The 60,948-nt window shown below is 40.3% G+C and overlaps 1 long non-coding RNA gene across 1 annotated transcript; it reads left to right on the top strand.

Moving 5' to 3' along the window:
* The first annotated feature begins 674 nt into the window (after positions 1 to 674).
* Positions 675 to 30,992, top strand: LOC140699156 (uncharacterized). Its single transcript, XR_012077158.1, has 3 exons — positions 675 to 878; positions 1,235 to 1,369; positions 30,811 to 30,992. It is a non-coding gene; the product is annotated as an uncharacterized lncRNA (long non-coding RNA).
* Positions 30,993 to 60,948: the final 29,956 nt, after the last annotated feature.

Raw genomic sequence — 60,948 nt, 5'->3', positions numbered from 1 at the left:
TTTGGCATCGGGCTCAGCCCTTTTCCCCATGGAATGGTCCATGCCCAGGGCTCTGACTATGGAGCTGGTCTCACAGCAGCCCTGTGAGTGCTGGTCCAGCCTCCGGGGTTCCTGCGTGAAGTTTTCCAGGATTCCAGGCTATTCTCGGAGCTGAGTCCCCCCTAGGCTAAGCCCACGGAACTCATCTCAGCTCCAGACTGAGCCGGAAGCCTCAGAGAGAACTCAGAGCTGAGGAAATCCACAGGTTTTACCCAGCACTGCCAAGTCATCAGTGAGCCAGTTGAGGGAAGGTTCAGCAACAGCAAGACACACCTGAGCCGCCGTCTCATTGTTCCGCCTCATCCCTAAACTCTCTGTGTCTGCCTGTCTGTGTCGGTCTCCCTTTTAGGATCAGCCTGGCACCACTTAATGCCCTGCCTCCTTTCTTCTAATCTTGCCTCCCTGGCCTGTTCCATCTACTCCAGGTTAACTGAGAAGAGGTTTTAAAACCTAGGAACAACAGACGTGCTAGATACAAAGAATACAGGGCAGTGCCTTCCTCAGTCACATCCCTCCTGCCCTCTCCCATTCCCACAATGAGTTTTATAAATATTTTGTCAGACAGACATTGCACTCCCAGTTGTTATCATTATCAGCCATTTCCTTATTATCTGTGGTTTACGATGTATTTGCTCCAGGGACATTCCCGAGATAAGGCAGGAGCAGATGACTGAGCCACTTGTTGATGTCCACTTGTGTCAAGCCTGTTAAGAATGATTTTTGGGGGGATTTGTTGAATGTGCCAGACTGTCCAGTGAGTGGTGATGATCCCCTGCATCTGCTCTGGAGTCAGCCTCGTCCTCTCCTTTGCTCTGTTCTCATTTATCTCTCTTCAGCAGGTGAACCAGTGATCTGTACTTCTATGATACATAAAACACTTCTTAGTTCACGGTAGAATTTGGGGGCTGCTATGAAAACGCATATGTTTTAAGAGTGAATTGAGTCGGAGGATTAAACTTAAAGCCCCCTTGATTTAGAATCAGAAATTAATATGATGGAGGGAGGGTATAGCTCAGTGGTAGAGTGCATGTCTAGCATGCATGAAGTCCTGGGTTCAATCCCCAATGCCTCCATTTAAAAACAAATAAATAAACCTAGTTATGCCCCCCAAAAAAGAAAAAAATAAATTAACATGAGGATGAAGCTACAGAGTGATTATTTGCGTCTTCTGAAACTTCCTTCTGTCTTTCTGCAGGAAATTCTAAGGAGAGAAGTTCAGAATCTACTTTGCTTGGCTGGGCTATTACACTCAGATGCTCCTCCTGGCAGCAGTCGTGGGGGTGACTTGCTTTCTGTGTGGATATTTTAATCAAAATAACTGTACCTGTGGGTAATTGTCTTTATTCCTTGTTACCGTTCTTACTTAACTTAGAATGACATTCTCCAGGAGCATCCATGTTGCTGCAAATGGCCCTAAATTGTCAGTTTTTATGGCCGAGTAGTATTCCATTGTATAAATATACCACTTCTTTAGCCAGTCATCTGCTGATGGACATTTAGGCTGTATCCATGTCTTGGCTACTGTAAATAGTGCTGCTATGAACATTGGGATGCAGGTGTCATCCTGAAGTAGGGTTCCTTCAGGATACATGCCCAGGAGCAGGATTCCTGGGTCATATGGCAAGTCTATTCCTAGACATTTGAGGGAACTCAATACTGTTTTCCACAGTGGCTGCACCACACTGCATTCCCACCAGAAGTGTAGGAGGTTCCCCTTTCTCCACAGCCTCTCTAGCATTTGTCATTTGTGGATTTTTGAATGATGGCCATTATGACTGGTTTGAGGTGATACCTCATTGTAGTTTTGATTTGCATTTCTCTGATAATTAGTGACATTGAGCATTTTTTCATTTGCCCATTGATCATTTGTATGTCTTCCTTGGAGAATTGCTTGTTTAGGTCTTCTGCCCATTTTTGGTTTAGGTTATTTGGTTGTCTCTTATTAAGTCATTTGAGCTGCTTATATATTCTGGAGATCAAGCCTTTGTCAGTTTCATTTGCAAAAATATTCTCCCATTCTGTAGGTTGTCTTTTTTTTTTACATATGGTGTCCTTTGCTGTGCAGAATCTTGTAAGTTTCTTTAGGTCCCATTTGTTTATTCTTGCTTTTATTTCTATTGCTTGGGTAGACTGCCCTAAGGGAACATTTCTGAGATGTATGTCAGATATTTTGCCTGTATTTTCTTCTAGGAGGTTTATTGTATCTTGTCTTATGTTTATCTTGCTGAAGAGACTGTCTTTATTCCATTGTATATTCTTGCCTCCTTTGTCGAAGATTAGTTGACCAAAAGTTTCTGGGTTCATTTCTGGGCTCTCTATTCTGTTCCATTGGTCTATATGTATGTTTTTGTACCAATACCATGCTGTCTTGATGACTGTAACTCTATAGTATTGTCTGAAGTCTGGGAGAGTCATTCCTCCAGGCTCTTTCTTTTTTTTCTTCAGTAATACCCTGGAATTTCTATGTCTTTGATGGTTCCATATAAATTTTATTGTGATTTGTTCTAGTTCTATGAAATATGTCTTGGGTAATTTTACAGGGATTGCATTAAATCTGTATATTGCCCTGGGCAGTGTGACCATTTTAACAATATTGATTCTTGCAATCCAAGAGCTTGGGATACCTTTCCATTTTTTAAAGTCTTCTTCAATTACCTTCGCCAATGGTTTATAGTTTTCTGTGTAAAATTCTCTCACCTCTGTGGTTAGATTTATTCCTAGAAATTTTATTACTTTGGGTGCTATTTTAAAGTGTTTTATTTCTTTACTTCCTTTTTCTGTTGATTCATCATTAGTGTAAAGAAATGCAACTGATTTTTGAACATTAATCTTGTAGCCTGCTAACTTGCTAAATTCTTCGATCAGCTCTAGTAGTTTTGGTGTGGACCTTTTAGGGTTTTCTATATATAGTGTCATGTTATCTGCATGTAGTGACACTTTTACCTCTTCTTTTCCAATTTAGACCCCTTTTACTTCTCTTACTTGCCTGATTGCTATGGTCAGGACTTCCAAGTCTATGTTGAATAAGAGTGGTGATAGTGGCATCCTTGTCTTGTCCCAGAATTTAGTGAGAAGCTTTTGAGGTTTTCACCGTTCAGTGCTATGCTGGCTGTAGGTTTGTCATATATAGCTTTCATGATGTTGAGTTATGTTCCCTCAATACCCACTTTGGTGAGAATTTTTATCATAAATGGGTGTTGAATTTTATCAAAAGCTTTTATGCATCTATTGAGATGATCATGTGGTTTTAGTCCTTTCTCTTGTTGATGTGAAGTATTACATTGATTGATTTGCATATGTTGAACCACCCTTGTGTCCCTGAGATGAACCCCAATTGAGCATGTTGTATAATCTTTTTTATGTGCTGTAGAATTCTATTTGCTAGTATTTTGGTAAGGACTTTTTTTGCATCTGTGTTCATCAGTGATATTGTTCTGTAATTCTCTTTTTTGGTGGTGTCTTTGCCTGGTTTTGGTATCAGGGTGATTGTGGCTTCATAGAATGAGTTTGGGAATATTCCTTCTTTTCAAACTTCTGGAAGAGTTTGAGAAGGCCTGGTATGAGTACTTCTTTGTATGTGTGGTAGAATTCTCTGGTGAAGCTGTCCAGTTCTGGATTTTATTTGTAGGGATTTTTTTTATTGTTAATTCGATTTCATTCCTAGTGATCATTTTGTTCAAGTGGTCAGTTTCTTCTTGATTCAGTTTTAGTGGACTGTATGTTTCCAGAAACGTGTCCATCTCCTCTAGGTTATCCCTTTTTTTTATGTAGTTTTTCATGATATTCTCATATGATAGTCTATATTTCTATGTTATTTGTTGTAATTTCTCCATTTTCCTTTCTTATTTTGCAAATTTGTGCTCTCTCTTTTTTCTTCTTTGTGAGTTTGGCCAGAGGTTCTCGATTTTATTTACTCTTTCAAAAAATTGCTTTTGGTTTGATTGATTATTTTCTCTATTTCTTTAATCTCTATTTTATTTATTTCCTCCCAGATCTTAATTATTTCCTTCCTTCTGCTGACTTTTTGGGTGTTTTTACTCTTCAGTATCTAGTTCTTTTAACTGGTGGGTTAGATTGTTTTTTTGAAATTGTTCTTCATTTTTGAGGAAGGCCTGTATCGCCCTAAACTTTCCTCTTAGCACTGCTTTTGCTTTGTCCCATAAGTTTTTTGTGGTTGTTTTCATTTTCATTTGTCTCAATGTATTCCTTAATTTCAACTTTGATTTCATCATTGACCCATTTTTTTTAATAGCATGTTGTTTAATCTCTATGCTTTCCTTTTTTTTATGCTTTGTTTCTCTGAAGAGATTTCTAGTTTCAATGGCATTGTGGTCAGTAAGGATACTTGAGATAATTTCTATCTTCTTAAAATTTTTGAGGCTTCTTTTGTGACCAAGTACATGATGAATCCTAGAAAATGTTCCACGCACACTTGAAAAGAATGTATATCCTATTTTGGGGGGTTGTAATGCTCTGAAAATATCCACTAAATCTAATTTTTCTATTGTATCATTTAATTTCTCTGTTGCCTTATTTATTTTTTGTGTGGAAGATCTGTCTAGTGATGTTAATGTGGTGTTAAAACTTCTGACAATGATTGTATTCCCATCAATTTCCCCGTTTATCTCTGTTAGTAGTTGTTTTATGTACTTAGGTGCTCATGTTGGATGCATATATATTAATGATTGTAATATCCTCATCTTGTATTGCTCCTTTAATCATTATAAAATGCCTTTATTTATCTTTCTTTATGGCCCTTGTTCTAAAGTCTATTTTGTCTGAAATCAGAACTGCTATACCTGCTTTTTTGGAGTTTCCATTTGCATGGAATATCCTTTTCCGTCCATTCACTCTCAATCTATATGTGTCCTTCTCCCTAAAATGTGTCTCTTGTATGCAGTTTATTGAAGTTTTTTGCTTTATTATCCAGTCTGCCACTCTGTCTTTTGACTGGAGCATTTAGTCCATTATCATTTAGAGTAATTAATGATAAATGAGTGTTTATTGCTATTTGAACTTTTATTTGCAGTTGATTTCATATTTCTTCTTTGTTCCTTTCTTCTTCCTTTTGTGGTATGGTAATTTTCCTTTCTGTTATCTTGGATTGTATTTAGTTTTTGTTACTCACTTGTAAGTTTTTGGCTTGTGGTTACACTTTTTTGTAAGTCTGTTAAGCAATTACTGTAACTGTGTGTACTAAACAGATAGTAATGCAATCTCTAACCCATCCTACCTAGAACGAAAAATTTAAGAAAAAAGAAGAAAGAAAAAATACTCTATATTTTCTTGCTTCCCTCTCCCACTCAATGATTTAGATGTCTTCTTTTACAATTTCATGTTCATTCTATTTGTAATTCATGGTAGTTATCACCTTTCCAGTTATGAGCTCTCATTTCTGTATCATCCTGCTTCTTTTTTATTTAGAGTGTACCTTACAATATTTCTTTTAGCATGGGTTTAGTGTTGCTAAAGTCTTTTAGTTTTTCTTCTCTGTGAAATTCATTACCTCTCCCTCTGTTCTAAAGGATAGCCTTGCTGCAGAAAGTATCCTAGGCTGCATCTGTTTTTTCATTCAGGACTTTGTATATATCTTTCCACTCCCTTCTGGCCTACAGTGTTTCTGTAGAGAAATCAGCTGAGAGCCATCTCTTGTAACTCACTCTTTGTTTTTCTCTTGCTGCCTTTAGGATCATTTCTTTATCCTTCAGTCTGGCCATCTTGATTTTGTTATGTCTTGGTGTGTGTCTCTTTAGGCTTTTCCTGTTTGGGAACCTCTGAGCCTCCTGTACTTGGGTGTCTGATTCTTTCTTTATGTTTGGGAATTTTTCAGTTATGATTTCTTTAAATACCTTCTCCATCCCCTTTGTTCTTTCTTCCCCTTCTGGAACTCTTATGATGCATAGATTGGCATGCTTTATATTATCCCATAGGTTCCATATATTGTTTTCATTGTTTTTTATTTTTTTCTCTCAACTGTTCTGATTGTGTGCTTTCTGTTGTCCTGTCTTCTAGGTCACTTATTCGTTCCTTTGCATTATCTAGCCTGAGTTGTACTGCCTTTAGGTCAGATCTCATTTCAGCCAATGAATTTACCAATTCTACTTGGCTCTTCTTTATAGCTACTATTTTGTTTTTGACATATTTTATGTCTCTAAATACTATCTCTTTTAGTTCCTTCAGTAATTCGATCACTTCTTTTTAGAAATCTTGATCTAATAGGCCATTAATATCTATTTCATTGATCATTCTTTCAGGGGATTTCTCTTTCTCTTTTAATTGGGAATACTTTCTCTGCTTCTTCAACTGCTCATATCTCTCTGGCACTGTGGCTTAAGGAGTATCAGTTATCTATTGTGGCCCTTAAAGGGGTTTATTTCTTTATCTATCTAAGGCCTATGCTGGAATAAAACTTAAAAATGAGAGAGAGAAATAGAATTTTAAAAGAATGGGGGAAAAGAAGGTTTGAAAACAGTGTATAATCAATAATAGAAGAGCAAGTTGAAGAAGAATAGGAATCGAGTTGAGATGTCTTTTTAAAACCTTAATGCAAAGAAGAAAAAACTCAAAACACAATATTTAAAACCTGTGAATAATCAATAACAGATCAAATCCAAGAGAATTAAAAATGAAATGAGAATTGTAAACATATAGAACTGTTTAAAAAGTAAAGATTAAAAAGCTAATAGAAAATAAAACAGGTATAAAAAGATTTTAAAAACAAAGATGTGTTCTCCTAGAGACTGAACGCTCTTAATGGTTTTATTGAGAGGTCTTTGTGTCTTCTCCCTGTTTCATGAACTCAGCTTGCTCTGTTGGCCCCCTCATCTGTGCTGCTCACAGTGTCCATTGGCAAGAAGACTGCACCCCTCCAACACTGGGTCAGGTGCTGCTCTCCTTCGCGGTGGGCGGGTGGGTCACTCCCCGTTTGGATGCCACAGTCAGTGCTGTGTCAGTTGCTCCATAGGTGGGCTCAGCTTCAAGAATAACAGGTTTATGGAGATATAATTCACATACCGTAAAATGCAGCCTTTGAAAGTGTGCATTAGGGTTTTATGTACATTTCAGGGTTGTGTAGCAATCACCCCCAAAAGGAACCAGTACCCTTTAGTAAGTCAGTCCCTAACCTTCCTTTCCCTTAGCCCTCAACAGCCACCACTCTACTTTCTGCCTCTACAGGTTTGCCTGTTCTAGGCATTTCATATAAGTAGAACCATACAGTATGCTGCCTTTTTTGATTATCGTCTTTCATTTAGTGTGACGTTGTCAAGGCTCATCCATAGTGTAGCATATATCAATACCCAAATTCCTTTTTGTATTCAAATAATATGCCGTAGTTATAAATACACCACATTGCTTATCCATCCATCAGTTGATGATGAATAATTCTGCTGTAAATGCTCATGGACAAGTTTTTGTGTGAACACATATTTTCACTTCTCTTCAGGATATATCAAAAAATGGAATTGCTGGGATGTATTCTGCTTTTAACATTTTGAGGAATTGCTAATATAGCTTTTAAAGTGACTGAAGCATTGTATATGTCCAGAAGTAATGTATGAGGAGTCCAGTTTCTCCAAATCCTCATCTACACTTTTTATTACTGGGTTTATAGATTCATATTTATATATCATATATCATATATATTTGTCATCCTAGTTGGTATGAAGTGGTATGTCATTGTGATTTTGATTTCTGTTTCCCTAATGCCTACTGATGTTGAACATCTTTTTATGTGCTTAGTTCCCATTTGTATGTCTTCTTTGGAGAAACATATATTCAAATTCTTTGCCCATTTTAATTACATTTGTCTTTGTATTGTCATGTTTTAAGTCTTCTTTGTCTATTCTGGATAAAAGTCCCTTATCAGGGAAAATTTTGGAAATATTTTCATCCATCCTGTGGATTGTCTTCTTACTTTCTTGATGAAGTCCTTTGAAGCACAGAAGTTTTTAATTTCACTGAAGTCCAGTTTACTTGATTTTTTTCTTTTGTTGTTTGTGCTTTTGGTGTCATATATAACAAGTATTTGTAATCCAAAGTCCTGAAGATTTCCTCATTGTTCATTTTCTAAATGTTTTATAGTTTCAGGTCTGTGATTTATTTTGAGTTAATTTCCATAAATGGTGTTAAGATAAAAGTTCAGTTTTCTTTCTTTCCAGGTGTATGTACAGGTGTCCCAGCATCATTTTTGTAAAGATTATTTTTCCCCATTGGATTGTCATGGCACCTTTGTCAAAAATTAAATGGCTGCATGTAAGACTTTGTTTATGGTCTCTTAGTTCTTTTCTCTCAATCTATTTTTCTGTCCTTTCTGCAAGTACCACACTGTATGGATCACAGTTTTGTTAGTGAGTTTTGAATTTGGAAACTTCAAAACTTTGTTATTTTTCAAGATTGTTTTGACTGTTTTGGGTATCTTGCATTTACATATTAGTTTTAGGAACAGCTTGTTCATTTCTGCCAAAAAGCCAGAGCTGCATTGAATGTATAGGTCATTTTGAGGACAATGGCCATCCTAACAATAATAAGGCTTCTGATCCATGAACACAGAAGAGCTTTCCATTTATTTTAGGTCATTTTTAACTTCTATCAGTAGTATTTTAGTTTTCAATATACAAGTTTCAGATATTTTTCTCAGTATTCCACATATTTTTTCTTAATATTACTAATTATTTTATTCTTTTTGATGCTATTGTAAATGAAAAGGTTTCCTTCATTTTATTTTTAGATTATTCACTGCTGTTGAATAGAAATGTAATTACTTTTCATATATTCATCTGTGTCTTACAATTTTGGTCGGACTGGGTTATTAATTCTAAGAGGATTTTTCTTTTCTTTTCTATTTTTCCTTTGTGGATTCCTTGTGATTTCAATATATAATATCATGTCATCTGGAATCAAAACAGTTTTATTTCTTTCTTTCTAATCTAGAGGCTTTATTTTCTTTGTCTGATTGATTTGACTAGAACCTCTAGTACAATGTTGATTTTGGGAGGGAATAATTCAGTGCTTCTGCATTATGTATGATCTTTGCTTCAGGTTTTTCATAGATGTTCTCTGTCAAGTTGAGGAAGTTCTATTCCTAGTTTTTATCCATTATTCTATTAATATGGTGTATTACATGAATTGACTTTTGTATGTTGTACTGCCTTTGCATACCTGGATACATCCCACTTAATGGTGGTCTATTTTATATGTTACTGTTTTGGATTTGCTTGTATTCTGTTGAGGATTTTTTGCATTTATATTCATAAGAGATAGTCTTTAGTTTTCTTGTGATCCCTTTGTCTGGTTTTCGTATCAGTGTGATACTAGTCTCATTGAATGAATTGGGAAGTGTGCCCACCTTTTTATTTTCAGACGAATTTGTGAAGCATTTTTTGTTTGTTTTTGTTTTTGTTTTTTCTTTAAGTAGTTGATGGAATTCACCAACAAAGCCATACGGGCCTAGCATTTCTTTGTGTGAAAGTTTTGGATTGCTATTTCAGTTACTACTTACTGTAGGATTATTTGAGTTTTCTATTTCTCCTTGAATTAGCTTCAGTCATTTATGTCCTTCTAGGAATTTATCCATTTCATCTACATTATCTCATGTATTGGCTATATAATTATCCATGGTATTCCCTTACATTCCTTGTTATTTTTGTAAGGGCAGTAGTGACATCCTTCCTTTCATTTCTCATTTTAGTAATTTGAATCTTCTCTCTTTTTTTTTTTTTTCAGTACTAGATAAAATTTGTCAATTTTATTGATCTTTTCAAAGAACCAACTATTCCTTTTGTTGATTATTCTCTATTGTTCATCTATTGTCTATTCCATTTATTTCTGCCTTTAGTATTTTGATTAGAATGTTTAATTCATTTACATTAATGTAATTTCTTATCAGATTGAAGTTACAACTGCTGTCTCCTTTCTATATGTCTTTTTTTCCCATTCCTCTATTACTACACATTTTTGTACAAAGTAAGCATTTTCAAGTGTGTCATTTTAATTTGTTTATTTTATCTTTTTCTTCTCCTCCTCCTCTTCCTCCTCCTCCTTCTCTTCCATTGCCCTGGAGATTATAATTTACATCTTGTTTTAAAGCAATCTAGTTGACATGAATACCAACTTAATTTCAACAGTACACAAAAACTTTGCTTTGGTATCAGTCTTTTCCCTCCCCCTCCTCATGCTGTCACTGTCATACAAATTGCACCTTTATGCATTTATAAGCTCATCTACACAGTTTCATAAGTATTGTTTTATGCAGTTGTCCTTTACATCAAATAGAACAAAACATTTACATGTAATACTCGATTTATACTGTTTTATTTTTTTACTCATGTAGTAGTGCTCTTTATTTTTCAGGCAAGTGTCCTTTCATTTACACCTGCTGGACTATCCTTAGTATTTCTTGTAGGGCAGGCCTGCTAGCAATGAATTCTTTCAGATTTTGTTTTTGTAGGAGTGTCTTAATTTCTCCTTTAATTTTGTTTAAAGAATCATTTTGCTGGCTATAAAATACTTGGTGACAGTCTTTTCCTTTTATCTCTTTGACGATACCATCCACTGCCTTCTGGTCTCCATGGTTTTTGATGAGAAATCAACTGTCTTACTGAGGAGCCTTTCTATATGTTGAACCACTTTTCTCTTTCAGCTGTCAAGATACTTTATTCTTGTCTTTTGACACACTGAGTCTGATGTGCCTATTTTAGATGTCTCTACGTTTATAGCACTTGGAGTTTGTTGAACTGCTGGGATGTACAAATTAATGCTGTCATCAAATTTGGGAAGTTTTCAGCCATTATTTCTTTATATATTCTTTCTGCCCCTTTTTTTCTCTCCCTCCTTCTGGCGCTCCCATTATGTGTGTATTGATATTGTTGATGGTGTCCCACCTATCTCTGACACAGTGTTCTATTTTTTTTTTATTCCTTTTTCTTTCTGTTCCACAGACTGGATAATTTCAGTAGTTTTAATTTAACTGACTTTTTCTCCAACAAGTTCATATCTACAGAGAAACCTCTTATTGAAGTTTTTATTTTAGTCATATTTGTATCTCTAGAATTTCTAGTTGGTTTTTATTATAAATTTTATTTATTGATATTCTCTGTACAATGAGATGTGCACATAATTTAATCCTTTAGGCATGGTTTCTGTTAGTATTTTGAACATGTGTGTAATTGCTTATTTATATCTTTGTCTAGTAAGTCCAGTGTCTGGGCTACCTCAGGGAGTTTCTATTGACTACTTTTTCCCCATCTGTTATGACCAAACATTTCTGTTTCTTTGTACATCTTCTAATTTTCTGTTGAAAACTGGACATTTAAAATATTACAATGTGGCAGATCTGAAAGCCAGATTTTCCTCATCTCAAGGGTTTATTGTTGCTTCCATTGTCATTGCTGCTGCAGCTATTTATTTAGTTACTTTCCTGAACAAATTCTTTAAAGTCTGTTTTCTTTATCATGCATGACCATGAGATCAGTGTGTGTGAAGAAAGCCTAGTTGTCATCACTGTAGTAATAATTGGACAGTGATTTCTTTCAATGCCTGGAGCCAATCGTTTGAGCTGTTGCCAGGTGGCTGTGTGTCCGCATGCTGAGGGATGCCCTCAGCACCAGCATGCAGTCAGCAGCTCTTCCGTAGCCTTTAGTTCTTGCTTATGCAGAACCTCAAGTTCAGCCAGTGTTGAAGGCTTAGGATTTTCTCAGATCTTTCCTTGCCATGTGCCACACATGTATATTGCCTTCTACAATTCTCAGAATTTTTTGGAGCTTTTTAACCCTACCTTCACCCCCAGAATTTCTCATTACTCAATTTTGCCTTCTAAGTTTCCTAGTCAGCACCTAGTTAGCCTCTACTGGTCCCACTGCCTCAGGCAGTTGTAATGTTAGATACTCACTGCTGATTTTTTCCCACACACACTCTGGGGACAGGCTGTTTGCACAGCATGAGTTTGTGACAGGTCACATAGTGACAGCTCTCTGGGGGCGGATTTTTTGGGTAACTTTAAATCACTTCTGCCCCTACCTTGATTGTGAGACTATTGCTTATAAAGGCCACCATTTAGGTGAGGATACAGGGATGGGGTAGATCAAGTTACAATGCCTCAAAACTCACTATCTTTATGGAGATTTAGCTGTTTTTCTTTCTCAAATAAAGACTCCCCGGATTGCTGGAAGTCTTGGTTTAATTTCCAGAGTTCTACAGAGGTTAATTTTGACAAATTTTGCCATTGTCATTGCTTCATAGAGGAGTAAGTTTTCCAAGATATTTCCTCAGATATTCTAGAAGTGTATCCCATTTGCATTTGTGTTTAACTGAGTTACTTGCAAGACTAACTAATTCTACAGCTCCAGCCCCATTCACATAAGAGTCCATCTGCATGGATTCTCCTACAGCAGTGTACAACCTGTTGTCAGATTGTTGTTTTTCTTATTAAAGTGTAGGGGTTTTTAAAAATATGCTCATGAATAGCCTTTTGTCATTTTTACACGTTATAAAACTTCCACTAGTCTGTAGCTATTTTTTCCCCTCACTTATCGTTGCTTTAATGAAGTTCTCACTTTTAAGGATTTTCAGTAAAGCAGTTTGTGGATGCTGATCACACGGGTGAGGCATTTAACTACTGTCTAAACCTCAGTCTTTGCTCTGATTCACTGTCTGGAATATCTGAACACATCTACTGAACCCCGTATACCAATGGATGCTGACAGACCTAATTAAAAAAATGCTTTTTAAGTAAAGCAAAAAATATTAACTTTGACACTGGAAACGACAAATCTCAAATTCCCTAGCTGATCTTGCTTTCTGTGATCATGAGCTACATCATGTTTTTAGAGCCGACAGGCATATTGAACTACTGATTTTATTTCATCGGATTTTAGAATGCAGAACACATTTCAGGCCCACTTATAGCACCATATGTGTATCTTAAAGGATATGTACATATGATGATGTCTTTAATATAAGTACCTTATTTTATTTTAAGTACCTACTGCTGTGCACCTCATTAAGGAAAGCTTGAAATTGCAGTACTGAAATTTTTCATACCACCATCATCCCATAGCATCTCTTTTGCACTTAGATGTTGTGTGGCAGAGTATTATTCTGCTCCCTAGAAATGATCAATGTTGAAGGGGAAAAAAAAAAAACCCTCCTCAAATAAATATACTCCAAATCACACTTATCTGAACAATGGCCACCATTTTAGTCCATAGTCCACACAAATCCATCTACTCATACTGACTCAGAGTCCTCAACATAGACAATCCACCCCTGAATTCAGGGTCCTCAACACACATTCTATCCCCTCCCCATTCCTTGTTGATTCTGACCTACTTATGTCCAACGCGTCCTGCCAGTCTCTTTGCTACCTGACTGCAGTTTTTAATTTTTACCTTTGAGTTCCAGACTGCGCCTAGTGATTTCCAGAGAAACGCCAGACACTTGGCTCATCAGGAGGGGCAGTGAGGATTTCAGAAAGCTGTTAACCTAACTCACTTTCAGATCAGTGAGTGGCTGTTGTGAGCATTCCTTCTAGATCTCTGCCATGCAGGCTGCATTCACCCCAGCAAAATAACGTAGCTCATCCAACCACCTCAGCGTCCATTCATCTGGGTTTCTTCTTTCAGTGACACTCAGATGCTGCTGATGGGCATTATATATATATATATTTTTTTTTAATTGAAGTATAGTCAGTTACAATGTGTCAAATTCTGATGTACAGCACAATGTTCCAGTCTTTCATATTCACATATATATGTATGAATTCCTTTTCATATTTTTTTACTAAAGTTTATTATAAGATATTAAATATTGTTCCCTGTGCTATACAGAAGAAATTTAGTTTTTTTAGCTATTTTTATATATAGTAGTTAATATTTGCAAATCTCAGTCTCTGATGGGAATTTTTAAAGCCACATCTGGAATCCTTGTTGCGGAAGAGTCTGAGAAATATATTTTCGACCTCATAGCCTTTTGGTTAGGAAGTTGGAATAAAGGCTGACCTGGCTCACCTAACTTGTCTGCCTTTGTGAGTAAAGAGGTCTGGAGTTTCAAGTCCCAATGAAATGTCCCAGCCCTTCAGTAGCAAACTCTTAAAGCAACCAAAATGCTCCCATCTACCAGAGCATGACTTGTCCTTAGACACTGCTGGACATAACCACCGACGCTGTCTAAGGCATCGTCTTCATCTGGTGCACACTTTCTTTAGATGTGTAATATCCTGATTAACAGGACAAGCTAGTTTGGATTCCCAAGGCCACAGGCAGCCTTCTGCCTGACTTTGGTGTATATATGTTCATTGACGTGTCCTCTCTCAGATCAGCTAGAGCTGCCTGGTGTGTGGTTTCCCAGAGAATGTGGGTGCAGTGCTCCCCACCAGAGTCCTACCAGTTGTTTTATTGCAGGAAGAGAGAGAGCAAAAGAGACAGAACAGGAAGTTCTTGTCCAGCCTCAAACACAGTCACCCCCGCTGAGGGCTCTTGCTCTGGGACACACAGCAGTGCAGGTCAGCAGCAATGTGGCCCCGGTGTACTCCAAAACATGGTGTGGTTTTACTGGGTTATCTGTGTCTTTCATGGGCCCTGCAAAGTTCTCGGCTTTGTGAAATGGGGAACTAAGGAACTCCCACCCATGGCTGTAACTCCCAGGGTTTGCACCCTTACGGGTTTTGAGGATTTGCTGGCAACACATTCTTTTTCACTGGGTCATTTCTCGGTTACACCTGCAGTCCTGTGACTTCCTTATCAGAACTGCTCCTTACGTTAGGGATTTAGTGAAAGATGCCATTTTAGCCTGTAAGTTCATGTTCAGGGAGGAGGAGGAAGAAGCACAGATCAGAAATGCTGTATTGCTTTTTTTATTATTGTTTTCATAAGCCGTCTCCTGTTGTCGAATGGACACTGAGCAAATGAATGACTGTTACACTCCCATTTGAAGGATGAGAAAAACGACACTCAGGGAGAGGAGGCAAACTTCCTGAGGTTCCAAAGACCAAAAGGGATGAGCACAGAATAAGATCCCCGCAAATTTCTTGGCTGTCATTCGCCTTTAGGTCAATGACAGAGTGCCGTGTGTAGTAGTAAAGTTGTAGCATGCTTTTAAAAGGGTGCAGATGTTCTTGTTTTGTTTATAAAATCACAGTGTTTTGTCTGAGACTCTGAAAAAGAGAAATGGGTTAGAAAATGTTGGTTTCTCATCCTTGGTCCTTCCTCCCCTTCACAGATATGGACCCTTCCATCTGTAGCAGGAATAAGACAGCCCCAGCCTTCCCATCTCATGAGATCAGTACTCATTCATTTCATTCCTGCCCACCAGTAGGTGATAAAGCACAGCGAGATTTTCATGTCCTGCTTCACTGATTCTTGTGAAATTAGGTGTTTGAAGATAGAAACTCATGAAAGGAAGCTGCCTTTTTTATATAAAGTGCAGTAATTTTCCTAGCAGAGAAGGAAATTGAGGATTTTCTTCATTGAAAATCAATAGAGATTTCAAGAGCATCTGTATTTCTGATGCATAGATTAAAATGACAAAATCTAGAGGGATTACCGAAACACAAGGAAGATACCAAAAGTGTCTTTAAAGAGCTTTTCTAAGACTGGGCTTGTAAAGAGACTGTTAGTTGACAGAGACCCTCTTCTCACCCATAGTCCCTCTCCTTAGGTTGGAAAGGGCCTGCGCTTCCCATGTGTGCATTCCTGGTGCTTCAAGTGAGTTGTAGGTTAGGGCGGTGCACATGGTGCTCCCTTCAGTTTGTCCATCCTAAATAACCCCTGGCAGTCAGAGGGCGAGTGTGTTGCAACGACGTGAACCATTCACCATGCTCTCCGTGGTGTGTGCTCATCTCAGCTCATCCAGGCTCAGGTGATGGCAGAGCAGAGAGTGGTGGCAAGAGGTCAGCCATGAGTAGGAGGGAGCAACTGGAGTGAGCTGGGGCCCAAGTGGCTAGGAGTTCCAGGTTGAATTCCCAGGACTTCCCACAGCTCATTCATTCAGCTAATACTTCTTCTGCACCTGTCATGTGCTGGTGCTTCCATTGTGAACAGAACCAAATCCCTGTCCTCATGAAGATGACGTTCTAGTGGACATAAGAAATGATAAACGCAGAAGCAGATCCACGTCAGGACACATGAGTGCCGTCTACTTTGGAGTGCACAAGGTGAGATCCTTTGGGAAGGAATATATGATACAGGAAAATGTGGGGGAGAGGATGGCCGTATCCCAGGTCTTATTTGGGTCCCTGAGATGCACCTCGTGATGTGTGGGTCCTTGGTTTGCACAGGAACGAATCCAAGAGAGAGCCACAATTCAGTAAATGTAGATTTATTCAGAGAGATATATACTCCACAGACAGAGTGGGCTGTTTCAGAAGGCAACAGAAAGGCCATGAGGCGTGAGGGTTGGGTGCTCCAGTTTAAAGGAAAAGTAGATACACACTCCACAGACAGAGTGTGGGCTGTCTCCCTCAGCAGAGAGAGCAGCCACGAGGTGTGGTTGTTAGTTTTTATGCCCTCAGTATCTTCATATGCTAATAAGTGGGAGGAATATTCCAACCACTTTGGGGAAGGTGTTGCGATTACCAGAAATTGGGCCACCACTCACCCTTTGACCTTTCATGGTCAGCCTTGAACCTGTCCTGGCACCTGTGGGAGTGCCATATAGCATCCTGCTGTATTTCAGTGAGTGTGTATTGAAGCTCAAGATCTACTGGGAGTTGACTTTTCCACCATCTCGGTGCTAATGGCTGTGCCATTCTTTTAATGGCAGTGCCCTTCCCCCTTCCCTCCTGTCTCATGAAGGAGCTCTGGACTGATTGCACAATTGCAGAGCAGGGGATAGAGTGGAAAGAACTTCATAAGTGGAAGGTGGAAGGCAGTGTTGGTAGTAGAATTCTCAAGTCAATTATAAAGTAAGGGTCTTCTGTTTGCTGGGATTACCTGGTGTCACATTAGGGAGCTGTGAGCCTTGGGGACTTCAGTGAGTGGGTGGCTCACTGTATATACTGTGTTGCTTCTTAGGCGGCTCAAGAACAGTTGGCTTATAGGTGACCCATTCACTCAAGCAGGGGTCTTTTTGGGGATTTTCTGCACTTGAGGATAACATGGGTCACATGGGGGGGCAGGACCAGCCAGTCACAGCTTGGTCCACAGTCACCTAGTGCCCTCGTGGCTTTCATCCCATGGATGCGTCACCTCCCCCTCGATGGGGACAAGGTCACAAGTGGTGGGGCAGCTTCTCAGTGGCGAAGGCATTGCTCTCCAGACCCAACACTCAACAGCATGGACCCCTGGTGTTGGCCACAGTCTTGGCTAGATGAGGCTGTTGAGTAGCTGAGCTCATGAGACGTGGGTGCCATGCTTCCACTCTCACCAAGAGCTCTACTTTTGAAGGTTCTGGTCAGACAGCCATAAATACTCCCTAGCCCATAAACAAAGAACAGTCCCTTTCACTCGGGGAAGGGCACACAGAAGGAGAACGGATCATCCCGAGAGCAGGAGAGGCCAAATCAGTCCTGCCATCAGGGGTCTGACAGACGAGCCAGCTCAGTTCCTCTTACTAGTTGTTTACTTGGAGGATCTGGGGTATTTTGGTGACCTGCAAGTGTCAGGAAATAGTACACGAGGGTTTGTAGATTTTCTGGTCCGGTGTTAACTCACCCCATTGTAGCTGTTGTGCAAGGAAACAAAACTTGGTGGACAACAGGCCATGGCCTCTGCTCCCTGGTGGAGCCTGGAGATTACAATGTTAAGAACGACTGCGGGGGCATCATTTCTATGTTGAGAGGCCAGATGGCCTTACATATCTCTCATGCTGGATGTCTAAGTTGCAAAGGAAAACTGGATTTCATCCAGCTCTCCAGCCAAGGAGGAGACCACAAGTGGCCTCCCCCACCAACTGTGAGCTCTTTGCCTCCACTGACAGCAGCATGTATAGCAAAAAGCTGGGCTGTAAACATCCGAGTAGCCACAGCAATGGCCTCATGAGCGATGGTGTGCCCAAGGAAGCGCTGTGTGGGACAGAGGGAGGAGTGCTGGGGTCAGACACCGGGAGGGCAGGCAGGCAGTGAGGACATCTGTGCAGTGCAGGTGCCATGGAACTGAGCCAAAGGGAGGCTGGTTTTGAAGCAGGGAGCCTGGGCAGTGCCGTGTTGTTCGTAAGAAGATCCTGGGCTCTGGATCCAAGAAGTCATTGGCTTGATTCCTGACCTCAGCCCTCATCTTGGGCAAATGTTTGAAGCTTTCTGTGCCTCTGTTTCTTGGTGTCCCAAATGGGGACAATAGTAGCAATTACCTCTGAGAGTCAGGAGCGCCTTTATAGATGTCATTTCATTACGCTCACAGCAGCCCACGAGCACTGTGCTAGGTCCCCTGTTTTACACGTGGCAGACGAGTAATTTTTAATCAGTAATCATGCAACTAAGAATGGTCATAATCAGCATTTGAATTTGATCCCTGTGTCCAGATAATTTCTATTCTCACTCAGTATTACTGGAATACTAGTAAAGTCAGAACAAACACTGCTGGGAAGTGGGTGCTTGAAACATGTTTGACGTCTTTGCCATTGGGGAGTGTTGAGTTCACATTCCTCATAGCCCTTCCTAGGCTCCCTGCGTCTCCGGCTGCCCCTGGTGGGGTCTACAGGGCTCTGGGCAGCTTCTCCTTGTTCTCTAACCCCAAGGCTCTCTGCTCTCTGCAGGTTGATTCTCAACCCTGACTGCTGGGTAGAGCTAACGTCTAAAAACTAAAAAAATGTGGGGAGGGTATGGCTTAGTGGTAGAGCACGTGCTTAGCATGCAAGAGGTCCTGGGTTCAATTCCCAGTACCTCCATTAAAATAAATAAAGCTCAATACTCCCCACAAAAATAAAAGAAGTATTTAAAAAGTAATAAACAGTACAAAGGCCCCACTCCAGGCTGTGGTGCACTATTTTTTAAAGGCTCCCAAATGCATCCCATATGCAGGAGGGTGAGAGCTATCCCTATACACCTCTTGTGAGCTTGTCCACTCACACCAATTAGCCTCTTGAAACAGGAAAACTACTTGGCTCAGCCTAGAACTTTCTCCCGATTTCTAGACTTTTATTTGCCTACTGCACATCTCTCCTGGGGCCCACAGGCACCCAGCCAGAACTGAATCAGTTGTCTCCTCTCATGACTTGCCCCTCTTCCTGCCCTTCTTTTTTTTTTAATATTTTTTATTCATTTATAATCATTTTACAAGGTTGTGTCAAATTCCAGTGCTCAGCACAATTTTTTAGTCATTCATGGACATATACACACTCATTGTCACATTTATTTCTCTGTGATTTATCATAACATTTTGTGTATATTTCCCTGTGCTATACAGTGTAATCTTGTTTATCTATTCTACAATTTTGAAATCCCAGTCTATCCCTTCCCACCCTCTACCCCCCTGGTAACCACAAGTTTGTATTCTCTGTCCATGAGTCTATTTCTGTCCTGTATTTATGCTTTGTTTTTGTTTGTTTTTGTTTTTTAGATTCCACATATGAGTGATCTCGTATGGTATTTTTCTTTCTCTTTCTGGCTTACTTCACTTAGAATGACATTCTCCAGGAGCATCCATGTTGCTGCAAATGGCATTATGTTGTTAGTTTTTATGGCTGAGCAGTATTCCATTGTATAAATATACCACGTCTTCTTTATCCAGTCACCTGTTGATGGACATTTAGGCTGTTTCCATGTTTTGGCTATTGTAAACAGTGCTGCTATGAACATTGGGGTGCAGGTGTCATCCTGAAGTAGATTTCCTTCTGGGTACAAGCCCAGGAGTGGGATTCCTGGGTCATATGTTAAGTCTATTCCTAGTCTTTTGAGGAATCTCCACACTGTTTTCCATAGTGGCTGCACCAAACTGCATTCCCACCAGCAGTGTAGGAGGGTTCCCCTTTCTCCACAGTCTCTCCAGCATTTGTCATTTTTGGATTTTTGAATGACGGCCATTCTGACTGGTGTGAGGTGATACCTCATTGTAGTTTTGATTTGCATTTCTCTGATAATTAGTGATATTGAGCATTTTTTCATGTGCTTTTTGATCATTTGTATGTCTTCCTTGGAGAGTTGCTTGTTTAGGTCTTCTGCTCATTTTTGGATTGGGTTGTTTATTTTTTTCTTATTGAGTCGTATGAGCTGCTTATATATTTTGGAGATCAAGCCTTTGTCTGTTTCACTTGCAAACATTTTCTCCCATTCCGTAGGTTTTCTTCTTGTTTTATTTCTGGTTTCCTTTGCTCTGCAGAAGCTTGTAAGTTTCATTAGGTTCCATTTGTTTTTTCTTGCTTTTATTTCTTCTAGGAGAAAATTTTTGATATGTATGTCAGATAATGTTTTGCCTATGTTTTCCTCTAGGAGGTTCCTGCCTTTCTTATTTCAGGGAATGGCATTATAAATTAGACACTGCCAAAGCCAGAAAGCTGGTCGGCATCTTTGTCCCCTTCCTGCCCTTCCATCACACCTGTGGCCAATCCATCCACCTGCTGAAATGTTTTCTTCTCTCTCCTCCTGGCAGGGCCTCAGCAGGCCTTCACATGAACCTGCCAATAGTCCTCCCTGCCTCTATCTTGTCTCTTTCTAGATCACTTTGCATGTCTCCTCTACCTTGGAGGCACACAGAGCCCTTTGTGATGTGCCCCTGTGATCTCTCCACCTGGTTGCCTCACCTGCCTCCCACACCCTGTGCTCGCTTCTAGACTATTTGCAGTTCCTGGAAGGGACCTGGCTCTCTTTGGCCTCCCTCCTTTGCATGTGCAGCTCCCCAGGGAGAAATGGCCTTAACATTATAAGTTCACCTGATCAATTCTAGGGCATCTCAGAGCTCACCACAGTGGTTCTCTCCTCTGGGAGAGCCTTGGCTACAGTTCCGGCTCCCTGCCCCGAGCACCCTCTGCTGACTGTTATCCAAGCCCTCTTAACACGCCTCCTCAGCCATCATTTCACAATGAGTCCTGTGCACCTAGGAGCTCCCAGAAGCAGGGACTGTGTCTTTTTCCTCTTTATTCTCAGAGCATTGTAGAGACTCAGGTACAATGGTGGAGGACACAGTGGTTATTCTGCAATTTCTCTAGAGTTGGGGCCTAGGGGTAACAGTCTGGTGGGAAGAAGGGCTTAGGTGATTCACCCTGAAGCCACATTTTCAATTAACATTTCATGTTGTTTTTGTCTACTATTTAAAATTACGAGTCTTAAAACAGAATGATGATTTCTAAAAATTACCGATGATTGAGGAAAATGGCAGTTTTCCATATTTAAGAATATTATTTTAAGTTTGTGTGACTGGGGTGGTGGAAAATAGAAATGCAGGGGCTACTAAAGTATTCTCATCCCCTTCCCCACCCTCAGATCCTTTGGACAGAAGAGACAGAGTGATGTGAGGAGAAGGCTTGGAGGGTGCACCGTGCATTGCTTTTAAATTGTGACAGTTACTTGTGCTTTTTTTAAATTTTTTTAATGGAGGTAATGGGACTTGAACCCAGGACCTTGTGCATGCTTAGCACGTGCTTTACCACTGAGATATACCCACCCTTCCCCCCGATATTTGTGTTTTTAGTGGGCATAATATGCTGGAAGCAGGTACTTTAGCATCAGACAGTCACCTGCCTCTGACCATCACGTTAATACCTTTCCCTTGAGCTAGAGAGCTTGTCTGTTTCCAAAAGTTCAATAAATTATCTTCATTTTCTTTTTTCTTAAAAAAAAGGTATTAACTCATTTTTCTCTTTAGTATCGCCTATAAATAAAATGTGATTTTATTAACCATTTACCAAAGTGTTAAGTGTAATAAATATTAAGTACAGATTTCTGAAGCATCAGTCATCACTGAAGATCCACATTCTGCTGTTCTCTCTCTCTGTTAGTCACCTTACTTCTGGAGTTCTGGAATCGGCGCCAGGCAGTGCTTGAGTACAAATGGGACACGGTTGAGCAGGAAGAACAAGTCTGGCCAGAATAGGAGGCACGTTGTCCCCACGTGGAGATAGATGAGATTACCCAGGAAAAGCGGGTGCTGTTTAGATGCACTTTAGTGTGTTTACTTCTGGACTTGTCAGCCTTGGCTGCATGTTGGAATCACCAGGGGACCTTAAAAAATGTTGGTGCCTGGATTCCATCACTGCAAACTCTGATGGTACTCAGTGGCCTGGGGTGCATTCTGGCATAGGGAAGTTTTTAAAGCTCCTCTGGTTATTCTAATGTGCAGCCAAGTTGAAGGAGCACTGCCTGGAATGGTGGACACAGAAGAGAAGTGAGGTCCTTCCTTCATAATAACAGAAAAAAGGGGAAAAGAAAAAGACTGGTATAAGTGTATATGAAAAGAGGCATTGATCTGTATCCTTTCATAACACCAATAAAAAAATGCAAAATATAAATTAGCTGCAATGACACAGATGTAGAAGGAAAGACAAATTGGTTTTTATAGTTGACTCCCATTTTTTCACATGCACCTTCATTATTGCGGCCTCCTTTTCATCGTAGACTAGGTGCCCCTTTGTCTTGAACTAAGTCCCGGTCACTGCTCCCCCTTCCTATTGGGATGTGCACAAAGAAGCATGACTCTCATCCTAAAGTCAGAGAAAGGGTAGAAGAAGCAGGGAAACATTTGTTGAGGTGCCATCAGTATTTGAGCAGTGTTTGAGCTAGGCATTTTACATAATTGGAAATGTAAATTTATTGCTGCCACTCCTGCTGCAAAATTAAAAAAAATAAAACTATATATCTTTGTATCAACATTCCAGAGCTATGAAAAGATGATTTTTGAGTCATCTGTATTATTGCTTCTTTCCATCAGCTGAGATAATTTAGAGCTGATGGTGCTTGCGGTCAGCAGCAACAGGACAGTAGGTTGTGAGCATGAATAACTCTTGGGAAAAAAATGCTTTTACTAGGATCATCTGAAAATGTCTCCAAATATTGATTTAATAAATTGAATCACAGATCTACAGAATGTTGGCACTGAAAAGATATGGAGGGAGTAGGTCAAACTCCTCCTTTTATAAATGAAAAAAAATGAGGTTCAGCTACCAATAGAAAGTGACATTGGTCTTTTACAATGTAATAAGCTTCTAATAATCCCCATTATGAATAGTTCCCATTGTTTACAACTGAAGATGTGGGTAAAAGCGTATGTTGGTGAAAGACTGTACATTCAGAGATGAAAGCTGAAACTAAGACAAAATTAGATGTTCATAATGCTTTTGAGTCCTGAAAAACAAAAACTTATCATATTGGCAGCATACAAAAAATACTGAAGAAAAGTTTTTTGGTCATTTAAACTGCCAAGTTTAAATTTAAAATTGCCAACTAATAAGTTTAAATTTTCATTGAAACATGCTTGTTGAAAAATTGAAGATGAAGACTCATTTAACTTTATCATTCTTCCTTATTTAAAAAATTGCCTTATTTTTTTTTAGTTTTTTATTTGAAGTATTTTACTTTACTTGCGAAAGCATGCTCCATTGTTTAGAGAGGCCAGCGTCGTGGTAGTGAGATCTTGCGAATGAAGTTGCCTAAATTCATATTTGAACACAGCAGCTTACTTCCTGAGTGATCTTGGACAACTTAACTTCTCTGTGCCATTGTTTCCTATAAAATAAGAATAAGAGAGTTGCTTCTTCATGACAGTGGTAAAGACGGGTCGAAGTAATGTACAGAATCTACTTGGAAGGCCTCCTGGCAGAGAGGAAGGGCCATGTACTTAGTTACAGCTATTATTATACTATATCTGGTTTTATAATCCAGGTAAATCTTGAGTCTTACTGATTTCATCTCTTAAAAAATTCTAAATATAAACTCTAAAATGGAAATTCTTAAACTTCATAGTTGTAGCTAATTAACACATAAAGTTCAACCAAGAAACACACAGTAGAGACCAGTTAGCTGCAGACAGCTGTGATATTTTCTGTCCTGCACAGACTCTAAGCTGTAACTACCGTCACTTCTGAAATCAAAGGCAAGCTAAGGAATAGAGCTTTAAATCTTGGCCTGGTCAGGTGTTCAGACCATGGCAGGGAAACAGTTTACCGTTCACATGTGAATTTTCAAAAAATAGTATTAAAACAAACACTGTACATATTTTGTTGTGCGTTTGACATCGTTAACAGAAAAGAAAAAGAAAAAAAAAACAGAAAAAAACCCATGCATTTACAAACAATGAGGCTATGTCTGAAAATTATTATTTTTTTATATTATGTTTAGGATTTAGTGACCAGTTAGGAAAAATATCATTTCATTGGTGTAATCCCTTGATTGACTAAACTTGTTTTTTTAATTAGGAAGAAGAGCGTGTTCCCTTTACCACCTGGGGAAAGTGTATACATATAACCCTTTGTGCAAGTGCTCTATTTCTGGGTAAGAACCTGCCACAGACTTTTAAAATCTAATGTGAAATGCTGAGAAAACTGAAAGTCAAGCTGGGAACTATGTAGTCTCATAGAGAAAACTTTTTCCAGAGAACATCTGAGCCAATGCAGGGTGCCACTCTGGAGGTTCCACAGTCTCTTCTGCTCACAGTGCTTCACCCAATTCTTTTCACCTCATTTGTTCAAATCAGATCAGTGGTTTAGGATTCTCCAGGGTCTGATTAAGAGACCAGTTGGAGGCATTAAGATTTCTAAAATTTTCCAAGTGTAACAGCCAAGGTAAAATATCCAAAAATAGCCTAACAAAAGAATAGTAGGAACTATCAAAAAATAAAAGTAAAAACTACTGAAAGGTATAAAAGGTGCTTTAATCACATGATTCTAGATTAAAAGATCATATCTCCAAAGTATCAGAAATTATAAAATTCTTTTGGGTTTATTGTGAATAAAATAATATTAGTAATATAATAATTAATAAGATAATGAGAGTTTTACTTGTTCAAGAATAGCCAGATTAGAAAATAGAGCAGGAAGTCCAGATATGGGCTCTGATATCAATAATAATTTAATATAAGAGATGGAAGGCATTACAAATCAGGGAGATAAATAAAGGTTATTCAGTGAATAGAACACTTGTTAGCTACTTGGGGGGAAAAGAAAAGATTGAAATCATACAGTGAACCATATATTGTGATAAATTCCAGAAACACTTAAAAAGGAACACAATTAGAAAAAAAAAACTAGAAATAAATATGGATGAGTATACAGCCTCTAGATGAACAGTAAGTTTCAGAGGAAAGTATACAAAGATTTCCATGCATCAGAAGCATCCTAATTTTAAACAAAACACCAGAGGATGTTATTTGTTTACAAATCCGACCAGGGGCTAATTCCTTCAATACATAGAGAGTTCAGATCACTTCAAAGGTAACATCAAAAAATCTCAGGAGCGCAGAAGGCCGAAAAGATGAACACACATTCACAAAGGAAAAAATAGATGTCACACTTCAATGGTAATTCACTCAGTGCACATCAAAATGAAATAGTTTTCCACCTCTCAAGTGACACAGCTCTGTTTATGAGGATGAAATGCCAGTGATCACCAATACCATGCCTAGTTACTGGATAATTTTTGTGAAGTATGGTTGATTTACAATGCTGTGTTAAATTCTGGTGTACTCCTCAAGCCTTCTTAGAAAGCAGTCTAGCAGTTGATATCAAGAGTCAAAAATACTCATATGTTTTAATCCACTAATTCAGCTTTGAAAAACTTTTAATCAGGAATTATTTCAAAATGACAGGGAAAAGTCAGTATGGATGCAAGTCACAGACATACTTTTATATGTATGTGTATAAATATATATGTAAAATCTCAGCCAAAATATTCTTCCAACCCTTCCCAAAGTAGAATAGTATGCAGTCATGAAAAAGTGTGTCCATGAAAATATTTTATGACATGTCAAAGTGTTATGATAGATTTGAGGATAAAATTAATATATAAAATGATTTGTAATATACAAACAATGCACCGTTCTGAAGGAATTATGTCTAAAGGTCGAAGCAATTATTCTTATTTTATTTTTTATTCATTTTCAGAGTTGGGGTCTTTTGATTGCAGGTGACAAAATCAATCTCCAATGTGTTTAAATAACAACCAAAAAATGAGGATGCATGGGATTTATTGGTTCCTGTAAATGAAAACCTCCAGTCTGAGGTCTGGCTTCAGTCAAGGAGAGATACTCTAGCCCAGATGATGTCAAGGGCTGCTTTTGTCCTGTCTTCATTCTGTGTCCAAAGATGTCTCAGCATGATGCTTCTAGGCATGCAGCATCCCAGATCATCCATCCAAACCAAGACAGGTCCCTTTTGGCCCCTTTCTCTCTTGATAGAGGAAGCTTATGATTCACATGGGCACCAGCACATATCTCCTCACATAATAGTGGCTCTTCCTGGGTTATTTGCCAATTCTCCAATCATGTGCGAGGCCAATACAATGAGGGGTATTATTTGTCTTAAACCAACTGAGATCTACTTCTGGTGCTTCAGAAAGAGTGGGTCAATCGAGGTTAAATCATAGGACTAAAAACGAAAGGGAGGTTACTTATCCTAAAGCAAGTTCTGGGTCCTCTTCTAAGACTGGGGACAGATACAGGACAGAAGTTCTGTCCATTACTGAGTGCTTTCAAATTTTCTTTAATGAGCAAATGTTAAATTTATGATCAGAAAAGATGATAAATAAGAAACTTAAGGAAGGAGAATGGAAAGCTTTCCTGTTTCTTAAGAAATATTGAACCCATTAAGTGCTTGGAAGAAAAATGGAAATGTTTCAAGTTTGTAAAAGTTCTGAAATGAATTAGAATTGATTTTACAGACCATGTAGGAGACAGTGCTATACAGTTAGTGTGTCTTTGGGCTCTTTGAGTATTTCAGTACTTTCACAAAAAAGTTGCTTCATTTGGGGCAAATTGCATCATTTCCACGTGGCTCTATTTCCTCATCTGTAAAAGAGATATAATATTACCTTCCCCACAGGGTAATTGTGAGGATTTTGAAAAATAGATGTGTGCTGAAGCAATAGTAAGCATTTAAGGATTCTTAACTTTTATGTTTACTTAATACATAATTAAAAAATTATTATGCAGACTTTTAAAAAATGCATACTATTTAAATGGCCTATATGTGCTGTACAAGAGAGGAAGGCTTAATATACCTTCTATAATACATTTTTCTCAGCCTTAACTAATTTTCACATTTAATCACACACACACCAAAAAGTTATTCCTTTCACAAGCATGAAGACTTAACTGTGAAGGAAAGGATGATGAAAGAGAGTAGAGGAGAAAATAAAATGCTTTCTCTACAAACTGATGGCTTAAAAACTAAGAAAAACGCCTTTTTAAGACTTTGGTCCATCAACTGGTGACTGGATAAAGAAGATGTGGTATATTTATACAATGGAATACTACTCAGCCATAAAAACCGACAACATAATGCCATTTGCAGCAACATGGATGATCCTAGAGAATGTCATTCTAAGTGAAGTAAGCCAGAAAGAGAAAGAAAAATACCATATGAGATCGCTCATATGTGGAATCTAAAAAACAAAAACAAACAAAAACAAAGCATAAATACAGGACAGAAATAGACTCATGGACAGAGAATACAGACATGTGGTTACGGGGGGGTAGAGGGTGGGAAGGGATAGACTGGGATTTCAAAATTGTAGAATAGATAAACAAGATAACATTGTATAGCACAGGGAAATATACACAAAATGTTATGATAAATCACAGAGAAAAAAATGTGACAATGAGTGTGTATATGTCCATGAATGACTGAAAAATTGTGCTGAAAACTGGAATTTGACACAACACTGTAAAATGATTATGAATCAATAAAAAATGTAAAAAAAATAATAATAATAATTAAAAAAAGACTTTGGTCACCATATTCATAGCTAATACATAGGTAGAGTTTTTCACATACCTGCGGTTAATGTTCCAATTGTTTTCACAATTAGTAACTAATTGACTCATCACAATGGTCCTATAAATTGCTATTATTATCCTCCCATTATATGGGTGAGGAGATTGAAGCCCCTAGAGGTTAAGAAATTTCCACAAGGCCCCACAGCTAGCATCGGAGCTGGGATCCAGATGCAGGAGTGTGGCTCCAGGGGGGGCTTGTAAACACTCCCTCTGCTCTCCCCTGCAGGTGCAAGCCAGCCACCCGCTGTTACTGTAAATAACATGATGTGGTTCACTTAGTCCTGAAATTCACATTCTTTGTAGCTTTCTGTCTGGGGCAGTCATCAGGAGCAGCCAGGGACACTGAGTACATGCTTCTGGACTATGACCAAGAAGGTAGATGGAAGGAAAACAGTTTAAAAATGGGATCTTTAATGTGCATTCTTCAATGGGCAGGAAAAAACCTGCCAAGTGAGGAACTGAAACCCTATCAGCCATGTGCAAATTATGCTTCAGACACCCCCGCTGCCCTTGGGTCCACACAGTCAGAACTACAGGGGATCAGGGACATGAAACTTATGTAAATGCAGGGAGTAGGAATACCTGCCATTTTAAGATCTCAAGGAGTATGAAAAGCATGTGAAGCTTTCATCAGCAGAGACCTGCTGTCACTTCCACTGTTTCCCTCAGGGCATGTCCACAGCTTCACTGGTTTTATTCAGAATGAAGACGATAGCTAGCACCTGCTGACCCCTGAATCAGTGATAGGTTCTCCCTTGAAAGGAAGCATATCCCCTTCATGGGTTACAACTAGTTCATAACCTAAGTAATTCTACAGATGTAGAAGGGATACTTTCATTGGTTCTGCTATCACAGACTTCCCTCCAAAAGATCATGCCACCAGTTACCCCATTTTCACCCATTAAAATATACTTAACAGGCTTCCTTCTTTAGTGCAGTTTTAGGTTTACAGAAAAATTCACAGAAAGTGGAGTTCCCATATATTCCCTATGCCCTGCACACAGCTGCTCCTGCTGTCAGCATGTTACATTACTGGATGCACTCATTCTTTTTGACATCTTTCATTCCTCCTCCCCTAAAATTTAACATGCCTGATATTCACGTCTCATGGCATTTACGTGCGATTTATATCACTTCTCACGTTTATGTGAGGTTTACAACACGTGCATGTTTTCTGTTTAAGCTGGGTTGGGGGCAAGTTTTCTGTGTAAAAATACGATCATTAGTGAGTCTTATGCTGCTGGGTTTTTGGGTTGTCAGGTCCTTTTGACCATTGCTTCAGTTATTGGGATCATTGTCTAAGGACTTTCAGTGTTCATTGTATTTTCTGCAAAACTTCCCAAGAACCTGAATGGAACAGACCCAATCCAAAAGTACCTGACTGTGCAGGTGGGCCACGCCCATCACTGCTTCCCTCATCAGTTTTATCATCATGGTGACCCTGAACGCCATATATGAGAAAGTGGCAATCATGATGACTGACTCTGGTAAGGTCCTCCTGCAGCTGAGATAATTTCTACACTAGTTTTAGAACCAGGTCAAAACAGAGACTATCTTTTAAGGACTTCAATTGCAGTAAATTACAGTCTTAGTTAACTTCAAGTGTAAACGTATTTTCTCTAGCCTATGTGAGAAGTGAATTAGCTCCATTTTTGCATTAGTAAAAGGGACAAAGGAAGCTTTAGAATGTCCAAACTCTGTGTAAATATGTCAGTGCTTAATAATAATTTCAATTACATTAGATAATGTACCCTATTGTTGAAAGTAAATAGTCTCTGTATTGCAAATAAGTGGAAGAGGGTCGTGGTTCCAGTGGCAGAATTGCTTGTGCGTTACGGAGAGGACAAGTAATCACACTGTTATATGTCTTCCCCCCATGCTGTTCCCGTTAGTGTAGCTCTATTCTCATCAGCTGCGACTTCTATAATAAATGTTTCTTCTCTCTGGCTTGTATCCCACCCAGCGGCTTAGCGGCCTAAGTTAAGTGCTTCCCACACGTTGCATGTGGCTGGGTGGTTCTCCCAGTGGTCTGCTCAGTTGTCATCTTCTGAAAATACTAAGACCAATTCAAATTCTGAACTAGAAGGATGACCCGTTTTATGTTCCCCAAATGCTTCTAGCAAGTTGCCCCGTGTTTTGTTTGCCTTCTTCAATAGTCCTACCTTACTGCCGTTCAGGGAGACAAGAGAATATTATTTAGAAGGATGTTTAGAAGTAGCTTTCTTTCAAATTACACCTGACAAAGGAAATTTCTTGCCCATTAGATACTTTTGTGCTTATAAATTTTAAGGAACGTGTGACTTTTTTTTTTGCCTTGTGGGATATTTCGTTCTTAGTGGGAGAAACTCTTACAACAGTGTGTACAGTTGGAATTAACATAGTGGATATGTTAAGAAATTCAAAAGAGCTGATATGAAAACAGTGTGAATTGTGTGTGTATATATATATATATATATATATATATATATATATATATATATACATATTTAGCGTGTTAACTCATGTGTCCGTGGCTTTGATTAGGGTCTCAAAGCCGTTCACAATTTTGCAGACTTAACTTTTCTTTATTCTAGCTGCAGAGCTCCCAAGGACCAGACTGACTATGAGAACAACCCAGCCATGAAGGTGTTCTTGTTCCACTTTGTCAACTACTACTCCTCGTGTTTCTACAACACATTCTTTAAGGGCAGATTTGGGACTTATCTGTGAGATCTGGTGTATTGGCTGTAAAACTACAGAAATGAAGTGGTGTGAATACAGCTTTGTGTTCTGACAGTCTAACCTGTTTCAGGTTTTCTCTTAGTTGCCCAATGAAGAGTGTCTTTACTCTCTGTTCCTTAGATATTTTAGGCATAAAATAATGACTTTATTTCATGTTAGAGCTATCCAAAATTTAAATGAGATTTTCTTTCTAATATTGCAGTGTGACTCAAGTGGCTGTCTCCTTGAACTGATGACACAGCTGACAATAATCATGGGAGGACAGTCCATCTGGAATAACATACAAGAGGTGTTACTTCCGTGAGTACTCAGTCATGTGATCTTGGGGTGAGAACGGCCCACCCACCCACGTCATTTTCCTGCGTGGCCATCTCTAGAACAGGGGAGACTCTCTGCTTATTAAAGCTCTCCAGATAAGATGATCCAGCCAACATTATAAATGTACCTGCTGTTTAATAATTATGTTTAAATACCTTCCTTTTTGTGTTTAACATAAATCCTCAAGTGCTATAGTCTCTGCTTATTAGCACAGCACTGGGGACTGACTGATCAGAGCCCTTTTTGGGGCCATGAACTAAGTTTTCCTACAACTTCCTGCAAATTTCTCCTCCTTTTATATATGCATTTAAAAATCCATAACAGGAATTTGTTGAGTGCCTAGTATGTGCTAGTCACTGTATTAAATGTTGTACATATATGTATGTGTGCATGTGTGTGTGTGTACAATTTAATCACCCCAACAATCCTTATTCTTATCTTCCTTTTGCAAATGAAGATCCTGTGGCTTAAAGAGGGTAACTGATTTGCCCAAGCTCTCATTGCCAATAAGAGACCACTGTGGGACTCAGATGTAAGACCCTATCTCTCTGAATCCAGGTTCTTCTAAGAACAGAGACTCTCTTAGGGTCCTAAGGCACAGGGTTACATAATGTTTTAAGAGACACTGTCTAAAATAATAACAGAGGTTTTGACTTACTGTTCTCTTCCTAAAAATGAGAAAAGCAGATGTTAGCAAAGGTCACACTGTCCTTTTGATTTTCACATAAGCCCAATCCCACATCAAAGTGGACAGTCCGGTGTTATCTGCAATTTCTGAACATTTCAAGGAGCTTACTGTATTCGCTTTCTGTTGCTGTTGTAACTAGTATCCCCAAACATCATGGTAGTAGGAAGAAAAAAGAAAAAGTCTCCACTAAACAACACAAATTTAACCTTGTAGGGTTCTTGAACGCAGAAGCCTGCTGAAGTCAAAGTGTTGACACGGCTGTTTCTGAAGGCCTCAGGGGAAACTGTATCTTTGACTTTTCTGTCTTCCAGAGGCCACCTGCGTCTCTTGGCCTGTGACCTCTTTTCTCTGTCTCAAGGTCAGCATGGTTGTGTGCCTCTGACTCTGAACCTGTGGTCAGATCTCCTCTCCTCTCTCCCCTCTTCTGCCTCCTTCTTCCTCCTTTAACGACCCTGGTGATTACACTGAGCCCAAATCTATAATCCAGCTGGTCTCTCTTAGAGTCGATTGGTTAGCAACCTTAACCACATCTGCAACCATAGGCCCCTTTGCCAGGGAATCTGACCTCTTCCTATGTTCTGTGGATGAGGACATAGACATATTGGCGGGGAACATTTTTCTGCCTACCACACTAACCTTTTTAAGATAATTTCTGGCTTTGAATATCTGTTTTCATGAAACTGTTGATCTCTCTTCTGTCTTGCCTTCCACACCAGCATTATGCTCCTGGCCAACCTAACTGCAGAGCTCGTCCCTCTCTGTGGTGTCCCCCAAAACCACTTACACAAGCAGGTGTTATTGTTGTTTGTAGCATGGGGGAGAAACTCAAACAACTTGAATTTTGAAATAAAAAACCTCCATCATTTTAAAATCTTCCATGCCACTATAAAATTTTATTTTTTTAACTTTGTTTTTTAATTTTTAAACTATTTTAAACTTTGTAACTTTTTTTAAACTGTACTTTTTTTCTTATCATCCTTCATTGTAGGCTCCAGAAACCTGGTATTCTGCCCACCGCATCCAAGTTTCCTTTCATTGTTTCTCCTCCCTTTCTTAACCTTCCTTCTCTCTCCCTTATTACCAAGTTTCTGTCCATTCTCTTTATAGGGCAGTTAAATTATTTTTTCTTTCTTTCTTTCTGTTTTTGCAGAGTGAACACATTTTCGTGTCAGTGTGTCCTTCCACATTTCTTCACAAGGGCTTCATCTTTCAGCTTCAGTGTGGATTCCTGGGGTCTGTCTCGAAACAAAGGCATTTCCCTTGTCCCCCAGCTCACCACGCCCCTCAAAAAAATGATTCTGATCTCCGCTGTGAAATGAAACTTTTTTTTCCCTACTGTGCAGTAGACAACCCTTAACCTGAGCTCACAGTCAGATATTTCCAGAGGAGTAAAAGTAGGTCATGTGCAAATAATACTACTTTTCTCTGTGAAAAGTAATAGATCAGATAGAGGAAACACTTAACTCAGATTACTCAAAAGAATTTCCTGAAGGAAATAAGTAAATTATTTAACACTAAATTTTGTTGAATCTGGTAATCCGTGAGCTATTTTTACCAATCAAGAAGGATATATTTCCAAAACTGTTACTTAGCAATTTATGTGAAATGAAACTTGCTCACATGAACTAGTTTAAAATAAAGGATGCATTATAGTATCTGTGGTCTGTTTATACCTTCGCTTAAGTAAGCACATTGTTCTAGGTTCCAGTGAGCTGAACTTTGCCTCCATGTATTTCTACTATGGGCTAAAATATTTAGGGAATTTATTTTGAATTATGTTTCCCTTTTTTGAAAACCAGGAATTCTGAATTGTAGCCAAGTTCGAGGGTGGCTTGTTTTTTCCTCACTGCCTCTTCTCTTTGTATAAGTGCAGTTTCCTTCTTAATTTTTCATATAAAATCCTAACATACCAAAGATCTATCAATTACTCTTGCTGCACCAAAACTATACCCATCCTCAAAAATACATAGGAAAGGAAAAGAAAACTTACCAAAATTAGCGACTATTTTCATGCTTTTTAAATATGTCTAAAGGAACATAATGAAATGAATTTCACCATATCTCACCTGCCTCCGCCCCCCCTATCCCATGTAGGGTTCTTGAGTAGGATTCTGGGAGCAAATTAAGGACAGTGATGCCGTGATCCAGGCTCCCTCTGGGGTCTCCCCAGCACTTGGATCGGCACCTGGTATAAAGTAGGTCTCAGTCCGAGCCAGCTGAGTGAGTGAATGACTCACAGGCATCGAATGCGTAACATCAGTGAATTAACAGCATTCTTTGTAGGACTCAGACAATAAGCTGAGTGCCCTGTGGCCTTCCCAGCCTCACATACTATTTTGATGTTGGGGTCATTTCTGGGAATGTTATTCTGTACTGGACAAAAGGCTAGTACAATTCCAGGGTTAAGCAACTTTCCTAGGGAAATTTTATGATAAAATATAAAGAAAAATAGTTAAATGCCCAAAATGACATAGCATAGTCCTTTGGTGTTTAGATAATGTATGGCTGTAATTTTCTTACTTTATATGTTTCTACATTTTCCACTGTGTGTATGCACTACTATATAATAAGAAAAAGCAAATGTTTAAAAGAGAAAATTTCTCTTCTCCAGATATGATTTGGTTAGAGGATGAGTCAGATACATATAATAAGAGAATCTTAAATACATGCGTCCATAATTCACTCTTTAAATTCAGGAACAGGAAACTCAGGAATGAAATAGTTTAAGAGAATCAAAGATACTTGTATTCAAGATTAGCAAGTAGGAGTGTCCTCAACAGAAATGGTGATAATCTATAATGCAGGGATTAAATGTGATAATGAAGGTACAAAGACAACATGAAGTAGAAAATGCCACGTGGCAAGCACAGAGTAAAGGGCAATATACTATGATTATGCCAATATGTGTGGTCAATTCCCAAGCAAATGATTGTGTAACCCCTGCTAGAGGGAGAAAGCTTCCAGCCTTGGCAGGAGAGGGGGGAGGATCCAGTGTCTGTATTTTTTAAAATGTCTACAGTTGCTTCTCATGTGCAAATTGATATCCCTGCACGAGAACCTTAAACCAACAGAAAGCCCAAAAGACCGTGGACAATGATGGGTAGACGACAGCCCAAGCTTTTCTGCCACAGATGAGTGATTCCACTCAGGAACACTGAGCAAGAGGCTCAGAGTCTTAGCTAAGGACAAGCAAGTCGGGACTTCTAATATGACCTAATGCCATCGACGGGGGAGGGCAGTTCAGCACAAGAAGGGAGCGCCAGGTGAGTTAACATGGAAGTTTCATTCTGGATCCAAACCGTGATGGATTTGGGTCCCAGAGGGTAAAAGCCCTTCTTCCCTGGGGCATGGACCGGATTCCACAAGTGGCTGAGACAGGAAGTATGAGGCAGAGAAAAATTCCCCCAGGAGAATCCCGAGTCTGGGTGCCAGGGAGGGTGATGGACGAGTGCGGTCCCAGCGCCACCCGCACTGCAGGGCTCCGAGGGGCTGTGGAGCTGTGCGTCCCCGGCCGGACCACAGACCTGCCTGCAGCGCTCTGGGCTGCAGCCTGGGGAGTGGCTTCAGCAGCAGGCTGGCCCCGTCATTTTCATAGGTGCTACAGTGACCCCCACCCCTGTGGCCACGGTGATCCCAAGCCAAGGGTCTAAGTGACTTCAACCTTATTTACAGGTGACCACAGCCGGTTAGCCTGTGCTGCTCAAAAGGAAGACCCCACATGGGGTTTTGCTGTGTCAGGGGGGTTGCTAATACCTGGCCTGCTTTGAATTTTTTCATCCTCATAGCAGCCTGGGCAGTGGAAGTTTCATCTCTCAATTTTATTTCAACTTTTTTTGTTGAAACTATAGTCGGTTTACAATATTGTGTTAATTCTTGTTTAATTCTTGGACTATATATATATATATTCCTTGTCATATACTTTTCCACTAAAGGCTATTAAAAGTTATTGAGTGTAGATCCCTGTGCTATACAGAAGGATCTTGTTGTTTGAAACAAAAATTACTAAACAAAGTAACAAAGTAAGCAGACTAAACCTAGCCATGTATATGACACAGTTGAGTTTATCTCAGGATTTAAATGTGGTTTTGATCTCCAGGATCTCTTTATCAAATTATCATATGTAAAGTGCCTGTGGAACACTTCTCAGAAAAATGTTTTAAAACCATAAGATTTAGAGAATAAAGAAGGAAGATAATTATACTGAAAAGCAGATATCAAAATATAGAAATGGGCATTTGTGATACAGTAATATCTGAAATATTGGAAGAACGTGTTGAATAAGAGGATCCAGTGGTGAGTCTACTAACCGCAACATTCTGCCATAGCAGTGAGTGTAAATCATCTTCTGAGATCTGCAACAATTGCATTTTGAATGTAAATAAAGTTAAATAACAAATAAGCCATGAAGTGTGGATTCAGATTCAGCGGTATCTCGAGTCCATATCCCCAGCATTTCCCAGGGCTCCCTGCTCTTCCCCTAATGTCATTGAAAGAAGTGGGGAAAGATTGTGAAGCGAAGGGCATGTTCCATTGCAAAGAAATCTCGTAGCAGACCTGGGAGCATGGCCAATGAAAGGTTAATGCTGAAATTAGAGGCCGTGGGAAACCAAGCAGAGGCAGCTCTTTACAAGTCACATCATATGCTCTGTGTGTGTCTACGTGTGTATGCATACAGACGTGTGGGCATGTATGATGTATACACCTGCCTTTCGTGTGAAGCCGCCTCACTGTCCAAATTTGAAATCCATCCAAACGTGCAGTGCAGTCAGCCGAAGCTCAGCCAGATGCTAAGTTGTCTGTTGTTGCTCTGTCTCTTCTGCTGAACTCCACGAGTAAACCACGTGCCACCTGTTGCTTTCAGAGACAACAGCTCTGTAGGCTACAGGTCCATGCCTTGTTTCACTGCCAACTCTGATTTCCTTTCAGGACAAATTGCCATTTGAAAAAGGGGGAAGCATTCAGTTGGCCCACAAGCCTCTGAGTGAGGAAAAAACATAACGTTAGAGACAGCTCTGTGGGACAGCATCCAGAAGGGGGCAGAGCATTGGGCTGCGAGTCGAGGCTGTGTTTCTTTCAAGCTCTGCACTGAATTTGAGGTGGCATGTCACTTCTTTGGCCCTTGATTTGTTCAGCTTATATTAGGGTCTTGGACCTGTTCTATCCAAATTAGAGTATCACTTTTTTGCTCGGTGACCCTCCAGGGCTCCGCAATTCCTTCAAAGGGAAAAATGCCCACATCCTCACGGCAGCCTCTAAGGCTCCACCCCCAAAACCACCACTTATTTCCTATTCACTGTGGCCCACACCAGTCTCCATGCTGTCTGTCCAGCGTGAGGGACCTCCAGGCCTGTGATCACTGTTTCCTCTGCCCATTCTCTGCAAACCCCTTTGCTCCCGTCTTTGCCTTATTCAAAGGTCACTGCCCCATCCCCACTCCTCCCTAGCACACATTCTTCACTCTCCTTTATTTTCCTCCACAGCACTTATCACCAGCTCACAGAACCTGTATTTCTTTCTTTTACTTATTTTCTCTGACGATTTTCAGACTGGAAAGGCCATGGTGGATAATAGCAGAAAAGTGGGGGTAAAAAAGACAAATGAGGGAAGGCATCTTCTAAAAGCTAAAATGCCCACCTGAAAAGGAGGTAGGAGATAAAGTAGTAGTAGTCGTTACAATTTTGGTAAACCCAAGGCACGTAGTCAGGACTAGTTTTCACAATATTTGAGGGTAGGGAGGCAGCAATAAAAAGAAATTTATCCTGAAAACAAGAAATTAAATTCTTGGGAAGATGATGTGTTCAGCTTGAGATATCAGTAATACTTTTATGACCTTGGTCTGATAATATCCTGCCTTATAATTTGATCTGTTTGACAGCTGGATCATGAATCTAATGATGCCACAATTTCGGGAGCAGAACAGACCAACCCACGATGGGAACGGGAAAACCATCTGTATCCCATGAGCAAACTGGGGTTATTTTATGAATACCCTGAAATGAGTAAGTCATCAGTGGAGATTTCTGTGCTGTCGGTTATACTAGAGTATGCTTTGGGTCTCAGAAGCATTGGTTACCAAGCCAAACAATGTCCTAGCATACCGAAACGGAGCCCCCTTTTTTCCATTAGATGCAATTATGCAGTCAGGCTTTCAAATAGGGTGCCTGTGTATATCTTTGTCAATATTTATGTTGTACAAAGCTGAAGACTTACTGCCAAGGAATGAAATGGAATACTTATTCAGATATGTCTCCACCATTGATTCTCAGATCCTTCTGGTCATGTCGTCTAAGGATGAACTCAGAACCGTTACTAGATGTGACTCAGCTCAGGCTGTAGCCCGTGTGGCACAGCTGTTGGCTGATATCCTTCTAAACAGAGTCATGTGAGCCAGTCAGCCTGTACAGAAAGCCCGCAAGCGCATCCTGCCTCATTGCAGCAAGGTGCACCGGGTCACCCCTTCCACATCTCACACCTGCCTTTGATATTGTTCCTATTTCTTCTGGCTGATGGTTTCTGCCTGATTCCTTGAGTGACCTCATGACACATCACTGGCTTGAATTCAGGATGAATTTGCTGATCTGGAGTATCGGTAGAATACAGATCCCCTCCTTCTACAATGTCTTTGTCCATTTCCGTACATTTGCTTGGGCTCTGTTCCTCTTGGTTGAACTTGGTTTTGAGCTCTCAGTTGCCTTTAAATTGTTGCATCTCAAAATAGATTTCCATAGGAAACGTTATCTTTTCTATTATGCATGGTGCACTTTTATCTACTAGAAGGCTGTTGATGTGCACGTTTTGTATCTGAAACCTTTCAGCTCACCACTGCCTTGAAGTAGTTTTTTTTTTTTAAACTTAGGAGACAGGAAAGGATTTTTGTCAATAGGCTTTGCATTTATGCATGCAGGTTCTTGTCGGCAAAGGCACCCTTTGTGCTTCCTGTTTATAAGTCTACAGATGGAGTTTTCTTTTTCCTAAATTACATTCTATATATAAAATAATTGCTTTTAAAAATATACATTATACATAGAAATGCATCTGGTTCCCTCGGTGAATGAAAGGTCATATTGTGGCATCTTCAGTCAGCTATGCTTTGTGGCCTGGTGTCTGATTTGAGTTTCATCTTTGATTTTGCTGTGTTTAGTGACCAGGTTCCATGAAGGGTGCAGCTGCTGTCCCTGGTGTAGAAATTATGTTCGTTTATTCTTCTTATTTTCAAAAGGACTTTAAGCCAATGACCTGTTATTCCAAAATGAGTCATAATGGTAAATATGTCTTATTGGGGGTATTATCAGCATTAATAATAACAACAACATTCTGGGGGCAGCATATCATTAGGTATTTTAACACACACAAAAAAAGCCTTGGAAAAAAGTTATTGTTCTAATTAAGTCAAATAAATGTCATGAAAGGAAAAATTGTACGCTTTTGGGAGAAATTGATAGGGCTTTTAGAACTTTATAGTCTCATTAAAATACCAATTAAATAATTCAGCCTAACTCTACCCTACATAACAGGATGGAGTAACAGCTATTCTAGAGAGATTTTTCAGATTTATTCGTTTTCCTATTATCTAAATAATCCCTGACGAATTAGAAAATTCAATCCATTTCTGAGAGTAGGAAGTCTGTTATTCTGTATTCAATGCTGGAGTGAAACTTATTTTGTGTTCTTTTCATTCATGGGAGATAGAATTTCCAAGTGCTTTTTGAATTATTTTTGTTCCTCTAAAATAAATTGCCTTTGGTGGTGATCTCCTGACCTCAGTTTCCTCCTCCCAGTTTTCCCCATGATCATTAATGACACCCCACCTGCCTTTTAGTTATGCCTCTTAGCTGCTGAAGGGGAACAGCTACTGATAGATGACCCTGGAGCCCTCCACCCGTGCTTCGTTAGGACTTGCACGCAGCCACCAACCCTAGTCTCCTTCGCCTGAATTACCTTTCTCTGCTTTTCTGCCTGGAAGGACTCTTGCCAAGCCTTGACAGGGACCCCTCCACTTTTTAGAGATTATCTGCTCTCCTGTCTAGGCATGAATTGTACTTGATTCTTGTCTTGATGGTGCATGATCGTGTCCATGTCCATTGTGCTCCCCGACTGTAGTGATCCTGTCGGAGGCAGTAGTCAGACTTTTCATCTTCCCGTCCATGTCTGGAGCACCACAGCCTGGACCCTGGTTCTCCTACGTGTTTAAGTGACTTGAGCTTGGAGTTTCAACACACTCACATACAACTATTAGATGAGGTGGCGGTAACATTGCCCCCAATGCCCCCACAAGGTTCTATATGGCAAATGGTTTTTTCTGAGTGAAATTTCTCTTCTATTTGTTTTCGTGAATTCCCCACTGTCCTTTGAGATTATTAGAGTAACCCTGAGTTGCTAACCACAATATCTCTCCCCCCACCAGTGAATGATCCTGCTGCCTGAGAACTCAGACATGGGACATAAGAGAAATAATCTATCAGTCTTAAAATCTGGAAGCCATAAGATACCGTTTTGTACTTAGAGCACCCACAGCACAAACACCAGTCTCTCAAGAATTTGACGCTGCCTTCCCAGAGGGCGGGTGCCATAAGTGGAATGCTGTGAGGGATGAAGTGAGAGCTCTGCATCTCTGGTACTGCCTTTTCCACCCTTGCTGTGTTAACTTGATCTTCCCTTCATATATTATGTTCTCCATTTAATTTACTGCATTTAATATCAGTTGTTCTTCAACATCTCCTTGCACCCGCCCCCTCCTTTCCCTATCTCTCCAGTGCTCTCCCACCCACTCCTCTCCTGCGCTCTCCAGGAACAGGCCTGTCTCCCCCACGCCCTCACCTCTGTTCTGACTGCCCACCACCTGCACTGACATTTCCTTAACTCCGCAGAATAAACTTTCCAAAATGGCAGCTGAGTAACTGGGGGCGATTTTAGACCTCTCATCTCTTTACTGATTCATTCATTTATCCAACCAACAAACATTGAGTACTGCTATGCCAAACACTGCATCAACTGCTGGGGAGACCAAGACAGGTAAGACTTGGTGTCTGCACTTCCCAGGCCAGGCGAGGCATGGCAAGTAGTTAATGGATTGCTAAGCAGGTGAACACAAATTGGACTTCCTAGAGCTGGAAATATTTGAACTGAATCTTGAAAGGTGAAAGGAAGTTAGCTCTCAATTTTGTGGTAGAGGGAGTGGACACTTCATGCAGAGAGGTAGAGACATATATGTGTACACAGCATGAAGTGGCTTGGCCAGACTGAAGAACAACAAGTAGAGCTAGAACAAAGGATCCATAGGTGGGAATATCAGGTGCACAAGGCCTCTGTCACGATGGGCCTTGTGTGCTTAGACTTCAATATATCCTTAAGGAAGCAGGGATATATTGGAATATTTGTAAGAGAATTGCATAATGTTTATGTTGCAGAATATCTGGTTATTCTGGCAGCAGAATGGAAGATACTATTTTTGGGGGGAGGCCCATATTTTGGGGGAAAGGATATTTCGGGGACCAACCCAGGTAACCCAGACAACAATTGGCACATGCCTGCAGAGAGGCCGTGGGCAGAAGGAGAGAGACATGGGCGGCATAAGTGGTGACTGCTGCAGTGGGGACTGCAGGACCGGGGCGGCGGGCAGCAGAGCTGCTGAGTTGACTTTCAGTGACCCATCCAGAGAGCAGATCTGCAGGGGGAGTGTAAGGGGAGGAGCTGGTTTCGAGGAGATGGTTCTGTGTGTGACATTTTGAGTGTGAAGTGTCTATGGGACATCTAAGGGGTGATGTCCATTGTTAAGCTGGTTTCACCAGTCAGGAGCTCAGAGGAGCTGTGGGTGAGGCTGTGGGGGCAATTCAGTCCTGCCAGGTGGAGGACTGAAGACGAGGCCTTGGGGAAAAGGGCCATGTACATGGCAAATGGGAGAAGAGAGGTCCACCAAGAGAAAGAAGAATAGCAGTGCAGTTGAGAGAAAACGAGTTGAGGCAACACAGAGAAGGCTGTAACCTGGCTTAAGAGGGATTTGAACACTGAATAAAAGGAGCGTAGTGAGAAAGGGGGTTGTGTGGGGCATAAAAGCAAGGGCTAAAGCCCACCTCTAATTGTCTAAACTGAGGAAAAGGCGGAGGAGGACTACACTTAGGTAGCTTTTAAAAAACAGATCTGTGTGTATCTGTGTGTGTGCATATGTGCACACACACTTTTCTGCCTGGGCTTTTAATATTTATTTAATTAAAACAAAAATTAAGGGGGGAAAACATTCCACTGAGAGGAAAATATTTGTCCACGGCAAAAGCTACCTGGTAATCAAATAAACAGGAGCTGAAAATGCCCACTGGTTTGAAACACGCAGCCACAGGCAGTGCAACTCCTTTCTCAGTGCCGCGGTGAGGGCCGTGGGGGATGCAGGGCTCTGAGCCCTGGAGGAGTCATCAGCGCAGGCACTTCTCCAAGATACTGGACTTTAAAGGGAAGAAGAAAGTATAGAAAGTATCAGAGAGCAATACAGGGCAGTGAGAGAGGGTTGGGCGAGGGTCAGTTTTGTTTTACAGGGGGCGTTTCTGGCCTTGCTGTGTTGCTAGGCCTTTGCTCTTGTTGGTATTTGTTCCAAAAGCTTTTTAGAAAGTTCTTCTCGCTTGACTATCTGAACAGATTAAATCATGTTGGGTTATTTCTAGTGTTTTATTTTTAATTAAAAAATTTTCTGGAATTTATTTTAATGTCAAAAGTGAGGACAATGTACCAGGCCTTCTAATGATTTAGTTAATTACACCAGTACCTGAATCCACTGATTTTAAGTGTCAGTTTTATAATATTACTAAAATCTCTTAAATATCCACATCTATTCTTGAAATGTATTCTATTTCATTCATACTCTCAGTGCACTATTTCTATACTGTTTCCATGACCATAGATTAATATCTCCTACAGTTGGTCCTATTTTATCCTTTTCCAGAGTGTGCCTAATATTACAAATTCAAACATCCCTCCTCATTATTTTATTTGTATATTTGTGTATATTTCTGGAAGTAATTTAGGATCACCTTTCAGAAATTTTTCTTAAACCCATTCGGGTTTATTAAGTAAATTTGCATTCAGATACTAAATTTATTTTGGAGAAAAAGTGTTCTATGTCCCCCAAATTTGAGTCTGCCAACTGAAGAGGATGGTGCATTCTATTGTTCATTCAATCATCATTTTTTTTCTTTTTTAAGTCATTTATCAGTATCATTTTAACATTTTTCATTAATTTATTTCTGAATAGTCTGTGCCTTGGTTGTCATTATAAATGATATCTTTTCTGGGTTTGAACAGGAATGATTGCTAATGAAGTCTTAATTTCTAGTTTCTCTTGAATTAGAAAGGGATCTGACAGTGTGGGGCCCTCTTTCCAATATGGTGACTGTGAGCAGTGCATTTCATTAAGATGTCCACTTGCCAATTTGCCAGTGGCTGCACCTACTCCACATTTTTCTGATACTTACCCGCCCCCTGTAGGCAGACTTGTTCATGTAGGGTTAGGTGGGTTATGGAAACAGATACTGACATCACTGCTGCCACGCTGCTGACCCTGTAGCATCACTAACTCTGGTTCTTTCTCTGTGACTTCCCTGAATATGACATCTCCTTTTAGGCTGGGGACATGAGGCTTCTTTCCAGCACTGTCGGTTTTTCGGCAACACACCCCTGCCTCTCAGGTCAGAAGCAAATGTCAGCTCCTCCTACTCATCCACCCAATCCACGGTCTTGCTGTTCCTGGCCAGAGTGGTCCCTATCCCTTGACTGAGCAGTAACACTAAAGGGACTACAAACTTGCCTTTCATCCACTGTCTTAGTTACATACCTGTGGTAGTTTACTTAAAAGTCTGCCAGTTAGGGTCTAAAAGTCTTTTAGATCTCTGGCCTTATCATTTCTAACTGCTCCCCCACCCCATGGAACAGCTTACTGCAGATCTCTGCTGCCCCATCTGTAGCAATGCCCTGTAAATTACAGACAGAGAGAAAAGAACTTCTAAGCCACCACCATAACTTTGACTTCCTGTGACCACACAGACCATAGAAATATCAAGATAAAAATTCCTGAAGAAGGATATTTTGCTTAGGAAGACACTTTAATTGCATACCTTTCTGTGACTTGTAATAACTTCATAGACTCTCTGAATGTGCTGCACTCACCTTCCCAGACTCAAGGGAGCTTGCTCACTTGCCTATTTTCAGTGCATTTCCTCCAACATTCTCTATGCAGAGCTTTCCCAAAAGTACATTCCATATTCCTTTTTAAATTCTTATATACAACCACAATATTCTTTTTCTTAATCCTCAATGACAAATCATCTTCCAAGATTGTATTATTTCAACACTGAGAGTGAATAATATGCTTCAAGATTCCCAAGTTTGTTACCAGAAAATAACTATGATTGGTTGAAGATTTTTAAGTATGTTATTCCTACTAAGGGTATATACGTGAAAGAAACAGGTTGTAATGTGTCTTCTTCCGAGAGATTTTATATTTGCCTTTTGTTTGGATTCTTTCACTGTTGAACATTATTATTACCATGAATGTCTTTTCTCTTTGGGATTTAGTTCATCATTTGCCCCTCTCTCTTTACAGGAGTAAAGGAATTGATGCTGTCCTTCCATCCATCCACCACTCCATGTTGTGTGTCCATTCCTTCAACAGGTATTCAGTTTGGGTTCACCACCTTATCTGTGGCCTCTTTCCAGTGGCCAATCTGTTGGCTCTGGAGAACAATATATTGCAAATCAGAGTGGGTATGTGGAAACTTGACTACCCTGTATAGACGCATGGTACCAGAAAAAGCCCAGGACATCGCAGCATGGCAGCCCACCATGCAAGGAACAGCAATTCTGGCTGTGGTGGACCAATGTGAGTAAAAAGTCTTCATGGGCTGAAGACTTTGAAAAGTCCAAACATGCATTGGCATTACTTCCTAAGGAATCCAGTGTTGGGCATTGTTTAATATGAGAGGCAGATGCTAACACTGACATCGCTATAAACAACATATTTGTTGTAAATGTAATTGTTATTATTTTAATATATTTTCTTTATAATTATTATTTATGACTTACAAGAGCTCTTACAGAGGCAGTTGTTAAGAAGCGTGGCCATTATACTGTTGCAGAAGTGTTAATTCAGTAGAAGCATGGTAATAGTATTAATAAGTACTCACTCGTTTGATCCACACATGGCTCTAAAGGTTACCCAGCAGTGCTTGTATAATGGAGATAGAAATCCATCTGTTTAAGTTTTTGCAGAACCTAAAATAAGAGCAGTCATTCCACCGTATTTTACCATATATTCCAGACTCTCAGTTTAAAGTAGGAACTACCTGATGAGGTCATATAAACCCTTTGTGAATCCCCAATCATTCATTACATTCCTGGACCCCTGGGGCAGAGGTTCTTCTAGAAGGTGGTCCCATCTCTCCTCCCCACCCCACTCTTGGCCTTTGCTACCCACTGTTGGTCATTAGCTAAGCAGCCTCATGTCCTGCATGTGTCTGAGCTGTGAGGGAACAGAACTCAGCTGTTTACAAACTGTAGTGACTATGACCAGTTTGAACAGTCTCTCTCCTTCCCTGCCCACACCCCCACAGGGCAACAGGGGGCTCACAACCACAGCGATTCCCATGCCAGCCCATCAGGGAGCCTTCTTCCCTAGAAATGTTCTTACAACCAGGGCTGTTTCCTCCCTTACTTCACTGCCAGTTTCACTCCCAGGTTGCAGTCCCAAACAAAAGGCTATCCCAGTTTGAATTTCTTAATCAAGTCATATTTACGCTAAGTCCCTGGCACTTTCCCATGAGCACTCATAGAAACAGAACAGGACCTGGCAGTGGCTGTGGGCCAGGTTCCTGGGTGAGGGGACTTGCTGGGCCCTTCAGGTTCTGTAGTCTGGCTCGAGCTTAGCTCCCAGCACCGCGTCTTCCCAACTGCAAGATTTCGGGCAAGGCTTCAACACTTCAGAGCTTCATTTTATCCCTGCTTCATATTTTAAGACTGTTATGTACCAAAAAGTGTGCTTAGGGAATTCAGTGAGACAATGAATGGATTTCACATAAGATGGTCCTCAGGGAAGGTTAGTTATTTTCATTATGCACCATCGATAAAATTGGCTGCACAGACTTGGCCAGGTATCACAGCTACAGGCACAAGAATTTGACAATGTGTCACTGTGGCTCATAGTCACTATTTTACACAGTAAAACAGCTACATGAGACCACCCAGCTGTCAGCCCACCCGACTCCCCACCCCAAGATCCCTGAATTAATCTGATTTGCTTGCTACCCCTTCTTTTTGGAGAAAGTTGGCAGATCACACACAGTCAATGACTGCTAGGTTATGTCCATTCCCATTCACTCAAATTGCCCCATTTTCAGTATCCACTGTGCTGCAAAACATAGACTAATATTCAGAATAGGACAGCAAGGCCTTTCCCATTCCACAGTCAGAGAAGCATGAATCTGTCATGTTTAATATGGCATATGACACTAAGCAAGGCAGGAAAACAGGCTCCTGTGCTTTAACAACATTTTTAATAATGACGTTTGAAACTAAAAGTGTTTTTGTTTGACCTTCAGCTAACCAGAAAATTTAATTGACTCCTATGACCCATTCCTCAGGTGTCCTGGTTTGATTGTATTAGGCACTTTTTCCTCATCTCCCCAGCATGACTTTGCTCCATCAGCACAGATGGAGTGTCTCCAAGGCTGCTCTGTGTGCATGGGCGTGTGTGTGCACACATGTGCCCCCACTGATTGGTGCCACTGTTTCATATCCAGGGGTTGTTCTGTCTTATAACTCAGGCATTGCTTTATTATATCCTAGAAAACTGCTTTTAGATCATTGATTGAACTATAGACCATCCTCTTGCCATAAGTGACGTCTTCCAAGACACAGGTCCTGTGTGTTTGTATTTATGTATAAGTAAGTATTAAATATGCATGTCATCCCCTCCTATATTTAATTTGTGTCTTCTCAATTGAATGTGCACAGTAAAGGCTAACTTCCCATAACAGGAGAACTTTTAGGAAGACAGAAGATGGAATTAGCCACCAGGGAGAAGACAGGACATCAAGCAGGATTTGGTATAAAATTATTTACTCTAAAGCTGCTCTGGCTCAATATGTGGAATTGACATTGTTGTATCATGCCAGAGCATCTGCTATTGAAGACTGATTTTAATTTACTTTGATATAACTGGAAAATTGTGTTGGAACAACATGGGAAATGAAGCACACTGCATCTATCTGTACTCCTGAATTGTGTCTCACAGCTACTCAGTTTTGAGGAAAAGTATCTTGTCTGGAGACAATACAATTATTTTCATTGTTGGAATTTTTCTAGCTTCCAGAAGCACATCTGCAGGTGATTCTGTAAAAGTCTAGAGTTGACTTAAATAGCAGGAAATTTTAGCCTATTGAAATCAGGAGAAGTGAAATATTTTTGCCTACTACCACCACCACCACCAGGCAAGCACGTGTACACCCAGAGAGATTTCACATCAGACGAAATGACAAAGCTGGTTCTGTTACCGAGGCCAAACTTGTTCTGCTCGCTACACAACAGCGATAAAAAAATAAATCAGGAGACAAGGTTTTGGAGCAAGGTATAGTAACTTTATTCAGAAAGCTGGCAGACCAAGAAGATGGGGGACTAATGTCCTGGAGAATCATCTTGCCCAAGTCAGAATTCAGGCCCCTTTTAAGCTAAAAAGGGGAGGGAGTGTGGTTGGCTGTGCAAACTTCTTGCTGCAGGCATTCTTTGTTCTTGCAGTCATCCATGTGTGTCAGGCTGTGGTGTCCCTGTAAATCTCCAACAAAACAAAGGTTATTCTCTATTTTGCAACTTGCCATCCCTGCATAAGTGCAGAAGTGCTAACATCATTAAAGGTCAGAGCCCCAAGAATAGGCTTTCCTGTAGGTATTAGGCTAAAGGCAACGTTGTTTTACAAAGGGTGCAGAGCCAGCAAGATTAAGCCTGGAAAACAGGGCACAGTGCTTCAAACTAAAGGAACAGATCCAATGTGGCGTCAGATTTGTTCTCTATTACAGTTCGAGTTAGGGGAAATTTTGCAGTAGAAAATCCCCTCAGTTGTTTTTCTTGCTTTACCTGACATCTTGTTTGTTGGCTTGTGGTCTCATGGTGTGTAGACCATATGTTCAGATGAATAATATTAAAATCATATGGTGCAGAAAACATATCTGTTCTGCTTCAAATAATGACTGAAACATTTAGCTTTGTTTATTCCCATAGAATTTGGATTGAATCATTTCTCAACTTTCTTCTTCCTTCAAACCAGTATTTTACTGGAGGGTTTAAAGCCCAAATTAAAGAATTTTTCAGGGAAATATACACAAAATGTTATGATAACTCACAGAGAAAAAATGTGATAATGAGTGTGTTATTGTCCATGAATGACTGAAAAATTGTGCTGAACACTGGAATTAGACACAACATTGTAAAATGATTATAAATCAATAAAAAATGTTTAAAAAAAGAATTTTGGAGAAGACTCATGTAATTCATAACAGTTTTACATCCGAATTTAAGGCTGACCCATATTTATACTTTTAATCAAGGAACACAATAAACTTTCTTAGTAGATCATTAATGGCGTTTTTAACTTTGTCCATGTAATCTTTTGGAAGTTGAGAGACCTAGACACCTGATCTAACAAAACAGGAATCATTGCTTGACTCTGTGAATGAAAGAATCCCAGTATAGTTTCCTGCAAGTATATTTTATTAAAAATAATAAGGAATTCTTGCTCTCTAATAAAGCAACATACATAAGAACATTCTGAGTGTTTAAAATAAATCAGACTATGGGTTAACTTATCTAAACAAGTCAAGATAGTTTTGGGAAAAGTGTATGAACTTGAAGGAAAATACATATTGTGTAATTAATATCCTATTTTTAATAAGCAAATGATAAAAAACCCAAAATTTAATCATTTATTTAAAAAGTAGTTATATAAAGCCAACTTATTTTTCATAAGTTACATAAATAAAAGGGCTATCAAAATTTACATTATTAAAGATTAAATTATACCAAATAGATCACCAAGGTTGATTGATTTTCATGATATTAATAATTTTTGAAAATATAACTTACATATAACATATCCAAGCAGCCCTTCAGTTATCCACAGTACCCTAGTATACAGTTATTCTTACTGTACTTAAAACAAGTAATAGGCAAGTTTCAGGCCCTTGCTTTGAACTGCCACTGGAATTCTGGATATTCCCTTAGGTTAAAGACCAGAAGCAAAGTAACAATTCTAGTTTAAAGCAGTTGCTCAAAGACTTTAAAACATTCACTATCTATATCCAGTTACAGGAAAGAATTAAGATTTCTGAACGTTAAAAAAAGAAATTTATGCTGAAAATGAAATTCTGTCATGTATGCTGATCATAACTATACAGGCTCTAAATTAATCCTCCCTTTACTGTTTTAATACCAACATAGGTCATTATAATCGCTTTCAAATTCCATTTATGCTAGATGAACGAACGCCTCTCCACATGCTCAATTCTGACAGCTGAGTGTGTGTGAAAGCCGTCAATCACCTAGCTACTTGGGAACACACAGTTTCTTTTCAGTGGGAAAATACACGACATAAATATATATGGGGAGGTACTAGCTCCAACTCGGTTTAACAGAGAAAAGTGCATGAACTTGAAACTCACACTAAGAAGCATACTGAGAAATCACATTAAGTGTTTCTATGGCTCCTCAATCCCTTTATGCGACATTAACGAACGCGTCTCCACATGCTCAATTCTGAGAGTTGAATGTGCGTGTAATCGGTCAATGACCTATCTTGTTGTGAACACACAGTTTCTTTAGACTGTGGAACTAAACTAAATATATATATATATATATATATATGGATAGCTAGTAGCTCCAACACGATTTTACACTGAAAACTGCATGAACTTCAAACCAGCACTAGAAAACATACGTACAAATCGCAGTGTTTCTAAAGTTACAAAATCCATTTATGCTACATGAACGAATGCCTCTACACATGTTCAATTCTGAGAGTTGAATGTGTGTGGAAGCCATCAAACAACTAGCTTGTTGGGAAAACACAGTTTCTTTTCTATTGGAAACTACACAATATCTATATGGTGAGATACTAGCACCAACTTGGTTTTACAGTGGAAATTGCATGAAATTCAAACTGGACCTAGGAAAAATAATGAGAAACCAGACTAAGTGATTCTACTGCAACCCATTGCCCTCATCCTAGATGAATGAACGCCTCTCTCCATGCTCAGTTCTGAGAGATGAATGTGTTCAAAAGCCATCTATCGGTTAGCTTGTAGGGAACACACAGATCCTTTTGAGTGGAGAAAAACAATATACACATATATATGGGAGGTAATATTTCCAAGTCAACTTTACAGTGAAAACTGCATGAAATTCAAACCAGCACTAGGAACGAAACTGAGAAACCAGAGTAAGTCTTTCAAATGCAACCCATTCCCTTTATGGTAGATGAATGAACGTATCTTAAAATGCTCTATTCTGAGACTTAAGTGTGCGTGAATGCCGTCAATCACCTAACTTTTTGGGAACACACAGTTTCTTTTGAGTTGGGAATGACACTGTATAAATATATATGGGGAGGTACTAGCTCCAACTCTGTTTTACAGTTAAAAATGCATGAAATTCAAACCGGCACGAGGAAATATACTGAGAAACCACAGTAAGTGCTTCTACGGCAAATCATTCCCTTCATCATAGATGAACGAACGTCTCTCCACAGGCTCAGTTCTGAGGGTTGAATGTGTGCAAAATCATCTATCACTAGTCTTGTAGGGAACACACAGTTTCTTTTGACTGGGGAACTACACTACATATATATATGGGGAGGTACTAGCTCCAAGTCGATTTTACAGTGAAAACTGCATGAACTTCAAACCGGCAATAGGAAACATACTGAGAAATCAGAGTAAGTGTTTCTTATGCTACCCATTCCCTTTATGCTAGATGAACGAACCAGACTCCACATGCTCAATTCTGAGAGTTAAGTGTGTGTGAAAGCCGACAGTCACCTAGCTTGTTGGAAACAAACATATTCTTTTGAGTGGAAAACTACAATATATTCATATATATGGAGAGGTACTAGGTCTAAGTGTTTCACCGTGAAACCTGCAGCAAATTTACCGACACTAGGAAACATACTAAGAAACAAGAGTAATTATTTCTAGTGCAACCCATTCCCTTTATACTAGATGAACGATAGCCTGTCCACATGCTCTGTTTTGAGTTTAATGCTAGCGAATACCATCTATCACTTAGCTTGTAGGGAACACAGTGTCTTTTGAGTGCCGAACTAACTACATACATATATACGGGGAGGTACTAGCCCGAAGTCGATTTTACAATGAAAACTGAATGAACTTCAAACTGGCACTAGGAAACAACTGAGAATCCAGATAAGTGGTTCAACTGCAACCCATTCCCTTCATCCTAGATGAACTAACGCTTCACCCCATGCTCAGTTCTGAGAGCAGACTCTGTGCGAAAGCCATCTATCACTTAGCTTGTAGGGAACACACAGTTACTTTTGATTGGGGAAATACACTACATACATATAAATGAGGAGGTACTAGTTCCAAGTCGGTTCAAAAGTGCAAAATGCATGAAGTTCAGACCAGCACTAGTTAATATACTAAGAAACCAGAGTAAGTGTTTCTATTACTAACTATCCCCTTTATGCTATATGAATGAACGTCTCTACACATGCTCAATTCTGAGAGTTAAATGAGTGTGAGACCCGTTAGGAAGCTAACTTTTGGGAACACACAAATTCTTTTCAGTGGGAAACAACACTAAATACCTATATATGGGGAGGTACTAGTTCCAAATTGGTTTTACAGTTAAAACTGCATGAACTGCAAACTCGAATTAGGAAACATACTGAGAAAACAAAGTAAGTGTTTCTACTGCAAATCATTCCCTTTAAGCTAGTTGAAAGAATACCTCTCCACATGCTCAGTTCTGAGTGTTGAATAAGGGTGAATGTAAACTATAACTTAGCTTGTAGGGAAAACATAGTTTCCTTTGAGTGGGGAAATACACTACATATATCTATATTGGAAGGTAATAGCTCCAAGTCGTTTTTACACTGAAAACTGCATGAATTTCAAACCACCACTAGGAAACAAACTGAGAAAACAGAGTAAATATTTCAAGTGCTACCTCTTCTCTTTATGCAAGATGAAAGAACGTATCTTAACTTGCTCAATTCTGAGAGTAAGTGAGTGTGAAAGCCGTCAAACACCTAGCTTGTTGGGGAAACACAATCTTTTTCATGGGGAAAATACATGACATGATTTTATATGGGGAGGTACTAGCCCCAACACGGTTTTACAGTGAAAACTGCATGAACTTCAAACCGGCATGAGGAAACAGACTGAGAAACCCGTGTAAGTGTTTCAATTGCAAAGAATTCCCTTTATCGTAATTGAACGAAAGCGTCTACACATGCTCAGTTATGAGGGATGAATGTGTGCAAATGTAAAACATCACTTAGCTTGAAGGGAAAACATAGTTTCTAAAGAGTGAAGAACGACACTACATATATACATATATATTGGCGTACTACCTCCAACTCGGGTTTACACTGAAAAATATATGAACTTTAAAAGGACACTAGGAAACATCCTGAGAAACCAGGGTAATTCTTTCTACTGCAAACCATTATCTTTTTGCTAAAAGAATGAACGTCTCTCTACATGCTCAATTCTGAGAATTAATTGTGTGTGAAAGCCGTCAATCATCAAGCAACTTGGGAACACTCAGATTCTATCCAGTGGGAAACTAATCTCTCTCTATATATATATAGGGAGATACAAGCTCAAACTCGTGTCTAAAGTGAAAAGTGTATGAACTTCAAAACGGCAATAGGAAACATACTGAGAAACCAGAGTAAATGTTTCAACTGCAACACATTCCCTTCATGTTAGATGAAAAAATTCACACCTCATGCTCAATTCTGAGAGTTAAGTGTGTGTGAAAGCCGTCAACCAACTAGCTTGTTTGGAACACACACTTTCTTTACACTGGAAAACTACACTATATAAATACATATGGGAAGGTAATATTTCCAACTCGGTTTTACAGTGAAAACTGCATGAAATTAAAACCGGCACTAGGAAACATACTGAGAAACCAAGTTAGCGTTTCTACTGCAAGACATTCCCTTAAGGTTAGATGAACGAATATCTCTCCACATGTTAATTCTGAGATTTAGGTCAGTGTAAAAGTCATCAATTAGCTAGTTTTTTGGGAAAACAAAGTTTTATTCAGCAGGAAACTACACTGTATATATATATATACGGGATGGTACTAGCTCCAAATTGGTTTTAAAGTGAAAAATGCATCAATTTCAAACCGGAATTAGGAAACATATTCAGACCCCACAGTAAGTGTATTTACAGGAATCCATTCTGTTTAGTTTAGATGAACGAATCCCACCTCATATACTCAGTTTCAAAAATTGAATGTGCGTGAAAGCCGAAAATCACAAATCTTCTTGGGGTCAAATAGTTTGTTTACAGTGAGGAACACACTACATAAATATACATTGGCAGGTACAGTTTTCAACTAGGTTATACAGTGAAAACATCATGAATTTCAAACCAAACATATTAAATATACTGCGACAACAGAGTATGAGTTTCTAGTGGTACCAATTCTTATTATCCTATATGAACAAACGTAACTCCATTTGCTCAGTACTGAGAGTTCAGACTGTGTGGAAGCCATCAATAAACTAGCTTGAAGGGAACACAGAGTTTAATTCACTGGGAAAACAATCTACATACATATATATGGGGGAAATAGCTCAACCCTGTTTTACAGTGAAAATTGCATGAACTTCAAATTGACACAAAAAACATACTGAGAAACGAGAGTAAGTGAATCAACTGCAACCCAGTCACTTTAGGTTAGATGAAAGGACGTCTGCTCACATGCTGAACTCGGAGAATAAAGTTTGTGTGAAATCTGTGAATCATAAAGCATGTTGTGAACACATAGTTTTTTCTACTGGAAAAAAACTATATAGATATGTATTGGGAGGTAATAACTCGAAATCGATTTAACAGTGAAAACTGCATGAACGTCTAAGCAGTTTTGGAAACATAATCAGAAACAAGAGTAAGTGATAAAATTGACAAAAATTCACTTAATGCTAGATAGACGAATGACAATAAACATGCTCAATTATTACAGAGAAGTGTGTGTGAAAAAAAAAACATCAAGCTTTGTGGGAAAAAAGATGCTTTTCATTCGGAAACTAGACTACAAACATATATAAGGGGAGGTAAAAGCTCCAACTCTGTTTAATATTGAAAATCGCAGGAATATAAAATCGGCACTAAGAAAAAGTCTGAGAAAGCAGGGTGAGGGTTCCACCAGAAACAAGTTTCAATTGTGCTAGATGTACGAAAGTCACTCCAAATGTGTAGCTTTAAACTGAAAAGAAAGTTTGTGTTCCCAAAAAGCAAGTTGAAGGATGGGTTTCACACATATTTAAATTTCAGAACTGAGCATGTGGAGAGAAGTTCGTTCATCCAGCACAAAGGGAACGGGTTGCAGGAGAAACAATTACTCTGGATTCTCAGTCTGTTTCCTAGTGCCGGTTTGAAGTTCCTGCAGTTTGCACTGTAAAACCGAGTTGGAGTTTGTTCCTCCCAATATATATGTATGGAGTGGAGTTTGCAACTGACAAGAAACTTTGTGTTCCCTTCACGATAGCTGTAGGAGGGATTTCACACACACTTATCTCTCAGAACTGAGCATGTGGAGAGACGTTCGTTCATCCAGCACAAAGGGAACGGGTTGCAGGAGAAACCCTTACTCTGGTTTCTCAGTCTGTTTCCTAGTGCCGCTTTGAAGTGCCTGCCGTTTTCACTGTAAAACCGAGATGGAGCTTGTACCTCCCCATATATATGTATGGAGAGGAGTTGGCAACTGAAAAGAAACTTTGTGTTCCCTTCAAGCTAGGTGAAGGACGGCTTTCACACACACTTATCTCTCAGAACTGAGCAAGTGGAGAGACGTTCGATCATCCAGCACAAAGGGAACGGGTTGAAGGAGAAACCCTTACTCTGGTTTCTCAGTCTGTTTCCTAGTGCCGGTTTGAAGTGACTGCCGTTTTCACTGTAAAACCGAGTTGGAGCTTGTACCTCCCCATATGTATGTATGGAGTGGAGTTTGCAACTGAAAAGAAACTTTGTGTTCCCTTCAAGCTAGGTGAAGGACGGCTTTCACACACACTTATCTCTCAGAACTGAGCATGTGGAGAGACGTTCGTTCATCCAGCACAAAGGGAACGGGTTGCAGGAGAAACCCTTACTCTGCTTTCTCAGTCTGTTTCCTAGTGCCGGTTTGAAGTGCCTGCCGTTTTCACTGTAAAACCGAGTTGGAGATTGTACCTCCCCATATATATGTATGGCGTGGACTTTGCAACTGAAAAGAAATTTTGTGTTCCCTTCAAGCTAGGTGAAGGACGGCTTTCACACACACTTATCTCTCAGAACTGAGCATGTGGAGAGACGTTCGTGCATCCAGCACAAAGGGAACGGGTTGCAGGAGAAACCCTTACTCTGGTTTCTCAGTCTGTTTCCTAGTGCCGGTTTGAAGTGCCTGCCGTTTACACTGTAAAACCGAGTTGAAGCTTGTACTTCCCATTATATATGTATGGAGTGGAGTTGGCAACTGAAAAGAAACTTTGTGTTCCTTTCAAGCTAGGTGAAGAACGGCTTTCACACACACTTATCTCTCAGAACTGAGCATGTGGAGAGACGTTCGTTCATCCAGCCAAAGGGAACGGGTTGCAGGAGAAACCCTTACTCTGGTTTCTCAGTCTGTTTCCTAGTGCCGGTTTGAAGTGCCTGCCTTTTTCAGTGTAAAATCGAGTTGGTGTTTGTATCTCCCCATATATATGTATGGCGTGGTTTTGGCAACTGAAAAGAAACTTTGTGTTCCCTTCAAGCTAGGTGAAGGACGGCTTTCACACACACTTATCTCTCAGAACTGAGCATGTGGAGAGACGTTCGTTCATCCAGCAAAAGGGAACGGGTTGCAGGAGAAACCCTTACTCTGGTTTCTCAGTCTGTTTCTAGTGCCGGTTTTAAGTGCCTGCCGTTTTCACTGTAAAACCGAGTTGGAGATTGTACCTCCCCATATATATGTATGGAGTGGAGTTGGCAACTGAAAAGAAACTTTGTGTTCCCTTCAAGCTAGGTGAAGGACGGCTTTCACACAAACTTATCTCTCAGAACTGAGCATGTGGAGAGACGTTCGTTCATTCAGCACAAAGGGAACGGGTTGCAGGAGAAACCCTTACTCTGGTTTCTCAGTCTGTTTCCTAGTGCCGGTTTGAAGTGCCTGCCGTTTTCACTGTAAAACCGAGTTGGAGCTTGTACCTCCCCATATATATGTATGGAGTGGAGTTGGCAACTGAAAAGAAAATTTGTGTTCCCTTCAAGCTAAGTGAAGGCGGCTTTCACACACACTTATCTCTCAGAACTGAGCATGTGGAGAGACGTTCGTTCATCCAGCACAAAGGGAACGGTTTGCAGGAGAAACACTTACTCTGGTTTCTCAGTCTATTTCCTAGTACCGGTTTGAAGTGCCTGCCGTTTTCACTGTAAAACCGAGTTGGTGCTTGTACCTCCCCATATATATGTATGGAGAGGAGTTGGCAACTGAAAAGAAACTTGGTGTTCCCTTCAAGCTAGGTGAAGGACGGCTTTCACACACACTTATCTCTCAGAACTGAGCATGTGGAGAGACGTTCGTTCATCCAGCACAAAGGGAACGGGTTGCAGGAGAAACCCTTACTCTGCATTCTCAGTCTGTTTCCTAGTGCCGGTTTGAAGTGCCTGCCGTTTTCACTGTAAAAACGAGTTGGAGCTTGTACCTCCACATGTATATGTATGGAGTGGAGTTGGGAACTGAAAAGAAACTTTGTGTTCCCTTCAAGTTAGGTGAAGGACGGCTTTCACACACACTTATCTCTCAGAACTGAGCATGTGGGGAGACGCTCGTTCATCCAGCACAAAGGGAACGGGTTGCAGGAGAAACCCTTACTCTGCTTTCTCAGTCTGTTTCCTAGTGCCGGTTTGAAGTGCCTGCCGTTTTCACTGTAAAACCGAGTTGGAGCTTGTACCTCCCCATATATATGAATGGAGTAGAGTTTGCAACTGAAAAGAAACTTTGTGCTCCCTTCAAGCTAGGTGAAGGACGGCTTTCACACACACTTATCTCTCAGAACTGAGCATGTGGAAAGACGTTCGTTCATGCAGCACAAATGTAACGGGTTGCAGAGGAAACCCTTACTCCGTTTCTCAGTCTGTTTCCTAGTGCCGGTTTAAAGTGCCTGCCGTTTTCAGTGTAAAACCGAGTTGGAGCTTGTACCTCCCATTATATATGTATGGAGTGGAGTTAGCAACTGAAAAGAAACTTTGTGTTCCCTTCAAGCTAGGTGATGGACGGCTTTCACACACACTTATCTCTCAGAACTGAGCATGTGGAGAGACGTTCGTTCATCCAGCACAAAGGGAACGGTTTGCAGGAGAAACCCTTACTCTTGTTTCTCAGTCTGTTTCCTAGTGCCGGTTTGAAGTGCCTGCCGTTTTCACTGTAAAACCGAGTTGGAGCTTGTACCTCCCCATATATATGTATGGAGTGGAGTTGGCAACTGAAAAGAAACTTTGTGTTCCCTGCAAGCTACGTGAAGGACGGCTTTCACAAACACTTATCTCTCAGAACTGAGCATGTGGAGAGACGCTCGTTCATCCAGCACAAAGGGAACGGGTTGCAGGAGAAACCCTTACTCTAGTTCTTCAGTCTGTTTCCTAGTGCCGGTTTGAAGTGCCTGCCGTTTTCACAGTAAAACCGAGTTGGAGCTTGTACCTCCCCATATATATGAATGGAGTGGAGTTTGCAACTGAAAAGAATCTTTGTGCTCCCTTCAAGCTAGTTGAAGGACGGCTTTCACACACACTTATCTCTCAGAACTGAGCATGTGGAGAGACGTTCGTTCATCCAGCACAAAGGGAACGGGTTGCAGGAGAAACCCTTACTCTGGTTTCTCAGTCTGTTTCCTAGTGCCGGTTTGAAGTGCCTGCCGTTTTCACTGTAAAACCGAGTTGGAGCTTGTACCTCCGCAGATATATGTAAGGAGTGGAGTTGGCAACTGAAAAGAAACTTTGTGTTCCCTTCAAGCTAGGTGAAGGACGGCTTTCACACACACTTATCTCTCAGAACTGAGCATGTGGAGAGACGTTCGTGCATCCAGCACAAAGGGAACGGGTTGCAGGAGAAACCCTTACTCTGGTTTCTCAGTCTGTTTCCTAGAGCCGGTTTGAAGTGCCTGCCGTTTTCACTGTAAAACCGAGTTGGAGCTTGTACCTTCCCATATATATGTATGGAGTGGAGTTGGCAACTGAAAAGAAACTTTGTGTTCCCTTCAAGCTAGGGGAAGGACGGCATTCACACACACTTATCTCTCAGAACTGAGCATGTGGAGAGACGTTCGTTCATCCAGCACAAAGGGAACGGGTTGCAGGAGAAACCCTTACTCTGGTTTCTCAGTCTGTTTCCTAGTGCCGGTTTGAAGTGCCTGCCGTTTTCACTGTAAAACCGAGTTGGAGCTTGTACCTCCCCATGTATATATATGGAGTGGACTTGGCAACTGAAAAGAAACTTTGTGTTCCCTTCAAGCTAGGTGAAGGACGGCTTTCACACACACTTATCTCTCAGAACTGAGCATGTGGAGAGACGTTCGTTCATCCAGCACAAAGGGAACGGGTTGCAGGAGAAACCATTACTCTGGTTTCTCAGTCTCTTTCCTAGTGCCGGTTTGAAGTGCCTGCCGTTTTCACTGTAAAACCGAGTTGGAGCTTGTACCTCCCCATATATATGCATGGAGTGGAGTTGGCAACTGAAAAGAAACTATGTGTTCCCTTCAAGCTAGGTGAAGGACGGCTTTCACACACACTTATCTCTCAGAACTGAGCATTTGGAGAGACGTTCGTTCATCCAGCACAAAGGGAACGGGTTGCAGGAGAAACCCTTACTCTGGTTTCTCAGTCTGTTTCCTAGTGCCGGTTTGAAGTGCCTGCCTTTTTCACTGTAAAACCGAGTGGGAGCTTGTACCTCCCCATATATATGTATGGAGAGGAGTTGGCCACTGAAAAGAAACTTTGTGTTCCCTTCAAGCCAAGTGAAAGACGGCATTCACACACACTTATCTCTCAGAACTGAGCATGTGGACAGACGTTCGTTCATCCAGCACAAAGGGAAAGGGTTGCAGGAGAAACCCTTACTCTGGTTTCTCAGTCTGTTTCCTAGTGCCGGTTTGAAGTGCCTGCCGTTTTCACTGTAAAACCGAGTTGGAGCTTGTACCTCCCCATAGATATGTATGGAGTGGATTTGGCAACTGAAAAGAAACTTTGTGTTCCCTTCAAGTTAAATGAAGGACGGCTTTCACACACACTTATCTCTCAGAACTGAGCATGTGGAGAGACGTTCGTTCATCCAGCACAAAGGGAACGGGTTGAAGGAGAAACCCTTACTCTGGTTTCTCAGTCTGTTTCCTAGTGCCGGTTTGAAGTGCCTACCGTTTTCACTGTAAGACCGAGATGGTGCTTGAACCTCCCCATATATATTTATGGAGTGGAGTTGGCAACTGAAAAGAAACTTTGTGTTCCCTTCAAGCTAGGTGAAGGACGGCTTTCACACACACTTATCTCTCAGAACTGAGCATGTGGAGAGACGTTCGTTCATCCAGCACAAAGGGAACGGGTTGCAGGAGAAACCCTTACTCTAGTTTCTCAGTCTGTTTCCTAGTGCCGGTTTGAAGTGCCTGCCGTTTTCACTGTAAAACCGAGTTGGAGCTTGTACCTCCCCATATATATGTATGGAGTGGAGTTGGCAACTGAAAAGAAACTTTGTGTTCCCTTCAAGCTAGGTGAAGGACGGCATTCACACACACTTATCTCTCAGAACTGAGCATGTGGAGAGACGTTCGTGCATCCAGCACAAATGGAACGGGTTGCAGGAGAAACCCTTACTCTGGTTTCTCAGTCTGTTTCCTAGTGCCGGTTTGAAGTGCCTGCCGTTTTCACTGTAAAACCGAGTTGGAGCTTGTACCTCCCCATATATATGTATGGAGTGGAGTTGGCAACTGAAAAGAAACTTTGTGTTCCCTTCAAGCTTAGTGAAGGACGGCTTTCACACACACTTATCTCTCAGAACTGAGCATGTGGAGAGACGTTCGTTCATCCAGCACAAAGGGAACGGGTTGAAGGAGAAACCCTTACTCTGGTTTCTCAGTCTGTTTCCTAGTGCCGGTTTGAAGTGCCTACCGTTTTCACTGTAAGACCGAGATGGAGCTTGAACCTCCCCATATATATGTATGGAGTGGAGTTGGCAACTGAAAAGAAACTTTGTGTTCCCTTCAAGCTAGGTGAAGGACGGCTTTCACACACACTTATCTCTCAGAACTGAGCATGTGGAGAGACGTTCGTTCATCCAGCACAAAGGGAACGGGTTGCAGGAGAAACCCTTACTCTGGTTTCTCAGTCTGTTTCCTAGTGCCGGTTTGAAGTGCCTGCGGTTTTCACTGTAAAACCGAGTTGGAGCTTGTACCTCCCCATATATATGTATGGAGTGGAGTTGGCAACTGAAAAGAAACTTTGTGTTCCCTTCAAGCTAGGTGAAGGACGGCTTTCACACACACTTATCTCTCAGAACTGAGCATGTGGAGAGACGTTCGTGCATCCAGCACAAAGGGAACGGGTTGCAGGAGGAACCCTTCCTCTAGTTTCTCAGTCTGTTTCCAAGTGCCGGTTTGAAGTGCCTGCCGTTTTCACTGTAAAACTGAGTTGGAGCTTGTACCTCCCCATATATAAGTATGGAGTGGACTTGGCAACTGAAAAGAAACTTTGTGTTCCCTTCAAGCTAGTTGAAGGACGGCTTTCACACACACTTATCTCTCAGAACTGAGCATGTGGAGAGACGTTCGTTCATCCAGCACAAAGGGAACGGATTGTAGGAGAAACCCTTACTCTGGTTTCTCAGTCTGTTTCCTAGTGCCGGTTTGAAGTGCCTGCCGTTTTCACTGTAAAACCGAGTTGGAGCTTGTACCTCCCCATATATATGTATGGAGTGGAGTTGGCAACTGAAAAGAAACTTTGTGTTCCCTTCAAGCTAGTTGAAGGACGGCTTTCACACACACTTATCTCTAAGAACTGAGCATGTGGAGAGACGTTCGTTCATCCAGCTCAAAGGGAACGGGTTGCAGGA

The sequence above is a fragment of the Vicugna pacos genome, chromosome 1 (genome assembly GCF_048564905.1).
Source record: "Vicugna pacos chromosome 1, VicPac4, whole genome shotgun sequence".
In the NCBI taxonomy this organism is placed as follows: Eukaryota; Metazoa; Chordata; class Mammalia; order Artiodactyla; family Camelidae; genus Vicugna; species Vicugna pacos.
Note: the sequence above shows the minus strand (reverse complement) of the source record. Positions and strands in the feature narration are given on the sequence as shown.